This window comes from Spinacia oleracea, chromosome 2 (genome assembly GCF_020520425.1).
Source record: "Spinacia oleracea cultivar Varoflay chromosome 2, BTI_SOV_V1, whole genome shotgun sequence".
Classification (NCBI taxonomy): domain Eukaryota; kingdom Viridiplantae; phylum Streptophyta; class Magnoliopsida; order Caryophyllales; family Amaranthaceae; genus Spinacia; species Spinacia oleracea.
In genome coordinates this window covers 72,379,778-72,443,609 of record NC_079488.1, presented here as the reverse complement: position 1 = coordinate 72,443,609, position 63,832 = coordinate 72,379,778, and the positions used below count along the sequence as shown (strand labels likewise).

Below are 63,832 nucleotides of genomic sequence, written 5' to 3'. Positions count from 1 at the left end.
TAGCCAAGTTTTGCCCAGATATAAAAATAAAAAAAAGGCATATGAATCCTCGCATCGAACGAAGTGATAAGCCGTGCAAACCCACGCGGAAGGTGCTACACTTGTTCGAGCACCTGAACGAGGCGTGATGAAAGTACTCCAATGCAAAAAATAATGATATCCCAACACCTGGAGAAATGTTCTAATACAGGTTGTTAGGCCACACAAGCTTACGTCGCACCATAAGTTCAACCATCCCACGGTACAAGTCTAAAAGAGAGAGAGAGTAAGGCATATTGCACTAACACGGGCACGACCAAGAGCACATGTAAAAGAGGCAAAGACTACTTATCGCCCAAATTCAAAATGCAAGCCACACGACTTCTACATTAAGGATTAAAGGTAGCAAAATATTACCTACCACGAAAGGGATAGCTCGCACCTACACGAGCGGAACCCCAAGGCATCTTTCTCGAAAGAATCTACAAAATCGTACGCCAAAAGGAAGCATCCCAACATGCATACTTGGGGGCTCCAAGCTACGAAACAACCATAGCAAAATAAAAAATCTCGAAGCAAATGTTTGAACAATCGAAAGGGTACGATGTTTGAGCCCACTTCATGAATGGGCCTGACCCCTATCAAGCTTTTAAGCAAACTATTCAAAATCAGTCATTGTTCAGAAAAAAAATGATTCAAGCAAACTGATTAATGGACCGCACACGACGGCCATTCTATGAACGCTCGTTCGCACATACATATCATCATTCACGAACGCGTTCAAAAGAAAAAAAATATATACAAAAGCGATCAAAGTCTTACGCCTCAAGGTATGTTCCTCGGGCCATATAGACTCGCCCGACTATCGCAATAACTGTACACCTTAAGAGCAACAGTTCCTTAAAATAACCGCCCCAAAGAGACAAGCACCGTAGTCCACCAATCGGCTACGGCTTCTCAAGAAAATTATCACGTTCTAAAAACAAAGAAAAAAACAAAAGAAAAGAGAATACATAGAACTTCCAAGTGAAATAAACGAATGAACAAGAGGCCAACTGTGTCATCAAAAGACCAGCCCGAACAACACTTTCAACGCCCCACCTGGGCGTGAATTATTTCAACGCCCAGGCCTGGGCGCCAAAAATGTACCCATGCTCAAAAAAGGCCCTAACTTCTAGTGGGCCCTGCCATACTCATTCGACTTGAAAATTGCTGAAAGTCGCACCTCACGACTTTGTTAAGAGTAGCACACCACTACAAAGGTCGCTCGCACATACGAGCATGACCCCAAACATGATTACAAGATGCGAAAAACAACCGACGAGCCCCAGTGCTTGGGGGCTCACGAAAAAAATAGACTCCAACGAGGAGCGCGCGATCAAAATCACATTCCCGGACTGCGCCATGCACCATGTCATGTTTGGATATCTCAAAAAATATATTGTTAAACAAAAATATACACAGTGTGGACCCACTTATAGGACACATCTAAAAATATTACGACCCACCAACAGGTTGTAATCACAAAAGCCCTTCTACATAGACAAAATAAGAAATTCAAAATGGGCTCGCCCACCCTCAGCGGGCGGGGTCTGCGTCTCTAAGCCGCGCAAGTCCTCAGTTTTCGAAAAATAAAGTCTTCAAATTTAAAATAGGCTCGCCATCTTCAGCCGGCGGGGTCTACGGCGCAAACCACGTAGGTCCTTATTTACAAAAAAAAAAAAATAATAATAAAATTTCAAAACAGATTCGTCCACTTCTTTCGGACGGGGCGTCCACCCTCAGCGGACAAGTTCGCCATCTTCAGCCGGCGGGGTCTACGTCACAAACCGCGTAGGTCCTTATTTTCAAAAACATCAAAACAGATTCGTCAACTTCTATCGGACGGGGGGTCCACCCTCAGCGGACAGGCTCGCCCACCTTCAGCGGGCGGGGTCTGCGTCACTAACAGCGCAGGTCCTTAGTCGCTGCAGCGATAACTTTTATCGGTTTTCCCTTTTTCCGAAAATTAAAGGATCGGTTTTCCCTTTTTCCGAAAATTAAAGGATCGGTTTTCCCTTTTTCCGAAAATTAAAGGATCGGTTTTCCCTTTTTCCGGAAATTAAAGGATCGGTTTTCCCTTTTTCCGGAAATTAAAGGATCGGTTTTCCCTTTTTCCAAAAATTAAAGGATCGGTTTTCCCTTTTTCCAAAAATTAAAGGATTGGTTTTCCCTTTTCCAAAAATTAAAGGATTGGTTTTCCCTTTTTCCAAAAATTAAAGGATTGGTTTTCCGTTTTTCCAAAAAAGAACGATGTGCTGGATTTTCCTTCGTTTTACGTCCTATAAAAACAAGGGGGTTTTCTCGTTTAGCTAGCCCTGAAAATGAGAATCTTTAAAAATGTTTTACCTCGTGATTGGGCTTGGCCAGGCCCAATTACACTTTATAGCTTTGATTTCGAAAAACTCTGTAGCTACTCCCAATGACAAAGTGAGGGAGTTTCTACGCATCTTTAGATCCTTCCAATGACAAAGTGAGGAAGTTTCTATACTATCAGTTGACAAATCCCAATGACACGTGAGGGATATGTCGACACTTCAAGTGATGACCCTTAAGTCAAATGTTATCACTCAGGGGCTCGTGAGACCCTCGCAAAACAGGTCACATACACCATGGCTTGTGTGACGCACTCCGTCTAATACTTTGACCATCGTCTTACTCCAAGACTCAGTCAAAGTGGGGGCTAACTGTAGACACCTACTTTTGTCCCCGTTCCCGCAAGGGAAAGGTTCGATGATGAAAGCATAAAAACTCCACTTGACAACGCATCTCCTATAAAACAAACGAATCTCGATTCCCCATTTCATTTCACCCGAAACCTGCTATTTATGGAAACCTGCTAAAAATAGTAACTGCCATAAAAGGTAGCTTCTAAAAGTGGCGAATCATAAAAGATAGAAACCTGTCAGAATTAGGTGTTGCATTCCAACATAAATCCTAAATGAGATAGAAAACTGCGAGAATCCTATTCCTAATAGGATTCGAAAATAAGAGTTACGTATTAATTAAAATCCTAACGAGCCTAGAGTTCGTAACGGGCCCAGACGCATTCCGTCACAAAATTGATACGCGCTAAAAGACTCGAATTAATCTCAAACCCTACGGATTTTAGGAATCCGAATCTGACTAAACAAAACTGCCCATACCCTATTTTCAACGCCTGGCTCTTCGGCGCCCAAGCCTGGGCGCTGAAAATACCTGGGTATGTCTCTTTTCCTAATTCTTTGTGGATTAGAACTGTGCAATTCTATCTTTCCACGAACTCTTCCCTATAAATAGGCCCCTAGTTTCGACGTGAAAAGACACAACAACAACACATAATATATTCTGAGTATTGACTCTAAACCCCTTAGCCTAAGCCTCTCGCTGCGAAACTGTTCACGCGTTCTGTCGCAATCGATCCATAAATCGAACAGAACGTATCCTGTCCCATAATTGAGATTCGTTAAATAAAAAGGAGAAATAGCAAAGTCAAAGTGGTTAGTTTTCTGAGAACCGTGACGCACCTCTCAAGGGTGCGTCATAACGTGTCCCTTTTCGATGATTTAACTGCTTTCCTCGCCCTTTTTATGAACTGTTAAACTAACCTAATATGATTGTTCTATCACGCCTAACAAATATAATATTTTTGGGAAATCGGATTATCATGCTAGGTCCCTTAATGTTATTTAAATCAGATAATCACGATCGAATTAGTATTATATGTTGCATATTGCTAAAATCAACTCAGATTAGTTTAATAGTTAACGCATGTCCCTTCAATTATTTATGCTGAGCTAGTAAGGATATCCTGCCTCTGGAGTTATCGACGAGCGAATTACTCCTCTCGGTAGTTACAGTCCCCCGAACCCTCAATCTCTACCTTGCGGGTGTATATTGAGAGATCCCCACACCAGGGATCACAAGGGAACCTACGGCCGTCGTGGTCAAACATAATTGCACTCCCTTTATGTCACGATAACCGGGTTTTGTCAGTTTTTCTCATTGTTGTTAAAAACTGAATGGCGACTCCTATATTACTAGTCAATTGGGTGTATACTCACAGGAAATCCAATTACACTTGGTTGAATAAAAAGAATCGTCACACCCACGAGGGACAAGGTCACGCATTAGCCTCGCGCTTTTTCGACCCCCTCACAATTACAATATATGTTGTTTTGAGTATGCTGTAATAAATTTTATCATGTAAGGATTAGTAACTTGTGAAAGTAATACCTAATTAGCGATGTAAGACTATTAAGAAATGATTCAGACCATTTTTCTAATTATTTTGAGTTAATTAATATAATTTTTAACGTATAAGGAATATCAAAATGAGTTGTGGCAGTGGTTAAAATATGTGTTTACCAAATGAGAGGTTATAGGTTCAAAACCTATAACTAACATTTTTTCATGATCAAGAAAATTACATGAGATGACATGTCAAAGTTGACGATACGTGAAGCAACATGTGGCGAGATGACATTTCTTGCCTTGGAGTTTTAATAATAGTATAGATTAGAGAAGAAAGTCATTGAAGTATTTTTTTATTTAGTTCATTATGATCAAACTTTAGTTTAATAACTTAGCACCTAGGTGTCCACATAAGATATCGATAATATACTTATAATAATCCTAACACTTATAAAGCTTCATACTTATAATACTATTCACCCAATAGTGTTGTTACATATATGCCCTTGATTTCCTTCTTAATTTTTTTTTGTCCTTATTCTTATCAATAGTCAAAGGTCTGTTTTAACCTTCTTCACTTAATCTGTCACGCTTCATTACCCTCGCCTCTTCCTCTTTCTTCGGTTTCTTCACCCTCGTCTCTCCCTCTTTCTTCGGTTCTCTCCTCTTCTCTTCAATGGCGTTCCTCTTCCTCTATATACTACAAATTACTTTGTTTTTTCGCCCCTTTTCCTCCTCTTCTCGGCGCTACCAAAAAATTACTCTGCTTTTTAGGACATCTCCCATGGTGTTCGTTTTGAAGGGCTCCATTTTCCTCCGATCTGACAACTCTCCATCGTCAGTACGTTTTAGCAATTCTCTCTCTCCTCTTTTTCCAAAGTTTCAATATTTTATGTTTCTATTTGATTAATGCCATTATTTCTAATAATGTAGCATCTGATTCTCTCTCTTCTGGGAGATCTCTTCTTAACCCTAATGTCGTCAACGCGCAGGTACTTTATTCATAGCTTCAATTCTCAGATTTTCTTGTTATTATTATCAGATTAATGGCTGATGTTGCTTCAATCAAATATCTAATTTAAATATTTTTAGGGATGATTAGTAATTCAATTTATTTGCTTTTTTGGAATTTGATTCCCAGAAATCCATCGGACTATTGTGTGTATTAATCTCATTTTAATTTCCCACAGAAAAACTTCGCTACATAAAAAAATGGAAAAAATTAGGTATAAGTCAGTTGAAGGTTCATCTGATATTACTAAAGATGATCGTTGCAACTCTTGCCAGGTTAATAACATTTTTTTTAATTTCATAATTTGATTTTTTTATTTTTATTCTAGGTTTTTTTTATTCCTGTTTCTAATTGGGGATAAACTTTGTATAGTCGACAAATGGGATTGCGGTTCATCGTTAGGTAGATTTGTTTTTCCTGATTATACTTCTCAAGGCTTAGACTTGTTCTACTAGTGAAGATTCGTTGCTTCCTTGTTGTATTACGATATCTTGTATGAGGATTGTAATAATCAAGACTTACTCCATAGCGCGCCCATACCCTACTTGCAGGAATAACTAATACAATGGACCATTCAGAGGAGTTTCTTCCTTGTATATCAAACTGTATGGGAATACCGTAAAATCTTTGTTTTGGCCCCTGTACCTACCAGAAACACTAAGAAATTATTATGAGTCAACTTAAAGGAATTATGCTTTTGATGAGCAAGCTATGGATTTCGTTTCTAGAAATGTAGCCTTGTTCAAGAATACGCACTTTCATGTCAACCACTGTGAATATTGTGAATTTATGATGATATTCATGTCAATGTTTGTAACCAGGTAGCTGCTTTTTCTGGAGATGCTCATAGGTCCCTGGAGATATGACGATGTGCAGCAGTAATATCAGATTACCGTATCAGGAATCAGATCTCTTTAGCTAATGGTTTTTCTGCTGCTACATACTATTCCAAAATTCAAGATTTCTATGCTTAATTTTCTAATTATGAAAGATACAGAGCAGTATTTTGATGTCCTTTATGAATCATATTTTATATCACTTTGTCCAATGTGATCATTAGTGTCCCTATCTTCATTTGCTGAGCAACACCTTGAATCAAATCAAGAAACTCTAATTATGTTTCTTTGCAGATGGGTTTCAGTGTAGTGGACTCATATGAGATTGGGTTCGAATTTAGATCATGGCTATGTGAATCAGAAAACTAAACGTAAAAGTATCTTTCAGGATTTGCCATCATGTGTTGTTAATTAGTGAATTACAACTTGTTTTCACAAGGGACAGAGAGGAGCTTGTTCCTATTCATGATATCTTATTATTATTTTTAGTGAAATTGGATTGTTTAAAACTCAATGCTTTCTTAAATTCATTCTTAACAAGCTTCATTGTTCTCTCAGTCTTAGAATGCTAATGCTTGTATTTGGGTTCTTATGTGCGGAAATGGTACAAGGCTTGTATTTTCCTTGATGGTCATGATAATGATGAATGGAAGCTGAACACATGACTGGAAGTAAAAAGGTCCAACAGAAACTATGTGGAAGTTTAGAGTTTTGATGTTAATATTTTTGCATTATGTTTCTGGTAAGTGTAGTGCTTTTTCTCAGGTTCATGATGTTATGTTTCTCGTCTCTTCATGATAGCAAGAGAAGTGTGCTAAAACATCGTTTTCATTCTTATGATATGAATATTTTTGTTTTGTTCCTTGTCAAAAATTCTATTTTTTCTAAATTTGTTGGAAATGGAAGTTGTATTGTACAAAACTAGAGCATAAGCAAAGTTGCATTATATATATGTTAAACTCTTGGTTCCCTCGTCCCTAATAAAATGTTACTTTTCTTGCCCTGTCCCTAATAAAATGTTTCTTTCTCTTGTCCAGTCCCTAATAAATGTTCCTTTTTCGCAGGCGAGATAGGACCAAGCATTTCTGTCCAAATGGGTTGGATGCAATCATTTTGTGGCAACCTCTGAGTGAAGTGCCTGTAAGTATTGCTTAAACAAGTAGGATCTTGTGGCACTATCATGGGTCGGGTGTTCGGGTCGTTGAAACCTTGTTATACAAGCATACAATAGTTCAAATGCGACAGTTAGTTGTTTTCCTTGTCTTCAGTTCAAAAGCAAAAATAGTTTGCTTTGTAGATTTGGTGTATATGATGTTGATTACATTTTTTGAGCATTGTTGTAATATAGGAATCATGCCAATAAATCAGTAATACCCAGAAAGGGGGTTTTACGTTATTTTTATTTATTTTTGCAATAAATTGTTACCTTTTTTCCTGAAAAAATAAGAAGAATATAAAATGGCTTGTAATATAAAAGATTACGGTTAAGTACGGCAATTGTTCTAATTCCTCCATGATCTGCTTTTAGGAAGGGAATAGAGTGTTGTGATAATACAAAAATTAGAACAAACTTATCTGATGTGATGAACGGATAGATGAACAATTGTTGCGTCATGAACACCCACTGTCCTAAAAGACGTTTCCACGCTACTTTCCGGTGCAGTAGAACAGAATGCGATCGTCCTCCAGGATTAGCGCAACTCCGACCTTATTTTTCCAATCCTTCTTTGTCCCTGGACCTATGGAGAACAATTTAGGATGAATCTATGACAAATAAGAAAATGAGATTGAATATATGGGTTCTATATACCTTACCTCTCTTGCTTGGATTTTTTTCGTTTATACCCTAATCAGATAGGAAAGACAAACTCTTGAACATAATCTAAAGTTTTTTAAAAAAATCAAAGTAGGTGCTTTGACATCTGATTATGCTGACAAATTACAATAGGGATTCCATTTGAAACTCCATCTGAAAATTGATGCATCAGTAGGGGGGTTGGTTTAGTTCTTGAAAAGAGGCAATCTTTTGTGTGTCTATCTTTGTTGAATTGATCGGAGGCTGTATTGTTTAAGCAGTTGGAGATTCAAAAGCACATGTGCACAACAGTAAGGCCAGTAGGCCAATAGAGGAAGATTTCTAGGAGAGGGGGAAGACTGGACGAAAGGCTACTATTGTTCAAGGGTATGTATTGAAGCCAAATTTTGATAATTTCTTTGCTTGAACTACTTTATGGAGCGTTTGTTTCATCTCACGAGGTAGTATATATTGGCCAGATATATTTCTTTTCCTCTGCCTTGGGATATATTCTTGTTAAGTTACTTTATACTCCCTAAAGCTTCAAGTGCTTAATTCTTTGTAAAGAGATGCTTAAGGTTTGTTATTATGTGTTTAAACGTAAGTTAAATATTTCTAGAGTCCCAGACATTAACTAATTACCGATACTTAACCTATATATAAACATATGCAGAGAAATATAAGTCAATCTACACTTTTCCTACTAGGAAACCAGTTTCTTTACTATCTGTTCTTATCTTCCTTATCTTCTCCTCTTGTTTCATTTGAAGCCATACTCATCATTCCCTGGAACTATTCTTAGCATGATATGAGATATCTTTCTTCGTATCAAACAACATGTTACTGACTATGGAGCTTATTGATGGCATGTTTTTGTGGAAATGGAAATCTCCTCGGATTATGGAGCTAAGCATGTTATTGAGACAATTCCTCCTTTTGTTTACATAAGCCTTAGATAGTTCTCCAGCATTGAATTTGAATATGACTTAGTTGACTGATTTTTTTTAACGTTAACATGTTTGTTTAATCTTTAAAGGTTAAGTCATCCACACATAAATCTCGTGTTGTGGTTGACGAGGAAGCGGAGATGATGGCCAAGAATATCACAACTTAATATCTACATCGAGTCATTATGATTTTGTGATACAAAATGTATTATTTTCTTGGTTCTTGTAATTTACTCTATTTCGTTTTGTTATTTGTTAGAACAAACATTGTTAGAACTTATTTAATTTGCTCATAAACGATATTTGTTATCTAAATTAATTACATTAATTTCACTAATTACATTTTTCTATCTTTGGGACCGCATTTTATTTGTAGTATTAATTTTAGGTGTTGTGGCTAAGTTATTTTTTTACAAACGTGGAGGAGTTTGAAATCTCATAAGAGATGTCAATCTTTTCGCTTGTTATTGTTCCTTCGAACCATTCATCGCACCTACATTGCAACATATTTATGATTTTGTATTGTCTATTACATGTAAATCCAATTTTAGCATATCATCTCTAGCATTTATCATGTTTCTTGCATTTACAATAAATCGTAAGTTCCTATATTTTACGTAACATTTTTACAAAATAATTTTGTATATCTTGGGGGATCATGCGCGCTAGCGCACGGTCCAACAACTAGTTGTTAAAAAAATTTATAAAACGTTAGAACATACTTTCGTATATATCAAATCAGATTTTTAAAAATATATGCACGCATTGCTTGCATAGAATACTACGGAGTAGTTGTATAGAACTTAGTTTAATACTACGTAATCGATAACGATTAACTAATAACTACTACATAAAGTTTATTACGTCCTATTGACGAAGCATTTATTAATGAACTATGGAAGTACTACGTAATAGTTAACGAGTATAATTTGTAACGGATTAAAAATTATAACGTTCACATGTGATTTAATATTGTCAGAAACGAAATTATTATCGGAAATAAAAATATTTTCGGAAATGAAAAATATTGTCGGAATCGGAAATATTGTCGGAAATGAAAATATTGTCGGAATCGAAAATATAGTCGGAAACAGAAATATTTTTCGAATCTGAAATATTACCGGAATTGGAAAATGAATCGGAAACACGAATGTCGAACCATAAGCCTTGAGCACGGGCCAAAGGCCGCGTGCATCGCGACCCATGGTCGAGGAAAGCCCACGAGCTGGCCGCAAGGGCAGGCACATGGGGGAGCCACGAGCGTGCACAAGCACGCACGAGAAGCAGCACGCACGCGGAAACACGCATAGAGCGCACATGTGCAGCAATTGTGTTGTGCGCATGCGCAGATTATGCACGCCTCAAGCTTGGGCGCCAAGCTTTCTTGCTACACAAGTAACTTGGGCCGCAAGCTACTCCAACCGACTAGTTGGATTAGGATTAAGGTTTTTGAGTTGTTTCCAACTTCCCTGGTTCTAGATTTAGTTTTAGAATAAATTTTCCTAATCCTAGTTGGATCGAGATTCTAATCCTAATGGGATTCTAAGTTTTCTATTCCTGTGAATATATGCCTTTGGCTATAATGTTTTTATATACATACATGAGTGTAGACACCTAAATCGTGTCTCCCCATTGGAATGATGACGATACCATTATCCTGGCTAGGTGGTTGGAACAACTCCGTGCGGAAGTCCCAATTGCTAAGACATATTCCAAAATCCACGATCCAAAATCCAATTCCCGAGACCGTTCCCCTTACGGAACTCGGTACAAAATTCAATTTTCAAAAATCAATTTCAAAATCCAAGTATAATCTCACCTAATGGACCACTCTATTGGTTTTACAAGGCCTTTTCCAGTCGAAATGACACTAAGCAATCCAAATTCGGGCGCCGACCCACAAAACCGGGCAAGCCGGGCCTCATCCCGTAAAACCGAATTCGAAAAACCAAAACGGCTAGTTTTTAGTCGCAAATTTACTTAACCACCAAGCAAAGCTACGTGCCAAAAAACAGTACAATTCGTACAAAGGGTACGCCCACAACCAGCCAAACGCAAGAACGACATCTTCGTCCTTGCTTGGCGTCTTCTGTGCCACATCAGCGGCGCCAGGCGCCGACGTGGCGCTGGGCGCAGCTGTCACCAGGCGTTTAGCCTCTCATTTTCCTATTTAAACCCCTAATTTCCAGCACTTTAGGGCAGCAATTCACAACCAGAACGTCGTAATTCTGAAATTGCCTCTCAAAATCCAAAATACAAACTCTTCAAAAATCCCATACAAATCTCAAATTTCTAAGCAATTAGGAGCTCCAAGAGGAATTCTAGCCTAAACCTAACCTTATAATTCCGAATCCCAATCCTAATCTACTATGTTTCTATAATTTCTCTTTCAAAATGATTAGTAAAGTTGAAACTTTTACTCTTAAAAGTGTCACTTACAAAAATTACATACTTTTACAAAATCAACACTTTCTATGATACAAATACAAATTTTCAAGATTCAATGATGTTTAAGGTTGTTTGTAATCACCTCCTTGAACTAGAATCATTTCCAAACATGGAGTAATCAAAGGTGAGGTCTTTTTAATGTTTAAAGGTCTAATATTTGAGATTCAAGACTCCGTTTTTCAATATTCAAGTTCAAGTTTCCAAATTTCAAGATTCAATGATGTTTAAGGTTGTTTGTAATCACTTCCTTGAACTAGAATCATTTCAATACATGGAGCATATCAAAGATGATATCTTTTTAACATTAGAAGGTCTAATTTTTGAGATTCAAGACTCCTTATTTCAATATACAAGTTCAATGTTCAAAGATTCAATATTTCAAATTCAATTTCTATGTCCAAAATCTAAGACACTTTGGGTTGAGCAACTTGACCTAAAGTTGAGATTTTTAGACTTGAATCCGTGTCGGACGCACTTATGCTTAGAAGTCGTTTGGTGTTCGAATCTCAAATTCAATAGTACAATTTCAATATCGCATCTTTCAATTATGCACTTCAATATCACAATTTCAATAATGCCTTTCAATTATGCACGTTCTGGTTGTGAATTGCTGCCCTAAAGTGCTGGAAATTAGGGGTTTAAATAGGGAAATGAGAGGCTGATCGCCAGCTGACAGCTGCGCCCAACGCATCAACGGCGCCTGGCACCGCTGACGTGGCACAGAAGACGCCAAGCAAGGACGAAGATGTCGTCCTTGTGTTTGGCTTGTAGTGGGTGTACCCTTGTACGAATTGTACTGTTTTTTGGCACGTAGCTTTGCTTGGTGGTTACGAAAATTTGCGACTAAAAACTAGCCGTTTCGGGTTTTTTTTTAATTCGATTTTACGGGACGAGGCCCGGCTTGCTCGATTTTGTGGGTCGGCGCCCGAATTTGGATTGCTTAGTGTAGTTTCGACTGGAAAAGGCCTTGTAAAACCAATGGAGAGGTACATTGGGTGAGATTGTACTTAGATTTTGAAATTGATTTTTGGAAATTGTATTTTGTACCGAGTTCCGTGATGGGAACGGTCTCGGGGATTGGATTTTGAACCTTGGATTTTGGAATAAGTTTTAGCAATTGGGAATTCCGCACGGAGTTGTTCCAACCACCTAGCAATGATAATGGTATTGTAATCCCCCGTAATTTTATACATTGTTTATATTTTTTACGTATATTTAATATATTTAAGTACAATTTGCGGATTTTAGAAATGAATATGTAATTAAAATATAATTATTTTATCTCATTTTGAATACTTTAATGATTTACGAAATCAAAATGTATTTTCGAATTTTACGTTAAAACGAATTCGAATTACGAAAATCGATTAAATTTAGAAAACGATCCTATTCGATTTTGGATTCGAATCCTAAAACTAAATTCCTAAGTCTAGCCCAATTGAATAAAGCCCAATATTATAAACCCATAACCCCATACTTCTACTCCATGTAAAACACAAAACACAAAACACCAAACCCCTCTATTCCTACTTCACGTAAAAACCAAAAAGGGCAAAACCCATCTCTCTCCTTTCCTGCTTCCTCTTCCTCCCTCTGCCCAGCCGCCGACCACCACGAGCACGCCACCAAGGCCGCCAGACCACCTCGCCGGTAAGCCACTGCTTCATCCCCTTCTCCTTCTTTCTTTCTCTTCCGTTCTCCTTTTTGTGTGACTCTCTTTCTCACTCGTTCTTTGTTGCCCGAGCCAACAGCCACGTCGCTGACCACCAGCTCTCACCACCACCTTGCTCGCGCAGCCCCCGCGTCGCCACCCAGCCTGCGCCGCCGCTGCCTTGTCCCTGCTCGCCGGTAGTTCTCTTTCCTCCTCCCTTTCTCTTTTCTCTTTTATTCTTTTGTTGTGGTTGTGTATTCAACTGATGGTGGATGACCACCACTCGTTCGCGCAGCCACCGCAAGTAGCACCACCGTGTGCCGCCGTCTCTCAGCCCTGCCGCAAGCCACCTCTGTCCGCCAGCCAACTCTCTCTCCTCCTTCTTGAATTGGTTACTTTCTTAAACCCTAAGTAACTAATTATTTTAAATTAAAGTTTGTTAATTTAGATTATGTTCTTAAATTAAATTTATAATTTTTATGGTAAATATGATTTTCAGATTTGATGTTGAGATTAAAAACGAATTAATTTTCAGTTTTGATTAATTAAAATTAAGATTAGGGCTTAATCATAATTTATTAACTTGAATTATGTTTTCTTGAATTAAAGTTATGGGTTTTGTGATTTAAATTATAAATTTGAGATTATATGGATTTTATAATAAAGTTATTAATTTTCAGATTATCTAATTACATTGAAATATTGATTTTTGATTATTTAAAGTATGAAATTCAAGGTTTTTATGATTATTAATCATGATGGGTTGAGTATGGATCATTGAATTGGTTGTGTTGAGATACTAGGAACGTAGATTGACCATGGTGAAGCTTTTAAATGAAATTATATTGCTGAAAATTTAAAGTACGATGTTTGCAAAAGTTTTCAACGAATTTCAATCACTAATTCAATAATCATGATTCTAGGAAATCAAATGTTTAAGTTTTGATATTGGGGAAAGTTCTAAATATCTTTAGGATGCATTTAGAATGCTTTCTTATGGTTGTCAATGATTAGGAATTTATTGGGATTATTTGTTGGTTGTTTTAGGCGGAGAATTCTCTTTAGGCGACTTTTGAAAGTGTTAAAGTGGCCTATCAGTTTGTTTACACAAGGTACGTACATACCTGTGTGCTTGGAATGTGTGCTAATTGTTGAAACCATGTTGAATCTTGTTGTTGAACTTGGTTATGTTGATATTATGGACGAACTGGGTTATATTGAATGTGCATGTTTAATACTGTTGGACAAACTTATTGAACTTATTTTGCACTATGAGAACTGTAACATGTTAGTATGGATGATTGATACAAACATGTTGGTTGGGAACACTAGATTATTCTATATGATTGGTTTGGATCGATTGGTTGTTGTTCCCTTTCTATCTTTTCACTACTTTATGAGGGCGGAGGACCTTGTTTAGTAAGTTGAAACTTTATGCCCATATACAGGGTTGCTCATGGTTAAAGGAAAGGTTGGATAAATTGGAATGAGTCTTGATTGATGCTTTTATGATCACTTACTTAATTCCAAGATAAAAACAGTTGTGAACAAATGTGAATTGTATGTCTTATGTAATGGTTGAGTCATAACGGAATCTCAATTTGTAAATCATGTAAAGTGAAACCGAATAGCAATAGCTTTAGACTGTGCACGTCTGAAGTGACGGACAAACAGGAGTTGGGGTTCATGGTGGTAGCCCATGGCCTTTTCTGGGACCGGATTGATCACCGTGTTCTATTTTTATTCAAACGTTCCTCGATATCGCAGGTCACTGAGGTTACGGAGTCGCGCCCGTACCTCGTCTTCCTTAGTGAAGACTTCTGGATGGTCAACTCGGTCCATTGTCTATTTCAACTAAAATAATATTATGGTTATTAAGCCTAGCTTAGTCTAGTCAAGTATAATCGTCAAATTATTATGTTTTGTCTGTCCTTACTTATATTTATTAGTATCATGTTAGGGTTGTTGGTTTGATAGTATCATGCTAGGATTGTTGTTGTTTTAGTATGTAGTACTCAGCTTTGCTGATTACGTGCTTTGTTTGTGTGTGTTGATCATGGCTATGCCTTATTGATCCTGTAATGACCCATCTTTGGTGAGCAGTCTCTAAGGATCAATAAGCGTTGCCCATCTACAGGTTTGAAGATGATGCATCATTGGGATCGGGATTAGAGAGCTTGTAGTTCTATTCGTTTAATTAAGTAATTTAATTTGTTAACTTGGATTTGAAATTTGTCGTACTATTCGTATTTCCTTAATTCAGTTAATTGGTTTGGACCTAATATGTAATAGATTATTTATGAACCTAAAAGTTAGTTTTATGTTTTCCGCTGCAAAATTCTGAATAAGCCGTAACGTTTTCACACGGGCGATAATACTTTGATAATTCCCTACAGTTATATTTAAAAAGGGGTTATTTTAGAAAATGGGAATTGTTGGGGTGTTACAGGTATCGTCATCATCCCAATGGGGAGACACGATTTAGGTGTCTACAGAAGCCTCCACTTTGACTGAGCGTCCGGTTAGGAAAGCGCAAGTCAAAGTTTTCGACTCGGGACAGAGAACGGCCAAGATGTTCTGCAATCAAGACCATTCTTTGAACGCCGGTACCTGCACAAGACAGGCGTTAGAAAAAAAAGGATAGAGTCTACCTCCGTGCGGCTGCGACGACTCTGCTTTGTACTTGTACTGCTCTTCCGCCTCTGGTTTAGGACGGAGCTTGACATCGAAAATTTTGAATCTTGAATATTTGAATCTTGAATTTTGAATTTTGATTACCCGGAGTTGATCCGCTGGGGATGTGCTTCACTGGGGAGAAGAGATTTTTATTGGCTCTTAAGATTTTGAAATTTCGGCTGACTTTCCTGGAGCTTGGGTCCGTTTGGAGTCGAACGCATGAGTTCTTGTATTTTTCGGACTTTGCATTCTTGAAATATTTATCTGTTGGTGTTTGGAGACACAGGTATATACCCGTAATTTCGGAAGGTAGCATGTTTTGATGTTTGATGTCTGGTGCTGATAACCGTAGCAGCAAAGGACGTGCAATCAGCACGGAGGACCGTGCGGAGAAGATTCCGCATGCAGCAGCGCGGCGCCCGGCGCAAGGCTCGGCGTTCGGCGCAGGGGCTGGGCTATAAATGCCCCCCTTGCCGTGCCATTTGAAGAGAACCCACATTAATTTTTTTTCTTGCTTTTCTCTCTCAAAGGTCGACTACTCTCCCCTTGATCTTGTTGTTCTTGCCTTGTCCATGTAAGTATTTCGTGTTTTATCTATGAAAATGTGAAATTTGGGTGTACACTTATTGCGCACAAGTCCTATGCAAAAGAAAATGTTCCTATTCAATCTGCCATCACTAGTTTTCTACACCACAGTACTATAAATATATCCAAAAAGAAACGTGAAAGATATGGTTTGCCTTTCTTGCCTTTTCTAGTACTTCGTTACGAATCTTCGCAAAAGGAGTAATAAAAAAGCTACCAACTTGTAAAAAAATCTAGCACCAACAACAATCTCAAAAAAACAGCATCATAAAAACATTAATTCCTCATTTTCTCTCTCTTCCCTTGCGTAATTACCCGCTATTTCAAGGAACTTCGCGCAGCTTCTCCTGTTCTTTACTCTTCAAGTTCGTTATACAGTGGTAAACTGATTATCGCCGACGAACTTCATCGTTTATCAATCGAATTCCGACCAAATTCTTCCTTTCTGGTTGATAATCTCATCCAATCTTCAATAATTTTGATGTGTTCAAGGTATTGAACTTCAAATTCATCTGAAATGCTGTTGTTCCTTTCTCTTTTTTTTTATTTTGAGCTTGATTTAGAATTACGGTGATATTTGATTTCTCTTGTATTTGTTATCGGCGAAAAGAAAATTTAATTTTGAAATTAGAGCTTAAGTGATGTTTATTGTGGAGATTTTGGAGCATTCTCCTTTTCTGGTTGAATCATCTCTTTCAATCTTCTACAATTTTGATGTTTTAAAGGTATTCAACTTCAAATTCATCTGAACAGCTGTTGTTCCTTTTTTATTATTTTATGTTTGATTTGGAATTCCGGTGTTATTTGATTTCTCCTGTATTTGTTGTCGGCGAAAAGAAAATTAAATTTTGAAATTAGAGCTTAAGCGATCTTTATTGTGGAACATTTGGAGCACAATAATCTCAAATGTGAGAGTGAGAAGTTGAAATGATTGTGATGTGAAATTTGTTTGATCTTGCAGATTTATAATTGATGCGCATGTGTTGATTTCGGTGTTGGAATGAATTTTCCGACTTATAAGCGAATGAATTCGAGAGATTATTCAGAAACGATGAACGAAGAAGATAATTTAGGTATATTCCACCTTTGTAAGCTCAAAAATATTACTTACTGAGGTTCGTATAACATGCAGTATTATTCAAGGGTAGTAGAGTGGAGTGAAGCACAAGTTTAAGGATTTATTGTTTTTTTCTAGAATTCATCATTATCATCATTATCGTTACCCTGGTGTCTTCAAAGAGGCTCCTGCAACAAGCAGGGTAGGGGGATTGGACGTATACAAACCTTACCTCTGGAATTGCGGAGAGGTTGTTTCCAATTAAACCATAAAGCGAAAGAGGTTTAGAGAGCCATTTGATTTAGTCCATTATGTTTTCTTGAATGAATTCGGAAAATTCATAACAAATGTAAATTGGAGATGCATATCTTGGCTTCTCTCGGGTTTTAGTTTTTGGTTTGATCTTTAGTGCACTTAACTACGGAGTATATACTTTGTTCCGTTTGCATTTGGCAATCACATAATCAGAAGTAACATAGTAATGACTAATGTGTGACTTAATTTGAATAAAGCATGATGTTGTTAGCTGCCTTTTTTAGGTTTCTCGCAGAATGATACTTGGCAAGATAGTGGGAATCCATCGTGGAAGCGATCGCTGCCTCATGTACTTGTGGCAACAATGACTTCATTCTTGTTTGGCTATCATATTGGGTTTGTTCGAGATCCTTGAATATTTTCCCCCCTACATGTTAGTATGTTACATTAATGAAAGTTAGAACTTGTGATATCCCTTGATGTTTTGTTTTGTGACAGAGTTGTTAATGAACCACTTGAGAGCATCTCTCTGGATCTTGGTTTCAGAGGAAGCACATTGGCAGAAGGTAAAACATGTAAATAGGAAGTCATGGATTATTTTCAGGTCTCTAGTTTCTATTATTTGACTCTATTTGCAATAAATGAAGGTCTCGTGGTGAGTATATGCCTTGGCGGTGCCTTTGTCGGATGTGTTTTTAGTGGTTCAATTGCTGATGGTTTTGGACGTCGTAGAGCTTTTCAGCTATCTGCTCTTCCCATGGTAGTAGGTGCATCTATGAGGTAAGTTTTTCTCTCCTTGGCTTACTCACCATCTTAATTGTTGTAAGGAGTCACAGACTTTTTTTAACACTATTCAAAATTTGGTAACCTCGGTATTTTTACCTCCTTATTAAAATTGATGTCTATTGTAACTTCTCTTGAGACTTCCTTGACATTTTTATGACAAACTTACAGCTTGTTTTGCACAGAGCAATAACTTAAAGCAAATGGCAGTTAGCTTGTTTGTAATGTTATATGGAATGTCCATTGTGAATGACCATGTTGATTCATCTTGAATAGCTTGTATTTATTTCCATTCATTTTCATTAGAATGAATAGTCATGTCTCCACGCAATAGTAAGTGGAAATAAACACAAAAAGAAAATCCATTGATTACTAGTGGTGAGATGCATTACTCAAATGTTGTATGTAAAACTATTTACTGTTTCCAGGCCTTGTATGAAACGAGCTGTTTCTTGATAGCCACTGCCTGGTAATTTGGCTGTCAGATTTTTTAAAAACTAGACAACTAGTTAGACCATGTTGAGCTGACCGTCCATTTTCTTTCAGTGCAATGTCGACAACATTGCAGGGTATGCTATTGGGAAGGCTGTTAGTTGGTTCTGGAATGGGCGTGGGATCCTCAGTTGCTGCTCTCTATGTAGCAGAGGTATGAGTTCTGAGCTGTATAGGTCAGCGTATATATTGTGGTCACATGGTTGTCTTTCCCTTACTAATAGAAATAATTTCTCTTTGGCATGGATAAAAATAGATTTCTCCAGCTTTTGTAAGAGGTACCTATGGAAGCTTCATTCAGATTGCTACATGTCTTGGACTTATGGCAGCTCTAGTTGTTGGAATTCCTTCAAAAGATATTATGGGATGGTAAGAAGATTCATTACACATGCCAACTCCCCATATAGGAATTTCCTTGACAGCATTTCAAATCTTCCAATGCTTAATTGGTCAGACTTTACTGCATCTCTTACCTTTAACATTCAGGTGGCGTTTATGTTTTTGGCTCTCCACCATTCCAGCTGCTACACTTGGTCTTGGCATGATATTCTGTGCCGAGAGTCCAATTTGGCTTTACAAGGTTTGCTCCTATTCATCTACACATGTTTGTCTTTGAGTGCCTCTTTGAACTCTGTTATGAGCAAGACTTGAATCTTGTAAGTTGTAAGTTATGAATCATGTGGACATATTTCTTTTGTGCTCTGCCAATTTGTCTTTCCAATTGCGCCCATCATTATGCTGCTTCAAGAGTATTATGTCGCCTTATATGTCCAATAATCTACTGTCTTCGCCTGCTTGATTTCTTTTAGTTGTATCTTTTCTTCATTTGCTTTCTTATTCCAAGTGAAGGAGTGTGCTATTAAGTAACTGTCATAGGCGTTCTTGTAATCCCTCGGCTTCTTGTGTCCAGTGTTCTTTGGAATGGGTAACATAATGCAATTTACTAATGTAGTAGTATTTAGTAATATTAAACTAGTTAGTACTTAGTAGACGTACCATGCACCTGGGGGAAGGGCCCTAAATAATACTATGCCTGTCCAATTATTCGGAGGGTCTTCTTAGCTCAATGATGCTAATCAGAACATAATGGGCATTCTAAAATAATGTCACATTTGTAATGTTCATGTGATTTATATTTGACGATTACTATGAAATAAATCCTTTTCTATATCCTTTTGTTTTCTTTTCCTTTCTTCTTTTTTCATTTTTTCATAGATATTTTACACGACATGAGTTCCCGTTTTCAACTTATCACCTGGTCTATATTATTAATCTTATTACGGTTAGAGCAGCCACTTGCCATGAATTAGAGATATCAGTCTCCTGTTGATACATGTTTGATTATCCTCGTGCTTCTGCTCTGAGAATCAGACAGACTTGTTGTTGCTTGCTTTTTCATTAAAAACCTTTTGTGGTTAAAACTTAAATGCTTACATCTTTTCCATCACGTGATTTAGCAAGGAAGAACTTCAGAGGCGGAGGCTGAATTTGATAAACTTTTAGGAGGGTCACATGTCCATTCTGCGATGATGGAGTTGGAAAAATCTGATAGAGGAGAAACTGAGGGAGTGAAGCTATTGGAATTGCTCTCTGGTCGACATTCAAGAGGTAGGTCCAGTACCACTGTGGTGAAGATGTGCTTTGCCGCTTTCAGTGGTTTGTTTACGAAATTTATTATCTGCCAAAGATGCTTGTATTCACTTATTCCTTTTGCAGTTGTTTTTATTGGATCAACCCTGTATGCTTTGCAGCAGCTATCTGGTATAAACGCTGTTTTTTATTTCTCATCGACTGTGTTTAAAACTGTTGGTATACCATCGAACGTTACAAACGTGTTCATAGGAATCTCCAATTTAGCAGGTACTATTAATTGTTGGTTAGTTTTCGTGTATACTTTGGATTATTTTTATTGCTCTCACTGATAAATGTCATCAGGCTCTTTTATTGCAATGGCACTAATGGACAAGGTGGGGAGAAAACTGCTGCTGCTTTGGAGTTTCTTGGGCATGGTAATTTCTACTGAACATTTCATTTGTCATTGTCCTTCAACCCTCCCTCTGGCCTCCCCCTTTTCCTCAATAGCACCGTCTTTAAGTCCTATGTCTCCAACAAAGCCTGATGCCTGCGAGTTTTTTTGCCTTGTTTACTTCAAGTACAGGCTGTATCTATGGGTCTGCAAGTCGCTGGGGCAAGTTCTTATATGCCAAAGGCGGTAGCATTCTACTTATCCGTGGGTGGCGTGCTTTTGTGAGTATTTTTCAATTTTAGCTCTGCCTTTCCATGCTATGGCATTCTCAGAATTGAACATCGAAATTACGCATTGGCTTTTGTCCTTGCTTTTTAACAACTATTCATGTTACTTTAGCTACCCTATCATAAAGGCACAACCTCCTTTGTAAAGGAAAGATACCACTCCAAACTAGTTGAAGTTGGGGTTTTTGTTTTGGTAAAAGTTTGCACCTTGCTGAATGGTGTTACACCTGGTGACATGTTTTACGGAAAACCATTGTAGCCAGAAATGTTATCTATCAGTCTAATGATTATTAGTGTTATTTATTCATGTTAATGTTCTGCCTTATTTACATGCTGCTAATCTTTTAAAATGAAAATTTCTTTGAATGGTTGTGTAAGTATGACACAGACTGACACAGACTAGGATAGAGTTGTCAAGTGGTTGGCATGACTTTACATGGTAAATAAACTGCAGAGTGAAGCTATTGGTGGAATATGATAGTCATCCTTTTTGTTGTTTAATCATTAGTTATCTGCACTAGTAAAAAGCTTCCCTTGGAGAAAAAAAGTGATGATGTACGACATATTTTGATGATAAAACTGTATAGAGCCCCCCTTGGCATGCTTCCCAAAACACTCCTGTTTTTCCAAGTTCAAAACTGGCATGTGAAAGTGTGGTTTATAAAATGCAACCCTTTTGTGATTTATATTCTATTACCTTCAATGGTACTTCTGCTCTTCCGTAAGAGATTTGATGTAAGAATATTATTGTTATTTGTGTGCTTTCGTGTTCAGCTCTGTAAATTATATCTTTCCGTTTTTCATTTACCTGTTTTATTGGTCAATGTGGGAGGAAATTATCGTTATACAGAAAAGAAATCCAATTTGTCTTTTATCTGTTTCATGCTATGAAAGATCAGTAATATGTACCAAATTATCGCCACCCTTTGCTTTATACCAGCGAGGACTGTGGGTTAGACACAAATCATGTAGAGGGTGTAAATAATCACTTTTTAATGGTCACTGTCTTTGACGGTTTGACCCATAAGAAATTGATAAACGATAGCATGCTTACATGTCTGACTTTGCTAACAATATGCAGATATGTTCTAACATTTGCTGTTGGTGCTGGTCCTGTACCGGGCCTGCTCCTCCCTGAAATATTTCCAAGCCGGATCAGAGCAAAAGCAATAGCCTTTTGTATGTCAGTCCATTGGGTAGGATTCTGAAAACTCCTTGTTTCTTTTGTAATAATGTATTGTATCTATGTTCATTTGTTCTTTTGGCTGTGGGATGTGATGGACTAAATCAAAATGGCTCTTAATACCTCTTCGCTTCCTTTCCATGAAGTAGAAGATGGTCGTCCCGTTGTTGTCCCGTTATCGCTTTTGGGTCAATTGGAAACAACCTCTCTGCGATTGCAGGGGTAAGGTTGCGTACGTCCGACCCCCCCCCTTACCCCGCTTCTTGCGGGAGCCTCTTTGAGGCAATGGGGTAATGATAATGATAATGGTGAATGATCTGTGTTTATAGTCTTATATATAATGCCTCCATAATATTACATTTGCTGCTCCATGGTAACAGTATTACTAAAACATATTTTGGTAGCTATGGTGGTGAACTAGGCATGCCAATTCTACCTTGACTCTCTCCTTCATTTATTGGGGTCAATAAGTATCTTATCCTGATCTTTGTCATTTTGGTTATCTTGGGAAACTCATCGCAGTGAAGTTATTTGGTAACATGATTTTAGATTTCTGTTCATATAATAGAGATCATTTGTGCTGTAAAAGGCTCTCAATAACAATTGGTATTCCTTCATCGGTCAGAGATAACTCTTTGGGTTACCTTCAGATAATACGAAGGCTGAAGAAAATGCATCAATTTATTTTCTCAAATCTCAAGAGTCAAGAATAAACAAGATTGGAAATGTTGGGCATCATATTGAACAGATTGGCTACTTGTGCCTTTTATTTATCATGAAAGAGGAGATAATCATTTGCATGGGACTAACGGCCCGTTTGGTAACCGGTAATAAATGGTGGGAATAGGAATAAATCTAAGTGTTATTTGACAAGAAAATTACATCACATTGTCGCATGGTGTTTTTCTTCATAAATTTGCATTCCAAATTTCCAACCCAATACCACTCCGAAAATGGTAATGGATGGTAATGAAAATTTATAAAGAAAACATAGATAAGTTTGAATCACCTAGCATTACCATGGGAATGAATATTGATTTTCCTTACAAATTTACGTACAAATTCATTCCCATTGACACCATTATTACCGGCTACCAAATGGGCGTAAAGATCAACTAAAATTAGAACCCCTTACCCCTCCCAGGAAAAGGGCTTTTCTAGTTGCATTGGTTTATTGTTAATGTTGTTGACAAGATCTGTGGTCTGTGGGTTGGGTGCCAGTTTAGTGGAGTTGGTACAAATGTACAAGTTTTGTGGCAAATGATAGAGCTGAAAACAATTAACAGTGATTACTTCTCTGCCGTTCCTGCAGGTCTTTAACTTCTTGGTGGGCTTGTTGTTTTTGCGTCTACTTGAAAAAGTTGGACCACAGCTCCTCTATACTGTTTTCAGCACTGTCTGCCTGGTAGCTGTTGCCTTTGTTAAGAAGAATGTGATAGAGACAAAAGGAAGATCACTGCAAGAAATTGAGATTGCTCTCCTTCCTGATGAATAGAGGTAGCTTTCCGCCTCCCATCAATTTTTAGGGATTGAGAACCTATTATCATGATTTGGGTAATTTGTTTTAGTAATTACACGGGTCCTTTTCAGGTGTTTCCTATGCAGTAACAAACAGTTGTAGAATATCTACCCTTTGACATACTGAAGATTAAGATTAAACGTCTAATGTAAGAAGAACAAGAGACTTTATTGACGAGGATGATATGACGACTAATAGAGCGAGACTACTATTTGAAGAGCCTATCGCTGTAACCAATTTGTTCCTTAGAAACTTAAGCTTAGCAGCAGAAACCAGTATTACACGTATGAGGAACTTGTATATGTTATGAGCCTATGAGTTATGAATGTACAAAACTAGTGCTTTGTATTTACGTATATAAGCTAATACAACATGTTTGCATTGCAATATGTTGTGTTGATAATGTGAGCTTTTGGTGGACGAAGAAAGACGGGTGGTTATCAGTTCCCTTGAAAATGGAATGTGAAACTTGTAAGCAGATGTTCTGAGCTGTTTGTTCTACAGTGGAAAGAGATGTTGATACATGATTCAAATAGCTGCTGACTTGTTAATCAATTCGTTTGTAAATGTGTTGTCAAAGTCATAGTTATGTTTTCTGTGGTATACTTGTATTAAGGTTTGTCACAATGTAGGCGCACACCTTGTTTATCTGTGGTCTATAGCGGGAACAGATATTGAGATATTCATGATGAATCACGATAAACTTGGTTATCTTATCTTATACAAGTCGATAAATGCACTTAGAAAGCGATGGCTTCGCTTATTTTGTTGTCATTAGCAGTATCTTAAAAATAATAATACACAGGAAATAAAAAATACAAGGAATGAAGGAGTACAATCACGAAAACTGGCCAGTGTCTGTCATCTCGGAAAATTACATACTCTATAATTATGGCTGGCCTAATACCAGTATGGCGTCCAAGAATATTATGTAGGTTGCCAATGATGAATTAAAAATTGATGAACATGTATCTGGATACATGGCCCTGAAATCTGCTACTCTTCTTAGTCGAAGCGAACTGAGAAACCAGTGTTGGTTTTGGTCACATTTACACCACCAAACTCATCAATATCTGAGTCTGAACCTGTTTCTCTGTAGTCATGCCAATTACCAGGGGAATCCTCATCAGGAGCACATCTAGTCAATGGAACTCTAAGCTCAGAAATTGGAACTGGCAGAGGATCCTCTGATAGGTACTTGTCGTTTAAAAGCTCCATTGCAGTAGCTCTACTTGCAGGATCAAAGCATAGGAGCTTCTTAACTATAAGGATTTCATCGGCTGACCGATTTGGCAAGCATGCTTCTAACCCAAGGGGTTTTCCTATTTTACAGAATGAAATCATTTTATAATCAGGGAGGTCTGAACAACCAGGAAAGGTCTCCTCCGTTAAGTTGCCCAAAACGTTGAAAATTCTAGAGAGTTGATCTATATCTGATGTTCCAGGAAAGAGGGGCTCTAAACTGAAAAGCTCAGCAAAAATGCAACCTAATGACCAAAGGTCTATCTCCACTCCATAGTCTATGGAACCATAGAGCAACTCAGGAGCTCTAAACCACCGAGTCCCAACACATGAAGTGAGAGGACCGTAATTTTCCTCACCTGCATCGGGTTCATATGTATGTGAACCTTTGAGTAGATCATCTTCTACTTCACTCGCGGTGCAAGTAGCAAGACAGGAATTATCTCCATCAGGAGTGTTTGAATCCCTATCTGTCTCATCTGTAGCAGCAGCTTTAGCCTTCAGCATAACTAAATTTCTGAAAAAGTCTTCTTTGCTTAGATTACCTTGCTCTTGATTTATACAAGCCTGCTCCCTTGAGTCATTAATGATGACTTCAGGTTGTTGGAGTGTAGATGGATGACCTTGAGCTGTTGCATCTCGCTCATCGTGTTGCGATTGCAAGTCTTCTGCAGATGCAACAAAGCCTGGCTCTAGGAGAATCCTTGCCTGAAAACAACAGTTGGGAACAGGAATGATCGGCAGGTTTCATGTTACAATCCAAGACTACATGTAAATAAAGTTAGCAGCTTTTTTAGATTTGTGAATTTAATTGGAGTGAGGAAAAGAGCATGTAATATTACCACAATTATTGGAATTTTTGCAACACATAAAATCCATCATACACTCGTACAGTAATCAGAAAACTAAGTGGTCGTCTAGTTTATACTTCGTATAAAATTACACAGGAAGTACAACTCCTCAGGGGTGTTTGGTTGACAATAAGTCAATGACTCGTCAAGTGAAGTGCTAATTCTCACAAAATGGGCGAGGTTGGTTAAACAGCCCCCTCAAGGTAACTAGAACTTCCCACAAAACTTCCTATTGTCAACCAAACAGTTATCTTCACTTTGAAAATTGCAAATCCTTGACAAGAGTAATATTCCATACTCCTAAAGCCGTAAAGACCCTGCTTTTTATTATCCACAAACCAAAGTACCAAACTGATACATTCAACATCAATGCCCGAAAAAGATGTTCAAGAGTCAAGACAACATCTTAACAACCAAGTGACATCTAATGTGCAATCATGAAGCCCAAATCAAGAAAAAATAAGGAAACATACAAAGAACAATCTTGGGAACTCTCCAAATATCCAAGCCTGTAAGAACCAAACTGAAAGCTCCACGTATACAAATTCACCCAAGTTACCACTCATCTACATACCCATCTGATAACAATGATCAGAACTTCTAATCCCCCTAAAACTTCATAATAAAACACTCCGTTGTAGCCAAGAAGAAGAAATCTCTCTTCTAGTAATAATTTAATTTTAGTCAAAATCAGCCAACTTCAATCTCAAATCTCTCACCTCATCAAACCAAAACTAGCCATGTACCACTAAAACTCAAATTAAAAGGCCTTGTATCAAGAAAGAACGAACCAAAAAAACCCTCCACGCCACGGCAAGTGGTCAAAATCAGAAACGCTCCAGAACGGACCAAAAGCAAACTCAAGTATAACTCTTTTATAGAAAAAACATCCAAGCATTACTACACTAGGCTACGAACATCCAAATAAAGAGCTCATAATTTGTATGATCACTCATCCACAAGCATTAAAGCACTATATAAGTGTAGTCTTTGATCACCCAATTGTACTCTTTGATTCATTCTCATTCTCCTGATTAACCTCTGCATACAATCTGTAATGTTGGATTCACGTAGTCCGCTTAGTTTTCTTTCCTATTACTCAAAACACAAATCAAATCTAGAAATACCCATAAAATGCAATATAAACAGCATTCTTCAATTAATTTCCAACAAATAAGAAATGCTCACCATGAAACTCATTCTACATTTTCAAATAATAAGCAAAATAAACACCAGAAGAACAAAAAAATTCACAAAATAGCAACAATCACCTCACCTGACCAAAATCAGCCAATTTCAAGACCCCATTTTCAGAAATCAACAAATTAGACGGCTTAAGATCACGATGAACAATAGAATTTCGATGACACGCATCAACCCCATGTAAAATCTGGACCATCCATCGCTTAATTTCCCCAGACGAAATCCCAGCCGTCCATTTCTTCTTGCCCTCTTGAATTAAAGAAGCTAAATCAGTCTTCAAATACTCTAATACAAGCACAGCATCTTCATCCTCCCTCCAGAAATACTCGTGCAAAACGACAACGTTTGGGCAGTTTTGGAGGGTTTGTAGGGCCTCGATTTCACGGAATGAGCTCTGATAATCATGGATCTCTTTTAAGGCAACAGGACAGCCGTCTGATCGGCGGAGTGCACGGTAAACGTCGGAGTATGCGCCGGAGCCGATTACTTCTTTGATTTCGTACTTTGCGGTGATTTCTCTTCTTCCGTAGATACTCCAGCTTTTTGATGATGTGGGTGATTCCATTTTTATTTATTTTTTATTTTGAGGGGTTTTGGATGGATGGGAGGTATGAGGAATAACAATGGAGGTGTTTGTTTTCAAGAGGGAGAGAGGGGGAGGTGATTGGATTTAGGCAGAGTAGTTTTTTCCTGAAAAAAATTTATTACAAATTCTTACAGAGTAAATAGGTCTGGAGGTCCCTTAACTTTGCCAAAAGGAGCAGTTAAGTCCCTCAAGTTTCAAAGGAGCATTTAGGTCCCTCAAAATGGATGGAATAAGCTATTTTTATTAACACCGTTACATTTTCCGTTAAGTTCAATTAAATAATAATAAAACTGATTTTAAATAAAGGGAAATCAATTTACATGTGTATAAATGATTTAAAATAGCTTCTTTTGATTTTGACTTAGCTTTTTCAAGTTCCTTAGCCTTTTCATTTGCTTTTTCACCATACACATTTCATCAAAACTGATTACAAATAGTTCTTACACTTAACTTATTAAACACAAAATCACAACATATATTAATAAAGGATAATCTAGTTACATGACAATGGTCCTTCTCCACTGTACACGGCTAGTAAATACCCGTTGCCAACCCAATCCTCAAAAGGGTAATACACTTGAACCATAACATAAGACCAACCGAGTAACGGATACCATTTATGCACAATTTGATCCGACTCACGTTTGTTCGGCCCGGGATACAGGCATTCTGGGATACAGACCAACTGCCTCGCGTACCTTCTGTTCACATGCCATCCATTCGTTTCATGTACTGCTTGAAGCCTTGGTTTGATGGCCATGATCTAGAACTCTCGAGGTGAGGCCCCACGAGGTGGATCCCTTCCAACACGCCTTTGTCGAACCCAAGCTTCACTTCATCGAAAAATGATTTCCTCACCATTCGATGATCTGCTTTTCAGGATTCTCCAACATTCACAACCCCTTTGAGAATGACTCAACAAGGGGTCATGGAAGCATGACATTGGAAGGCTACTTAGACAGAGAAACTACGGTTGTGTTTTTTTTATGACTAATTTTTATTTTCTGATATGGGGGGTGATATTTGTATACGAAATCTTCTATGGTTAAGAAGATATTCATTGTGTTGTGATGAATTGAAAGGAAAAAAAACTGGGTTGTTGAGTAGAAGAAGAAATATATATGGAGTATTGAATACAAACCAAGATATAAGAGATGAATATTGTTGTAATGCTTTAAGCCAACCCCCTTGTGTTTATATAGTCAAGGAAGACCAATGGAAGATAAGCTGTTTCTCACATCTCAATGCTTCTCATTAAATACTTAGGAGTAGTTAGTAGACCAAGGAAGACCAAATTAAATATAGTCTTGTTGTAATGCTTTAAGCCAACCCCCTTGTGTTTATATAGTCAAGGAAGACCAATGGAAGATAAGCTGTTTCTCACATCTCAATGCTCCTCATTAAATACTTAGGAGTAGTTAGTAGACCAAGGAAGACCAAATTAAATATAGTGCGTCTGAAATGCAACTTGTATCTAATACAAATGTTTAAATTTCCAGAACAGTGGATACATACTCCGTATATGTGCCTAGTTTGAACACATACTCCGTATTAAGGTTCATTACCTTACTCGGACGAAGCTCTTTTACGTCCTCTTATCTAACGAGTATGACCATTAATTGAATTTCGTTAAATAATACTCTGATGAGCGAGCTTAGCTTTGAGACGAGATAGAACACAAAATGAGGCTCATTAAACAAATCAGTTACAAGCTCGTTTATGATCTGAACACAAACATGCTCGTTCATGTTACAAGCTCGTGAACAAGCTCGTTTATGTTCATTTATTTAATTAATTAGACGGGCTTGAACACACATCGAAACTTGATAAATAAATTAGATTCAGGAGCATGAAATATTGGACATATCGGTAAGTGCAACGTCTAATTGTAAATTGTAACAAAATTCATAATTCACGTTCTACAAAATTTTTAAGTGTTTTATTTGCCATGGAATGTTAAATACTCTGTTTTTTGAGAGCCTCAACGGCTATATTTTTGTAAAAAGCTAACTGAAATGAATTTCCCTTTATTTAATTATTGGTAAATGGTAAATGTAACTGTTTTTTTGTCGTTTAGTGCCTTTTATTTAGTTTCCTTTTAATTTAAATGCATTTTAACGGACGTTAGTGACGGAAAACAAAAAGCAGCGGATTCCATCCAAACGCAGGGACCTAAATGCTCCTTTTGAAACTTGAGGGACCTAACTGCTCCTTTTGGCAAAGTTTAGGGACCTGCAGATCTATTTACTCAATTCTTACACGGAGTACTTGCTCCGGTTTCTACCCGTTGTGACAGTTTTCACTTCCATTTTTACCAAATACGTAGTACGGAGTATATATTTTGATTACGGAGTATATATATACTCCGTATTTTGAATATGGAGTAATAGATAAATAAAATTATTACTCCCTCCGTCTCGGATTATTCGAAACGGTTTGACTTTTTGCACTATTCACATAATTTACTTTGACCATTTCAAGTATATGAAAACAATTGTTAGTATATAATATATTGTTGGTTACATCTTAATATATATTTTAAAAATATTAATATTTTATAAGTTTTTATAATATGTAGTTAAAGATATTGGTGGTCAAAGTTGTGCATTGGCAAGCGTGTCCAGTAAAAACGTTGCGAGTATTCCGGGACGGAGGGAGTAAATTGAAATTGAGAAAAAAATACATCGTGACACTAAATCTAATGAGATGGTAAAAGATTAGTATAAAGATCCGTTCCATTGGACTTATTTGGTCTGAAAAAAAATTATTTATCTGAAAAATAAAATTATTTGTGTGTAAAAATGTCTAAAAAAAAACTTATTTTTTCAGAAATTGTATTACCTGAACTTAACTGAACTTATTTTGTTTGAAACAAATTAAAGTCGAACAAAACAGAGTCTAAATTGTGTAAAAATCAAAATGTCGCCACTATTAGAGAACATATGAGGTTGTTAAATTTCGCTGATACCTAGCTATTTGTACTGAACTTAACTTTTCTTTGTTGAACTTATGGTTTGTTTGGTTAACAGGAGAATTTAATTTTTATAAAAAGTTGTAATTCAAGGGAAATGAAGTCCCGTGTTAAATTCCTTGGAATTTCCTAAAGTTGTTTGATAGACAACATGAGAATTAGAAATTTCCATGAATTTTGACTGACCAAAAGGGGCCAGTTTGTTTGACATTCTAATGCATGAGAAATTTCATTTCCTATGAAGTAAAGAGAAATTAAAGATGTTGTTTGGGTGACATGAGCATAGCCGCATATGAAGTAAAATTTCCTAAGAAGTTCCACTTCCTCCAAAATAGGGGAAGTTACTTACCTAGTCCCCTCAGGTAAGTAGAACTTCCCATAGGAATTTTAATATACAAACATTTAGGAAAAACCGTCTAACGGTTAGACCACTTTGTTGTCACCTAATGAAACTGATTAGTTAAGCACTGAACCAATTAGTAAAACAATGAAATTGATTAGTTAAGCAATGAGATCAATTAGTTGAGATTTTATTACTTTTAGTTAATAATAAGTTTGTTAAAAAACAATAACTATTCGACTCATAAATATAACTATTTGTATTTATACCTTAACTATTTTGTTATTCTATTAGTTATGATTTTATTACTTTTAGTTATGTTTTACACTACACTAGAGGAAAAATCGTCATGTGCTTCCCTTCAAGTGCGGCTCATTTAGTAAATTGGCAGCACTTGAGAGCATGAAAAATAAAAGAAAAAATACATTTTCACAAGTGCGGGCTATTTTAAAAAATTGGCAGCACTTAAACTCAAATGCGGGCTTTAAACTCATGTGCGGGCTCATTTTACAAAAGCCGCACATAAAATTTCTAAAGTATTACAAAAAAAATAAAAAATAATTTAATTCTAAAATCAGAGAAGCATTCGTTTTCTCTCTCCCCGATTCTTCTCCCTCTTCCTCTTCACTTCATTTTCTCTCTCCTCTGTCGTCGTCGTCGCTTCTTCACCGCTGGAGATCGATCTCCCCTACCTCCGTTGATCTCTACCCTCTTCCAGATCAGACTAATTCAGGTTTATTCATCTATTTTTTTTCTGGTTATTTTTGGCGATTTTCCTCTTCAATCCTCCGCCCTAATCAATTCCTTTACTCCAATTTCATGGACATTGGAGGACCTCTCATTTTTCGTTAATTTATTAATTTTTATGCAAATATTTTGTAGGTAGTTTGGATCACTGGAGCCAGCCGCGGAATCGGTATGCGATCAATTTTTGTGTTTTGATTGAATTTATTGCTTCTATTGTTAATTATTAGCTGCTGTGAACTTCAGATAGTAATTTTTTTGATATTGTTGTAAAGCTTGTTGAATTGGTGCGTATGTAGTAAAAAAATATGATGTTTAAACGCTGTGATGTGGAAATTGTTTGTTGATATCCATATTCTGTTGTTTGGATTACTGGAGCCAGCCGCGGAATCTGTATGCAATCAAATTTGTGTGTTTTAATTGAATTTATTGTCAATTATTAGCTGCTATGAACTTCGGAGTAGTAAATTATTTGATATTGTGGTAGAGCTTGTTGAATTGATGTGCAAAAAAGATGATGTTTAAACGCTGTAATGTTGAAATTGTTTGGTAATTCATATTCTGTTGGTTTCGTCACTATAGTTCAATTGATTGATCACAAACTCTTAAGTGAGTCCGTCTCATTGTAACTTAATTCCACCAATGCCGTTTAGCGGTTTAGGAACAATCTGTGATCAATTTTCCTAGTAAATTTTCGGTTAAGTGTCAGTATGTGTTTCAATAGTTAGCTTATTGCGAGACCATCTCACCATTAGTTGTTATTGGATTGATTTTTCATTGTTATATTTGGAAGTTTTCTGGTGAGGGAGAACGACAACATCTGGTTTGGGAACTGAAACACATAAGTGTCAGTATGTGTTTCAATAGTTAGCCTCATGCTCTACCTAATGCTGACCATAAGATGTACCTTATCTGTAAACTGCAGTCTTAGGTTAGTTTTTTTAAAACTGATATTTACCTCATCCTTCAACTTTCTTCATATTGTTTATGATTGTATTACTTTCTTTCTCAATGCGTCTTGCTAATGTATCCTTCTGGTTCATTCAGGCTGAGATCACTTGGGCTTTCACTGTATTGGGATACTTGGGGAAGCTTATAATGGGAATTTTAGGGAGGAAACGGCCTCCATGTTTACTGGTTCAGTAATAGAATTGAAGACGTGCAATGCTGCTTTGCTTGAAGGCACTGGAAAATCCTGGGAAGAGGTAGGGTCACAACTATTTACTTTGTTTCTCGATTTTTTGTAATTATCTTTTCAAAATGGATAAATCAGATGATAAGAGTGCTTTTAGCAACCAGAACAGAGGTACATTAGGTGTCTCGGCTGGTCTGCTGTCACATCAATGATTAAGACCCAAGTAGTTTTTGAAGTTTAACTGACTTGATTTGTAGTTGTACATGTTACGTGTTAGTACTCTTTTTTAAAGTTGGATTTCAAGAATAATAAAAACTTTTTAACAATAAGTAGATTTGTGTTAAACAATAAATAGATTTGCAATTGCATACTAGAATTTAGGAAGTGAAGATCATCGTCTTACAATTCAGTAGCAGCATAACACCTTCATCAAAGCTAATTGCCGAACTTCATTCTTAAGAACAAAGAAAACATAGAGTTTTACAGAGGAAGTAATTATTGTATTATTGCTAAAAAAAGTGTTCATTTTTATTGTAATGAACGAGAATACAATATGAGGATGTAAAACTATATACTAAGTTCACAAATATTACAAGAATCATTAGCTGTATGAAAAAGAAGTTGGAAGCTTCTTACATCAGGAAATTCTGGAACTAAGTTTTACTGTTTGTTGATGTTATTGCTGAGCTGTAGTAAGCACTGCCACAGTGCCACATAGGCACGTAGGTTAACTGCATGATCGTCGTCCTGGTCAATTTCTTGTTGATGCATGCTGATGATCATCAGTTGGATCATTTTCATTTTGCCAGCATGTTTATCAACACTGGATTATGAAAAGGTTTCTTCAAGAAGTCCTGCTTTTGTACTGGATGGTGTTTTTTTTAACTTATTATTTTTTGTTTGCCAAGGATGGTTTTGCTGATGGATAAAATATCAAGTAGAGCAAGATTGCTTAGTTTTTTAGTTCATTTGTTAACTCCTTTTCAGGGGATTTCGTGCCTCACATTCCTGGCTAACTGAAGTGTAAAAGATGATGGAAGAGGATTGGCCATTATTTGAGTGTATAAGATGGACAGGAAAATAAGTTTGTCCCATGTTTGTTTGTTTGAACCTTAACTGTTTAAAAGAAATTACGAGTTTAATGGGGAAGGATTCTATATGACCTGGTGGAATATGCTGATCCTGTGCTACTGATATATTTGTCTGCAATTGCATACCTTATGATCCGTAAAAACAGGTAGAATACCCAGCTCCTGGCAATAACAAGGCATGAAGATCAACAAATTCCTGGAGAAGACATAGTTAACATGCAACTGCCTCAAAGAAGGACAAATGCAGACGATATTGAGTAATTGGTGAGAGTCTAAATTTAAGATTAAAATGGAACAATATTCATGAACTTTTCTGAAATGTTTCAAGTCAGTAACCCCCTTTCTTATTAGTCTCTTTGAAATGTTTCAAGTCAATAACACCCTTTCTTTTTGTGTAGATAAGATGTATATTATTACAAGGTTCATTATTTCATTATATTATAATGTTTCGAGAGAAATAAGCCATTTTTATTATTATAAGGTTCATTATTTCATTGTTGTGAGCAAATTATGTCTTATTTCATTGTACCATATAATAATTATAATATAACTAACATATTTTTTTTCTCGATGATCGATCTTCTTTAGGTATTCAACAATCCGAGGGAGAAGCCTTTTACCACTGAGTAGATAAATGAAGTTCGAGAAAAGTTGGCAAAGTTCATTACCATTTATTGTCTTTGATATTTTCTTGTAGTGAATCTTAGATTATGGATGCTAGTTTTTCATAGGATTGTCATGTAATCAATTTTTATATTATAATTGGATATTTTTTTTATGTGATGTATGGAGGTTAACTAGTGGGCGTGGTCTAATTGTATAATATATGTAGCAGGGATATCAGTTATATAACAAATTTCTAGATCAATTGCGGCTCATTTTTATATCAAGTGCGGCTCTTTTTTATGCTTGTGCTGCCCATTTTTATGTCAAGTGCGGGCTAATTTCCAAAATTGGCAGCACAAAATTTGTCAAGTGCGGGTTCATATTCAAAATTGGCAGCACAAACTTTGTCAAGTGCGGGCTCATATTGCAAAATTGGCAGCACCAAATTTGTCAAGTGCGGGCTCATTTTGAAAATTGGCAGCACTTGAAGTATCAAGTGCTGCCAATATTTTGGCAGCACTTGAGAAACATCAAGTGCGGGCAAGCCATGTGCTGCACATGTAAAAGCCCGCACTTAACCCCTTAAAATGAGCCCGCACTTGAGCTTTTTTCTTCTAGTGCTAGTTTAGTTAGTGCCGAAAAAATGGTCTAACCGTTAGACGGTCTTACACAAAAGCTTTTGATTTTAATATCCTATGGTCAACTAAAAAAGAATATCAATTCCTAGGAAGTTAATACATGGGAATTACTAATACAAGGGAAATATAACTTTCCAAGTGCAACCAAACATCATTTGTAGGAATTCTAACTTCACACAAATTCCTACTTCCCCTGTTTTTACTTTTTTATGTCAACCAAACAACTACCCAATCTATAAAATCCCATGAATTTTCACTTCCCCATTTGTAGATGTCAAGCAAACAACCCCGTAACATTGTTTTTCTTGTGAACGTACTTTACTTACTTTTTGCTGAACTTTTTATTTTAGTAGGTGGTAAAAAAAAAAATCAGTGTTTTTTCAGATGATAAAAGTAAACATAAGCTCTTATATTATACTCCCTCCGTATTTTAAAAATAGATACACTTTGACCGGCATGCTGTTTTAGGAGAGTGAGTTCAATTTATTAAAATAAGATGAAAGTTGGGTAGTGGGTGAATTATTTATTATAATAAAAAGATGATGTGAGTAAGTGTGAGGATCACAAAAAAAGAGAGAAATATTAATATAATGGAAAGTGGAGACCAAAACATGTCAAAAAAGGAAAGTGTATCTCTTTTTGAATACGGTCGTTTAAGGAAAGTGTGTCTTTTTTAAAATACGGAGGGAATACTCAATTTGTTCCACGATGTGTTCTACTTCAGGTTTTTGATACACAGTTGAAAACTAATCTTTTGAATTCTTTCGAATATAAAAGAAAAAATATATTCATGTAACTTGTTTGATTCGTCTTAGTAAGTGCTTTAAGAATATTAAATTTATTTTTAATATTGTGTAATTGAAGATAAATATGATATAAACTGTGCATTGAAAAACATGGAAAAAAATTGGAACATCATTGTGGAACAGATGGAGTATTGGATTTTACTTTTTTGACAAACCAAATTTTGTTTATATGAAGTATTTCATTTCAATGTACGAGATGACTTACTTTTTTGTTTAAATAATTGTTAATCATGAGCGAAAAATATCATATCTCCTCTTTCTCTACCCAATTTTTCACTCGTCTTTTTTCATTTTTCCCATTAGCACAAAATTTCTCACCCCTCTACTATCCATGAGGAAAAGAAAAACTCCTCACCCTCTTTCTCCCTCCTACTTCTTTCTCTAACAACAACAACAACAATAATAAACGATAAACGTCGCAAGTTGCGACAACATTTAGTTGTCACAATCTTACGTGTCGCAGTTTAATTGGTACATATAGGCGCCACGTACGCTATGTGTTGTCAGAATATTTTTACTATCAATTCAATATTTTTACTAGGAAAATATGTAAATAAGGTAGTCGATATAAAGAAGGAAACAAATTAGAATATTAAGATTTTCCTACATTTTTTGAAACATGTATAATAGATTATATAAGTTAAATATTTTAGTTTCCAATTAAATCATGACACATAAGCATGCCATGTCATCATTGTGACACGGCTTAAAGGTCGCATGTTGCGACCTTTATCATTTTCACAATAATAATATTAAACAGAAATAAAAATGATTATTTTTTTGGTTTTCTACATCTTATCATTTAGATTGAATCATGAACTAAAAAATAGTCTTACATATAGTAATCATGTTGATTTTGGAAACTGACAACAAAAAACTAGAAACTACTTTTTGTGGCTTTCATATTTTGGTATTTAGTTTTGTAAAAAACAGCAAACTGGAAACAAATACGATACAGAGTGGCCCATGCATAATTAAGTTTTTGGTAATCATAGTTGTAGATAAGAAAATTAGAGACAGAAATAAAATTACTTTTTTGTATTAAAGTATATCAAAATGGATGTCCATCAATAGATCTCGAAATTTAATGACCGATGATAAAAAAAATTTATTTTTTTTATGAGTAAGACATATAAAAAAATAACCTTTGAAAAATAATACAAGATGCTCATTTCAGGCCATGTGGTACACCGAGATTGGCTGAAACTTTCGCACCCAAAATCGAAAATACAAACTTTTGTATGAAGTGGTCTTACACAAAATACCACCTTGGTGTCATATAAGTTAAGCACTAGAACCAATTATTAAGCACTGAAACTAATTAGTTAAACAATGAAAACGGTCTTTTCGGTAAGACGGTCTTACATAAAAGTTGTTGAATCAAAAAGATCTTGGTGCCATAAGTATTTTATTTTTCCCCATCCCATGAGCAAATCTCCTCACCATTAACAACCCTTTTTTCATTTTTCCCACTACTTTTTCCTTGAAAATTATTAGGTGCATCCAGGTATATTATGCTTCCAAGAGTGTTTTTAGATCCACTGATAATAAGTCTCACATTTTCTCCTCACGTGTAAGGTGAAAAATGTGAGATCGTACAAGGTGTACCAGGATACACCTTATATGTACTTTTTCCTCATGAGCAAAATTTTTACCACCATTAATGGTGCTTTTAGAAAGAGCCGCAAGGGCAATCTTGAAAAAAATTGAAATTTGTTCACAAGTCTTGAGTACATTATACCTTGTTATATCACACTTGTAATCCTCATTCCTCACTGCTAGTAGTAAATGTCACATAATGCAGGTAAGAAGTATTAGCATATGAAATACTCCGTATGCATATTATTATTATCAGTCAGCAGACAACCATATATGGGCATTGAATGCTCAATCAGATGGGCTGCAATATCTATGGCTTTGCCTTGATGTATTTTCATATTGAAATAATATGCTCAAGTTTGGTAAGACCACATTGTCCCCATTAAATTAAGGCATAAGGTACATACCTAACTATGTAGTAAATCTTTAACAATGGTCAAAACTCACAAGTCATACAGAATTAAGGTTTAGTTTAAAGCCTTAAAGAGTTAAAGGCACACATTTACATGAGATATCTTAAAACTAAGTGCAACGATAAGTGTGTAGCTAGAAATAGGTTCATCCGAGTGTATAATTGTCACGTTGGCCCCACCAATACAATCCCGGCTCTCGGAGAGGCCCATCTAGAGATGTGTTTCCAAACACGTATCCGAGGACTAGGCGGTAATTTCATCATTATTTTGAAAACTTTTGAGTACCATATTTGAACATATTTTGGTCTAATATGTTTTTGTCAAAACATATATGAGATTTGAATATAGTTCCTCGAAAAAGAGATGTTACACATTGACATAAATAAAGAGGTTGGTGTAGCGGCTAACGGTGATGTATGGCAAAACGCATAACATCCACTAAATGACAAAATAAGGAAGGGTGGTAGGAGGAAAAGACAAAAAAGATAAAAGTACCATTTCGTTAAAAAAATATACAATTTCGTCAAAAAAGAGTAATGTCATTAAATAAAAATACCATACCATTCCTTTGAAAAAAATACCATTGTTCCATTATTTGTCGTGTACCTTTTTGTCATTTTAAGGTGTTATGCATTTGCTAACACATCACGGTTAGCCGTAAAGACTTCCTCGCCCTCCCAATGCTTTGAAAAAGAGATGTTACACATTGACATGAATAAAAGAGACATTGGAGCATCATTGAAGGATGCTTGTTTTTGTTTCATGAGATCCTCCCCTTGACTAGAGCTGTCAAAAACTGACCCGACCTGAAAACCCGACCTGAACCGACCGAACCCGTAACCGACCATGACCCGAAATAACGGTAAAATAGGTAACCCGAAACCCGACCTGTACCCGACCCGAAAAAACCGATAACCGATTTTAACCCGATTTTGTAACACCCGAACCCGAACCCGACACCCGACCCGAAAATGACCGATAACCGAACTGACCCGACCGAAAATGACCCGAACCCGATTCGATACCCGACCCGATGTCAACCCAAAACCGATTGTAACTCGATGAAACCTGCTATTGACCCGACTTGTGACAACCCGCTACCCGATTTACCCGAGTTATCAATGACATGACCAAATATTAACTACATTGATAAATCTATTTTAATTATTTATTGTTAGATATTGAAAAATTTAACTCTAAAATAAGTTAAACAAAATTTTTTAGAATATAAAATAATTAAAATGTATAGGTTAATTATCACACCCGAGTTTGACCCGTCCTTGAGAGTGACCCGATCTGAATTCTATTTGATCTGATTATTATCCGATCCAAACTAAGACACGAACCCGAAAATAACTGTGTTGCAAACCGACTTAAACCCGACTCGATAAGACCCGAACCCGAAATTATCTGCTATAAACCGACTTAAACCCGACCCGATAAGACCTGAACCCGAAATCAAACCTGACCGAAATGTAACCCGACCCGAACCCGACCTGAACCCGGGATAGGAAAAAACCAGATATGACCCGACCTGAAATCGACCCGACCGAACCCGAACTCAACCCGAATGAAATATTGACCCGACACGACCCGACCTGATCATGACCCGAGACCCGAGATGACCCGACCCAAACCCGACCCGATGACCTGTTTTGACAGCTCTACCCTTGACTTGTAACAATAATGAGCCTGCCAAATTTGATACTTCAAGAGTTCAAGTCACTGTCAGCAACACTTTCTGCTTTTGTGATTTTCCAGGCTTTTTGTAAATTATGAACAATAAAAGCGATGCACAATTTAGAATTTTTCATTAGAAAAATGATGACAATTCAGAGGAAAGATCTCCAAAAATAGACCAAAGAGAGGAATAAGCTTATGAAGTCAGAAATAATACATTATAAATCCCCTGAAACTTGCAAAGTTGCTCTAACATAATAACTGAGAAGCTAAATATGAGCTAAATAGGGCCGAGAAGCTAAGAGAGAATGAACAATTCCCTCAAAATACTTTGCAGTTAGCTTCTAATTCCGAAAAATATAACACATACATACAACAGATCGCGCAAACTCAATCCACAAACTCACATAGTAGATTGCATACACTAGCTGCTGCCTAAGTTTGGGAAATTCAGCAACAATGGCATTGCTTGTCCACATAAAGTAAGTGGTGAGTCTCCTTCTCATCCTAGTCCAAACACGCCAACTAGGCAACGCAGCACCCTCCACACATGATGCTCCTGCATTTTGAGAAATACAACATAAATAAATATCAATTGCAATTTATGGCACTTTTGACTTGCAGATGATTGATAGTAATGTTCTTTCACAATACTTGATTGCTACCTTCAACTCATTCTAGCTAAGTAGCTAACTTCTTTAAAGGTAAATTTCCATCTCAACCTAATTTCTACATCTTAACTTCATTAAAGATGCTACTAGTATTTTGCATCTGTCCATCAAGCATTTGGGTAGTTCTATATTTCCTCCATAGGGCAATGGTTCTCCCAAATTTGTTATATGCCCTGCTCTTCTAAGCTTTGGTTAAACTGAATTGAATGGAGCTAAAATAAAGTCCAAAAGAACAGCGCCTTAGGCTGCGTTCTATTCACCTGATTTCCACTTATTTTTCCTGAACTTATTGGAACTTATCAAAACTTATTTTAGTTATAAATTGTATTTGGCCAACCCTTGTTTTTCCTGAACTTATCTTATCTGAACTTAGCTGAACTTAACTGAACTTATCTGAACTTATTTTTCCTGAAATAAGTGAAAATAAGGTGAACAGAACAGGGCCTAAGTACTTTACACCTAAAACCCATCAATTGATTTATTAGATCTTACCAAAACTTATTGTTCTCAAAATTTATTTTCTTAAGGTAAAAAGAACAAAGCTGAATGGGTTAGCAATATGTAACCAGTTTCTATCTCTCTCAACATTCCAAGTAAGACAGATTGAGCAAGAAACTCCCAATCCAGAATCAATCTCACAAATCAGCACTTAATTTTCCTTAAATGAGCTGAATACTTACACAAATGAACAACCAGACTTTCTGCATTTCTTCTTCCTAGGAGCTTCTTTTCTCCTTGGAGGCTGAAGAACGACTTTGATTGCAGTATCAAAAACAGCTTTGACATTCTAAACAAGAAAACATAAATTTAATATAATCACAATACTTTTGAAAATTTTCGTTAGCTCACAAGTATAGGTAGATTAGTACCTGCTGAGTTTTAGAACTGCACTCTATATAAGCTGCAGCACCAATTTGCTTCCGCAATTCTTCTCCCTGGATTGGTACGATCATATAAATGTCTATATTTCTCGTGCAGTATAGATTATAAAAGGAGGTTGTATCATGTATGTAGTGTAAAGGAACATAACATACTTGAGCAGGAGTTATGTTATTTGAACCAGTAGGATCAGCATACCCTCTTTCGTCCCTAAGATCTGAAAGATAATACAAGACAAACTACAATTTCAATATTCCAACAAATAAACAAAATCAGACCATTACATTTCTTGCAAATTCATTGTCTCAATAAGTGAATAAGGCTACATTTTTACCTAGCTTAGTTCCAACAAGAACAATTGGAACATTGGGTGCAAACCGACGAAGTTCAGGCATCCACTGAAAGATTTCAAAAAAATGCACATAAGATTTCAAATTTTATGCTAAAATTTATTAACAAGGACAACAATCATGATTCCTAAATTTCAATTATTCCTACAATCATGATTCTAAGGTCCATAAACATTAAGGTTATGATTAGTACCAGACAGGAAAGTGGGTTTGTAGGCTCAGCTTTAAGTCAGAAAGATTAGATCCCAACTTTTTGCTAAACATGATGTTAATTAGTGATGTTAATCATGCACTAAATATTGCCAAATGACAAAATTTGCCAACAATATTACATAAGAAAATCAATCAGTACCTTCTTAAGGACATTCTCATAACTTGCCCTGCTGATCAAAGAAAAAGCCAACACAAATATGTCTGCACCCCTATAACTCAACGGCCTTAACCTGCTATAATCTTCCTGACCTGAAAATTTTCAACCAAATAACAGCATTTTTTTTAACACAGTAACAGTAAATCATTAATAATTTCGTAATGGTGTTGATGAATAAAAACAAGACGTGTCCGTGAAAAGTCAAATGGAGCAAACGAATTGGGACCAAAGGGAGTATCTTTATAATTTACCAGCAGTATCCCAGAGTCCCAAGTTGACAATGCTTCCATCAACAGACACATTAGCACTAAAATTATCAAACACAGTTGGAATGTAATCCTGCCAGAAAAGGTATAATATCAGTAAATATTATAAAGAGTGACTTTTAAGCTAACATATCAAATGATTTCATATTCTACCTCAAAATCTCAAACAATAATAATCATTTTACAATCAAAATGCAATAAAGTAATCAATTTTTTTTTTGGTTTTTTGAGAAATTGAAACATTGATTAAACTTATTACAACACAAAATGTAAAGAACAACCTTCAAATTCAAACATCCATTTACGTAAATGACAAGAACACAGCTCAAATTCAACCAGAACACCAAAAAAGAATCAGGAATAAGAATTTTTTTATTTATAAAATGTGTGTATGAGATATTGAAAACTTAAAACATACATTGAACTTATTACAACACAAAGTGTCAAGACTCAAGAATAACATTCAAATACATATACCCATTTGCATAAATGACAAGAAAATAACTCAAAGTCAACCAAAAACACCAAAAAATTCAAGAAAGTAAGAATCTTTAGGTACAAAAATGAGAAAAACTTACAGTAGGAAACTTGTTACTAGTGTAACAAATGAGCATACATGTTTTTCCAACAGCCCCATCTCCAACAGTAACACATTTAATGAACTTTGAAGCACTCATTTTCGTTTTTGTTTTTATTTTTTTGTCTAATGTTACAACAGTAGTTCGATATATATGAGAAATGGCAAGAAGTTTGAGTACTAAAGAAGCATCAAATATGCATTTTATAAATAAACCAAAACAAAAAAAAAAGGTTTGATTTTTATACAACTTTTCTTGTTTAAAAAGAGTGAAAGGAAAGAAAAGAACTGTTTTTGGGTAAGGTAGAGGGTGAGGAGATGAGCCACAAGAACACCCTTTTCACCTTTTGGTTATTTATTACTTATAATTAATTAATTTTTCAAAATGAAATGTAATTTTAGAGAGAGAAAGAGAAGTGTGCAATGTAAGCAGTCAAAGGAGGGTGTTCAATGCTTGGGTTGGATCACTGCAAAAAAGAACACTTTTTTTCATCCCTCTCAATAAATTTCAAAATCCAACAGAAATATTTTTTTAATTTTTTGAAATTAAATGAAATTAAGAAAAAAGAGTGGGTGTGGTTATTTGTAATAAAAGGACCCACTTTGTTCAACGGCACATTGTCTCTCTCGTCTTGGCTCGCTCACTCACGGTTGGGGGGGTTGGGATCCAACTGTTTTTTCACTTTCCATTTTTTTATTTTCCTTTGCTTTTGGAGAATCGAGAATGTCATAATCTTCTAGTGCAAGCATGACCTTCTTCAACTAAAATATTTCTCTCCTTATCTACCTGTCTATTACGTAGTACTGTAGTAGCAACAGTGGCGGAGGCAGGAATTTTTTTTTTGGGTGTCGGCAGTGACGTTCCCAGGATTTTTAGAGTATTGTGTCGGGTGATCCTCCACAACACACAATATATTATTAAAAAAAATGTATCGTCCTTAAATTAATCAATATTCATATTACAATCGTACAAAATTATTACAATTATTCTCTACGGTTTTCATGTGTGCGGTGAAAACTGAAAAGAAAAACTTAATTAAAGAGAGGGTATTTAAATTCAAAAATATAAGAGACCAGTTGTTTCTAAAGACTGCTCTCTTAAGATAATACCCCTGTAGTTATTCAAAATTCTAAGAGAACGGTTTTTTCTAAAGACTGTTCCCTTAGGATTATCTCTATAGTATACTGTTCCCTTACGGGTGTTTTTAAACCTAAGCGATCGGTTCTCAAAAATACCAGGTCTCTTAGCTCTCAGCTGTAAGTTTTTTTTCCCAGTTTTTTTTGGGGGGTCCACCTATCTAGCTCCGCCACTGAGTAGCAAACGTTATAAAATATTTTATTATGAAAATATATATTCCTAATTTCCTACAAATCAAACAACATAAAATATGGCAACATAATTTTTTTAATACTTACTACCTCCGTTTCATAAAGAAGTTTACAGTTACTATTTACACAAAGATTAAGATAAAATTAGAAAAGTTTGTTGAATATAATAAAATATGAATAAAGTAATATAAATGTGTAAAAATGTGGGTGGGTGTAAGAAAAAAATGAATTAAGTAAAGGAAAGTGAGTGAAAAATATAAATATGGTGGGGTAAGAAGGATAAGGTAGTAAATTTTCACGTTCAAAAATAGAATAAAACAAAGTATAAAGAACTTTATGAAATTGACTAAAATAGAAAGTGTAAATATCATTTTGAAACGGAGGTAGTATATTAGTAAAAAAAAAAAAAAAGTTAGCACATAAATAGAAAAAAGTCAATGTGATACATTTAATCAGAAATGAGAGTAGTACGGTGTAGAAAAGATTATTAAGTTTGTTGATCATTATCGGCTCATATTTGTTTCCAGAACTGTATAATCGTGAGTAACACTTCAATTAGGAGTATGGATGTAAATTGCAGGTATTACTAAGGCCCAGTTTAGTTCATCTTATTTCTCTTGATCAGAACTGATCTGGTCTGGTCTGGTCTGTTATGATCTGAACTTATTTTTTCTGATATGATCTGATCTGAACTTATTTTTTCTAGTCTGATCTGATCTGATTTTTCAGAATTAAGTTTAAACACAAATCTATATTTATTACTCCCTCCGTATTTATTTAAGAGATACACTTGCCATTTTTAGTAACTTATCAACCCCAACATCTAATTAAATAATCTATCTAATATATCCTATGTCCCACCACCCTATTAAACAAATAATTTCATAACTACACCCCACCTCTCACCCCCTAAAATGACATGGTCCCCACTTATTTTACTTATTAAAATATCTACCCAACCCCACTTGTGTTATTACTTTATTTCATTCAATATTTTTCATAATACCCGTGCCTGGCCAAGTGTATCTCTTAAATAAATACAGAGGGAGTAATATTAAACGACTTATGTGTAAAATAAATGTTACACAAATTTATAATATTGCTATTATTTATTTGACTTTGCTCATGATTCAACTATTCCTTATATTAGATAGATCGGTTATGATCTGGACATATCAATTCTGATCAGAATATGATCTGTACAGATCGATTCTGACTTAAAATTTGGTTCTGAGCTGGATATGATCTGAACAGATCAGTTCTAATATCGACATGATCAGTATAGACATGGACATGATCTATACATATAAGTTTTGATCTGGACATAATCTAGACATGATTTGTACATACAAGTTCTGATATATGATCTGGACATATCAGTTTTGATCGAAATAGATATTCAAATTTGGACATGATCTGGATATATGGGTTTTGATATGGACTTGATCTTGAAAAATCATTACATATTTAGGCATGATCTAGATAGATCGGTCCGAATATATGGGTTCTGATCTACACGTATGGATTTTGATCTGGACAGATCGGTTCTGATCTGGACATGATCTTTGTATATCAATTCTGATCTGGACATGATCTATACAGATCAATTCTGATCCGAACATGATTTGTATAGATCATTTTGATCTGGCCATGATCTGTATAGATCAATTCTGATCTGGTCATGAGCTGGACAGACCAGTTCTGATTTGGACATGATCTGTACAAATCAATTATGATATGGACATGATCTCTGCATACAACATTCTTTTTTATTAAAGCAATAATAGTAATAATAACAATGATATATTTTTTTTTGCTAAGCAAGAGAGAAATAATATTAATGATTGAACTATTACAACTTAGGAAATTTCCTAAGTAACCCATCTAATCCAGACATTATCTTGCTTAGTGACTAAAGCCCACACATATTTTTCCATAAAAGCAGTATTCCACATAAGCATATCTCTAAAGCCCAAACCTCCAGTCTGTTTGTCACTACAGATCTTCTCCCAAGCAATATTGCTTGGATTATGACTGAAAGCTTGCCTACTCCATAGGAAACCTCTGCATATCTTCACAATATCCTGCAGAACACTCCTTGGTAAAACATAAATCTGAGCCTAGTACATGTGCAAACTAAGCAAGACAGAATTGATTAGTTGCATTCTAGCTGTGTATGATAAGTTTCTAGAGCTCCAAACCTTAATCTTGGTTATCATTTTATTCACCAAGTGACCACATTGAGCCACATAAATCTTCTTAGAGTAGATAAGAACACCCAAGTAAAAGGGAAGAAGACTTCTAGAGAAACCAGAAACATCCACTAATCTTTGGATATCACCTTCCTGCATACCATGACAGTAGACAGAGAAATTCTGCTGATTTTCCTTTAAACCGGCTGAATTAGAAAAAAAGCTTGAAAGCTTGTAGAAGCAGATAGATAGATTGGTAATCTCCCTTACTGCATAGAATCAGATCATCTGCAAAGCATAGGTGAGTAAGCCTAATCCCTTTACACCTTGGATGAAACTTAAATTGAGGCATATAACTCATTATATTTAGGATCCTAGACAAAATATTCCATACAAATGACAAACAAGAGAGGAGAGATAGGATCTCCTTGCCTCAAACCTCTCTGAGATTTAAAGAAGCCATGCATAGACCCATTCAGCATCAAAGAAAACATAGGAGTAGTAACACATTGCATGACTATATCCACAAAGTGTTTGGGAAAATCCAGATATTCTAACATTTCTTGAAGAAAATGCCAGTCAACAGTATCATAAGATTTTTGAAGGTCAATCTTCATAAGGCAGCTAGGCTTAATTCCCTTCCTCCCATGATGTTTGACCAAGTCCTGGACCACCATATATAATATTATGCACTATGTACCTTCCATGAACAGAACCTCCTTGATTCTCCAGGATAAGTGACAGGCTTAAGTCGTATCAGCTAATCAAAGATAAACCTAAAATCACTAGCTAAATAGCAAGGGAAGTCAGGATCGAATCCACAGGGAAACAACGTTCTTTCTATTACTAAGAATAAAGCCTAGACTATTGCGAACAAGAGTTTGGTTGATTTGGATATTAAAACTACGACAATAATTAAACAAGAGAATTCAGATATTAAAAAGTCTAGGGCATAGGTTCACCAATGAACAACAATCCAGGATGATAAACAATCGAGAATAATCATTAAAGCCTAGACTATTGCGCATATATCAATAAGACCAGGCAGAACTTGACTTAGCCTCCCAAACAGAACTTTTGTTATGCATTTATAGATTGTGTTACAACAGGAGATTGGTCTGAATTCACTCACATCTTTTGTACACTTAGTCATAGGATGAGAGTAATCACTATATGATTCACTTCTTTCAAGAGCTTACCATACTGTAACATATCAAGGATGGCTGCAATTACTTCATCCCTAACAATATGCCATGCATCTTTATAAAAATAGGAGCCAAAACCATCTGGACCAGGAGCTTTAACACCTGGAATAGAAAAAAGAGCACTCTTCACTTCTTCTGCTGTATAAGGAGCATTTAAAATGGTTTTGTGATGATCCTAACAAACTGGGCCTTGCTGAACTACCTGCTTAAGAACAGGAGTTCTATGATCATGAGTACTTCCTAAGAGAAATTTGTAATAAGCTAAAAAAGCTTATGAAACCCCATCAGCTATATCTTTCCATTCCCCTTTCGTATCATAGATATTGTAGAGTTGATTCTGCACCTTTCTGCTCCTAATACTCTGATGAAAAAGAGCAGTATTCTCATCCCCATCTTTAAGCCATGCCACTTTGGCTTTCTGACATAGAAAAGCCAGATAAGCCTTATGCTTCTCTTTATATTCTTGAATAGCCTTCAACTCTGCATCTGCAACACCTTGATCAGTAGGATTACTATGCATTGCACTCTAAGCAGCAACCATAACCTGGTATGCTCTTAAATCAGTAGCTTGCACATCAATAAATCCCACCTTATTCAGATCTTTAAGAGCATGCTTTACTCTCTTCAATTTATTAACCAAAGTGAACATTTATTCAAAACTATCTGAGTATTCCAAGCCTTCTGAATAGTGTCTGAAAACAAAGACGAGCTCTTCCACATTGTGAAGTATTTAAAAGGTTTCCTCCTCCATCAACCCTAAGATACACAGTTAGTAACCCAGGAGAGTGATCAAAATGGCCTTCAGGCATGAAACAAACTTTAGCAGCTGAAAAACAACCTTGCCAAGCATGATTGGCCATAATTCTATCTATTTTTGAAAACACTCTTTTACTATCTTGCTGCTTATTATTCCAGGTAAACAGATTACCCACACATTTGATGTCCTCCATGCCACAAGCATGCATACAGTTGCTAACATCTACTATGTCACTATGTCTTACTGGAGATCCAATTCTTTCATCTACAACCATAATACAATTAAGATCCCCACACAAAATCCAGGGATCCTGATTATTAAGCAGCAGCAAATCCCTCCATAATTATGGTCTCATATCAGCATCATTAAATGCATAAATGAAAGTGTAATAAAAACTAAGCCTACCACTTACAAGAGCAACATGGCAATGCACAAATTGACTAGAAGCAGCTACAATATTAACTGTAAAGCATCCAACCTTCCAAGCTACACCAATTCTACCACCAGAATGGTAACTAGAATTTCTTGTAAAACACCAACTTGTAAAAACTTTTTGATAAAGCTTCCCTAGATTAGAGAGCTTCACCTTGTGTTCCGGGAGTCCAACTAAACCCACTGCATACTTCTTAATGAAGTGCTTGACCTCATTCTGTTTCTGGACTGAGTTTAGACCCCTGACATTCCAAGCTAGAACTCTATCCATTAGAGTGGAAGAGTCCCCTCTTCCAGTTAAAACACTCCTTTGTTCATCCCCATGATATTGTCCTCCTACCAAGTCTGCATTTTCATTCATTGGAGCATCCAACATCTGAAAAGCATTAGATATCCTAACTAGAACTTCTGGTGCTACTTTCACCCTGATTGGTCATAGAGATCTCTGGAATCCCTCTTGATCCACAACAGGACTAGTCACCTGCCCAGTGATTGGCTGGACTGGAACTGGAACATATTGTGGAGCTTTGGTGTTCTTTTTGACCCAAATTCTTGAAGGAAATAATGCCCTTGGTCCAAGTATGCATTCTATGTTAAGTCTAATAAATGCGGTTCAGTATTAATTAACAAGTTAATAATTCAGTGAGATCAAGTGAGCTGAATGCCTAGCTAGAGGCCGCTTCAGTTCAAGTGGAATTAATGATATTAATCCACAGCTTACTCTTGACTGAACCCGTAGGGTCACACAAATAGTACGTAAACGGATCAAGTATTTAATGGCATTAAATACTCCATCTATGAATATTCGGAACCGACGGATCTTGGTTTCAGTGGGAGCTAAGATCGTCACAGGCAAGAAATGAATACTCCGGAAACGATGATATTGCCGGAAATGGAAATATGGATCGTATCGGAAATATGAATATTATCCAAGTCGTAGATGTTGCCGGAAACGGAAACATGGTACGTATCGGAAAATATTATTGGAAATGGAAATATTACCAGAATCGGAAATATTACCGGAAACGGAAATATTGTCAGAATCGGAAATATTGCCGGAATCGGAAAATAATTCCGGAAACGGAAATATTAAATATTTGTTCGAAACGGAAATTAATTCCGGAATCGGAAATGTTAAATATTGTTCGTATCGGAAATAGATTCCGGAAATGGAAATTTAATCGGAAGCGTATCGTACGAATTAGCATCGGACGAGGCTTGCCGGACGAAGGCCCAGCACGAAACCGGGGCCATCGCCCAGCAAGCATGCGCGCCACAAGCCCAGCCAAGGCAGCGGCCAGGCCTACCGCAAGGCAGGCCCAGCGCGCGCCAAGGGCCACGGCTGCGTGGGCCGTGCTGCGCGGGCTGCTGCTCGCACGCGCATGGGCAGCCCTTGTGGCTGCCGTGTGTGTGTGAGTTTGTGCTCATGCGTGATTCCTGAATCTACAAGAGTCAGTGTATGATTAAATTTCTATTCCTAATTGGATAAATTAATTAAATAGAATTCATGTAGGATTCTAATTCCAATTAATTCGCATCCTACTAGGATTACGATTCCTTTTCCATAACTCTATAAATAAAGGCCTAGGGGTCATAATTTATACACAAGTTTCAAAGTATTCAAAAGTGAGTTTTTTGAGAGAAAATTAAAACACACATCTTGCTCAAAAGTGCCGAAATTTTCTAGTACCTTAAGGGCGATTCTAGTTGGTCAATCTTAAGGCGGATCCGGACGTGCTGTGGACTATCTACGGAGGGACGACACTTGGAGTCCTAAAAGACTTGTTCTTGTTCGGTTCGGGCGCAGCTAGGGAGGGCACGCAACAAAGAGTATGCATCTAAATTATGCTATATGATTATGTGTAAATAATATGTTGTCCTGGGTTAATGGTTGTTTCCGCATGATCTATGTAGTGTCATATGTATCATAACCTAACAGTGGTATCACGAGCCCCTTATTATTTTCATAATCTAAATTGCATAAACATGGTTAAATATTACAAATTTGCAAGAATTAAAAGGGGTGATTAATTTTCGTAATTGTTAATTAATTGCAAATTGCGTTTATTTAATTATATGTACGCAGTTTTTCGGCAGTTTCTTCATTACTCATCCGAATTGAGTGATTTTTGTGTCAATTCCGCATGTAAAAGGCATTCTAAAATTTTGACAAAAATAATATTTTTCTGCCGAACCCAGAATTCTCAAATTCGAAGCCTAACTATGACTTTTCGAAGGTTTTAGTTTTTCGAATGCAAAATTTCGTAAATTTAAGATGTTAAATTAAATATTTGCGATTCTTGTTGATAAATCTTGAATTTTTGATTGACCTACTGCATATGTTTAACAAGTTTGAATGCCTAGTCTTGTTAATTATGCAATCTAATTTGTAATTATGATTAATTTGTTGAAAATTAGAATAATTTAGAATTAATTTGATTTTCATAATTAATTGTAATTTAATTAGAAACCTATGATTAAAAACCACCATAAAAATTGTAAATTTACGATAAATTTTAAATTTTTACAACCTAGACTTGAATCCATATCAATCGGAAATCAATTGGATAATAAATTTTCGATTTTTCGCCCTAAAATTATGAAATTAATAATATTTATTAATTTGTCATTAATTTTAAATATAAATTTTAAATTTTTATGCGATTCGTTCAAATAACTTGCACGCACGAAGCAATGGACGCTTCGTGTTACCCTTAAGGGGTGTTGTATAATGCGGGCATGCGACGACGAGCAAGGGAGCTCGTCGCCCGTGCGGCACGAATGCAATGAGCAAGGGCGTAGTGCACGAGCACAAGGCAGCAGCCCTGCCTTGTGTCGTGTGCCACGAGCAATGAACGAATGGGCATGGGCGAAGGGCGAGCCAAGGCAGTCGCGTGTGGGCAGCAAGCGAGCTGCGCCACAACGCGCGCTGCCTCGCACAAGTGCGCGCAGCCTCGCGCGCAGCGAGCGCAAGCTCGCGTGCCACGAGCGCTGCGCCCAGCACTGCTCGCGCGCGCAGCGCGCGATGTCGCTCGCCCAGCGAGCGATGTCGCGCCCCAGCGAGCGATGGCTCGCGCGCGCAGCGCGCGATGTCGCTCGCCCAGCGAGCGATGTCGCGCCCCAGCGAGCGATGGCTCGCGCGCGCAGCGCGCGATGTCGCTCGCCCAGCGAGCGATGTCGCGCCCCAGCGAGCGATGGCTCGCGCGCACAGCGAGCGAGCCAGCGCGCACTGCGAGCGATAGCTCGCGTGCGATGGGGCGCTGTGCGGAGGCTTGCGACAGGACAGCAGCAGCTATGCGACGAGCGCATGGGCTGCGCGCACATGGCCAGCAATGGCTGTGTGCGTACGGCCCATGGGCGTGCAACGCGTAGGGTGTTTGCGTTACGATTAGATCGTTTTGAATGTTTAATTTGAAAATTTCAGTTCACGTAATTTTAATTAATTTTAAAATTAATAATTTGAATTAATTTCTTGGATTTTAATTTTGAATATTATAATTATAATAAATGGAATTTATTCTAATTATTTTACTAAAATTAAAATCATGAATTAATTTAAATACGACTGAAATTAAATTAAATTTTTGGATTCAATTATAAATTTATATGAGCTTTAAATTTTAATTAAATTTGTATGTTTCCGGTTAGACTAGAAATACAATTTTATGTTTAAAATTAGTAAAGCATATGAATTTATTGGTTTGAGTGGGAGCGCTTTTTAGTCATAAACTCTTGATTAGGTCTACAAATCCTTAAGGTTAAAACAACTCGATTAGAATTAATAAGGACTGAATAATTGGTAGATTATTGGTGCCCTTGATTAATTGCTGCAAATGTTTACGTGATGCATAATGTGTTTTACTAACCAGCTATGTGGGCCATTCATGATAATGAATGGGTGAATGGTATATATTGTATATGTACTGTTTTGCAGGTTATGAAGTGACTAGTATGGCCCAAATAGGATAGAAAATATGGTCTGCGTACCATTAATTTGAATGTAATTGGTCTAAAGTACCAAAGTTATTTTTCAATTCAAAATGGTCTGCGTACCATCAAATAGTTGTAATTAGTTATAGATTATCCTATTTGAAGAAAATGGTGCCTCCCACGGAGATTTTCAAGACGGACTTTGAAGTCAAAGCTTCAAGATGAAGTCGGGCCATACTAGATCACAAATATCTTATGCATGTTTTAAGTTATTTATTGCTTTAAATATGTCTTAAAATGCATGAGATCAAAAGCTTGATTATGTTGCATGATTAAGGATTTTAGTTCACTTAAAATCTAACCAACATAGTAAGAGCCTTAAGTTCCAAACTTAAAAATTGAGTTAAAAGGTGCCATGCCAAAATATACACTTGCTTGGATATCCTTTACATCAATCTAGTAATAGTTTTCGCTCAGCGAGGTGTTACTTATTGGTCCTAAAGGGGCAAGGTACACAAATAATTGTGAGTACATGTTAGTTTTGGTGAAACTCAACGATATAAGTAAGGAGTCCTTTTATGTCGTGGCAAATTCGATAGGTTTACCTAATAAGTTCTTAGACGTACCTATCAACCAAGAATAGTTTCTAGACTATTAGCAAAAGGCTTTTGCTTACCTAAGATGTTCTAGGATTAAGTCGACAAACTGTGCTTAGTTCTTCAATGATTTTAGGATCTTGGAATCATTTTATTCACACCTGCCGGAACACATAACTTGAATAAAATGCTTAATAAACATTGAATTATGCATGTATGCTAGAATTTAAGTTTATTAAGAGAAACTGTGAATGGTTATTTATTTGTTTATTCTTTTCAATTGTAGTTTTTAATATGGCAAACAACAATTCATTCAACATTCGATCAATTCTCGAAAAGGAGAAGTTGAACGGGAAAAACTTCCTTGACTGGCAAAGGAACTTGCAAATAGTTCTTATGCAGGAAGAAAAGGAGTATGTCCTAGATGAGGCGATGCCCGAAGCTCCTGGCGACGGAGTCACTCAGGCTGCCCTCAATCGTTGGATTGATGCCAACAAGGATGTGAAATGTCTAATGCTCGCCACCATGAGTGCGGATCTGCAGAAAACGTTCATCAACTCAGATGCTTTCACAATCATCAGTGAGTTGAAGAACATGTTCCAAGATCTGGCTCGAGTCGAAAGATTTCGAGACTCATAGGCAAATTCTTGAGACCAAGCTTAAGAAAGGCGAGCCCGTAAGTCCACATGTTCTCAAAATGATTGGACTCATTGAGAATATGAGTCGGCTGGATCAGCAATTTTCTCAGGAAATGGCTATAGACACCATCCTCCATTCTCTTCATAGCGGGTATGATCAGTTCAAACTGAACTACAGTATGAATAGTCTGGACAAAACGCTCACTGAGCTTCACGGTATGCTGAAGACCGCTGAAAAGACGCTCAAAAGTGATAAGCAGGATGTGCTTATGGTGCGTAGGGGCAAGTTCAAGAAATCTGGAAAGAAGAGGAATGCTAAGAAAGGTGGCAACAAGGCCAGCCCAACTAAGCAAACTGGCGCCAAATCTGCAAAGAGGAAGGTCAGTCAACCCACTTCTGAATCCGAATGCTTCTACTGCAAGAAGAAGGGGCATTGGAAGAGAGATTGCTTGAAGCTAAAGGAAGATCAGAAGAACGGAACAGTCGTTCCATCTTCAGGTATTTTCGTTATAGACTGTATACTTGCTAATTCAACTTCTTGGGTATTAGATACAGGTTGTGGCTCACACTTATGTTCCAATCCACAGGGACTAAGAAGAAGTAGAAAGTTAAGCAAGGGTGAAGTCGACCTACGAGTGGGAAATGGAGCACGGATTGCTGCATTAGCTGTAGGAACTTACTATTTGTCGTTGCCCTCCGGGCTAGTTTTGGAACTGGAAGAATGTTTCCATGTTCCAAGTCTTACTAAAAACATCATTTCAGTTTCTTGCTTAGATGCTAAGGGATTTTCCTTTATAATAAAAGACAATAGTTGTTCGTTTTATTTTAAAGAGATGTTTTATGGATCTGCTAGATTAGTCAATGGACTTTATTTATTAGATCACGACAAACAAGTATATAACATAAATACCAAAAAGGCCAAAAAGGATGATTCAGATCTCACCTATCTGTGGCATTGTCGATTAGGCCATATAAACTTGAAACGCTTAGAAAGACTTCAAAGGGAAGGAATTCTAGAACCATTTGACTTAGAGGATTATGGTAAATGCGAATCATGTTTACTTGGCAAAATGACAAATCAACCTTTCTCTAAAGTTGGAGAAAGAGCAAATGAACTATTGGGTTTAATCCATACAGATGTATGTGGACCAATGAGTACAAATGCTAGAGGTGGTTTCAGCTACTTTATCACTTTCACTGATGACTTCAGTAGGTATGGTTATGTCTACCTAATGAAGCATAAGTCTGAATCCTTTGACAAATTCAAGGAATTTCAGAGTGAAGTAGAGAATCAATTAGGCAAGAAGATTAAGGCACTGCGGTCTGATAGAGGCGGTGAATATCTGAGCTATGAATTTGATGACCATCTGAAAGAATGTGGAATTCTATCAGAATTGACTCTTCCTGGAACACCACAATGGAACGGTGTGTCAGAACGGAGGAACAGAACCTTGCTAGACATGGTCAGGTCAATGATGGGTCAGGCCGAACTTCCATTAGAATTTTGGGGACATGCACTAAATACAGCTGCACTCACTATAAATAGAGCTCCGTCTAAAGCTGTCGAAAAGACTCCATACGAATTATGGTTTGGAAAGCCTCCAAATGTGTCTTTTCTTAAGATTTGGGGATGTGAAGTATACGTCAAACGATTAATTTCAGACAAACTTCATCCAAAATCTGACAAATGTATCCTTGTGGGCTATCCAAAGGAAACAAAGGGGTATTACTTCTACAATACATCTGAGAACAAAGTGTTTGTTGCTCGAGATGGTGTCTTTTTGGAGAAGGATCACATTTCCAAAATGACAAGTGGGAGAAAAGTAGACCTCGAAGAAATTCGAGTCGAACAACAAACTCTAGAGAATGCTCAAGATGACATTCAGGATGAAACTCAGAGATCTTTAGAAGAATCTGGTGAGAATCATGGTCAATCTAGAAATGTTACCCCGCGTAGATCGCAAAGATATAGATCTCAACCGGAAAGGTACTTAGGTATTTTGACGAACGAGAGCTATGAAGTTCTATTACTTGAAAGTGATGAACCTGCGACTTACAAGCAAGCTATGACGAGCCCTAGCTCCAAGCAGTGGCAAGAAGCCATGCAATCTGAATTAGACTCCATGTCTGAAAACCAAGTATGGGATTTGGTCGATTTGCCAGATGGCTACCAAGCCATTGGAAGCAAATGGGTTTTCAAACTGAAAAAGGACAAGGATGGGAAACTTGAAGTTTTCAAAGCTAGATTGGTTGCAAAAGGTTACAGGCAAGTCCACGGTGTGGATTACGATGAAACCTTTTCACCAGTTGCAATGCTAAAGTCTATTCGAATAATGTTAGCAATCGCTGCATATTACGATTACGAAATATGGCAGATGGATGTCAAAACTGCTTTCTTAAACGGCGTTTTAACAGAAACTGTGTTTATGACACAGCCTGAAGGTTTTGAGGATCCAAAGAATGCTAAAAAGGTATGCAAGCTAAAGAAGTCAATCTACGGATTGAAGCAGGCATCCAGGAGCTGGAATATACGTTTTGATGAAGCAGTCAGTGACTTTGGTTTCATCAAGAACGCGGACGAATCTTGTGTATACAAGAAGGTCAGTGGGAGCAAAATTGCTTTCCTAGTATTATATGTCGACGACATATTGCTTATCGGAAATGACATTCCTATGTTGAACTCTGTCAAGATTTGGCTTGGGAAATGTTTTTCGATGAAGGATCTAGGAGAAGCACAGTACATATTGGGCATCAAGATTTACAGAGATAGATCTAAAAAGATGATTGGACTTAGTCAAAGCACTTATATCAATAAGGTGCTTGATAGGTTCAAGATGGCGGACTCCAAGCGAGGCTACCTACCCATGTCTCATGGAATGACTCTAAGCAAGACTCAGTGCCCAAAAACACTTGATGAGCGTAGACGAATGAGTGGGATTCCATATGCATCATTGATTGGTTCAATAATGTATGCTATGACATGTACACGCCCGGATGTTGCGTACGCACTCAGTGCTACGAGCAGATACCAGTCAGACCCAGGAGAGGCGCATTGGACTGCTGCCAAGAACATTCTGAAGTACCTGAAAAGGCACAAAGATGACTTCCTGGTCTATGGTGGAGATGATGAATTAATTGTTAAAGGCTATACGGACGCAAGTTTCCAAACCGACAAAGATGATTTCAGATCACAGTCTGGGTTTGTCTTCTGCCTCAACGGAGGAGCAGTAAGCTGGAAAAGTGCTAAGCAAAGCACCATTGCGGATTCTACAACTGAAGCGGAGTACATTGCTGCACATGAAGCAGCAAAGGAAGCTATATGGCTAAGGAAGTTCATAGGAGAACTTGGTGTAGTCCCCTCCATTAAAGGACCAATAGCCCTGTATTGTGATAATAACGGAGCTATTGCACAGGCAAAAGAGCCTAGACACCACCAGAGAGTCAAGCATGTACTTCGTAGATTTCACCTTCTACGAGAGTTCGTTGAAAGAAAAGAAGTCGAGATAAGCAAAATTGGAACTGATGACAACATATCAGATCCATTAACTAAACCTCTGCCGCAAGCGAAGCACAACTCGCACACTGCAGCTATGGGAATCAAGCATATTGGAGAATGGCTTTGATGTCTCTGTTTAATGTTTTAAAGTTTTAGAGTTTAAATCTTTGTAAAACATTATTGGTTAATCATTCACAATAAATGAAAGAAATTCATTTTTCCATTTAATTTGTGGTTTATTAAATGATGAGTCCCTTCAATTTGACGATATATTCAAGATAGACTGTCAGGACCAGTCCTGTGACTAAGAAATGTCTATCAAGTGAACTTGAATGTCAAAGGTTGAAAATGGTCCCTAATCGGAGTTTTCTATAAAATTGGACGCATAGAAAACGTTAGACGATTAGAATGCAAGATGACTAGTAGTTCTGTTTCTTGAACTATGTGGACATGGCAATGTCATAATCATTTGCATAGATACTTACTTTGGGAAGACTAGTATCGGACAAGACCTATGAAACTTTACTGTAAGAGATGAAAGTCTGTCATAAGTAAATTTCATTAAATTATTAGACACTAAATCCTCAATACCTGAGTGATTTGAGATTACTTGTTTGAGAACTGGTTGCTTTGACGTTGACCAACCGTCGCACCGTAAAAGGAGGCTATAAAGGCAACGCTCAGGTAATCACCTATCAAACGAAGTCTAATCTCAAGATCGCAAGATTGGGATTGTCCTCCCATAAATCGGGATGAGATGCTTAAAAGTTGTACAAGGCCACTCGGAGAGCTAGAAACTGTGAAATGCATGGCCGTGCTCGGATGAATCATAGGCTATGATTATCTGTTTATTTGATCAGTTGAACTCTGAAACCGAGGAACACCTCTGGACATAATAAGGATGACAACTCTTACCTTATGTTCAAGAGCAAGCATCGAGCGACAAAGGAATTAGGAAATGCACACTTGTCCCTAAGGACAAGTGGGAGACTGAAGGAAATAATGCCCTTGGTCCAAGTATGCATTCTATGTTAAGTCTAATAAATGCGGTTCAGTATTAATTAACAAGTTAATAATTCAGTGAGATCAAGTGAGCTGAATGCCTAGCTAGAGGCCGCTTCAGTTCAAGTGGAATTAATGATATTAATCCACAGCTTACTCTTGACTGAACCCGTAGGGTCACACAAATAGTACGTAAACGGATCAAGTATTTAATGGCATTAAATACTCCATCTATGAATATTCGGAACCGACGGATCTTGGTTTCAGTGGGAGCTAAGATCGTCACAGGCAAGAAATGAATACTCCGGAAACGATGATATTGCCGGAAATGGAAATATGGATCGTATCGGAAATATGAATATTATCCAAGTCGTAGATGTTGCCGGAAACGGAAACATGGTACGTATCGGAAAATATTATTGGAAATGGAAATATTACCAGAATCGGAAATATTACCGGAAACGGAAATATTGTCAGAATCGGAAATATTGCCGGAATCGGAAAATAATTCCGGAAACGGAAATATTAAATATTTGTTCGAAACGGAAATTAATTCCGGAATCGGAAATGTTAAATATTGTTCGTATCGGAAATAGATTCCGGAAATGGAAATTTAATCGGAAGCGTATCGTACGAATTAGCATCGGACGAGGCTTGCCGGACGAAGGCCCAGCACGAAACCGGGGCCATCGCCCAGCAAGCATGCGCGCCACAAGCCCAGCCAAGGCAGCGGCCAGGCCTACCGCAAGGCAGGCCCAGCGCGCGCCAAGGGCCACGGCTGCGTGGGCCGTGCTGCGCGGGCTGCTGCTCGCACGCGCATGGGCAGCCCTTGTGGCTGCCGTGTGTGTGTGAGTTTGTGCTCATGCGTGATTCCTGAATCTACAAGAGTCAGTGTATGATTAAATTTCTATTCCTAATTGGATAAATTAATTAAATAGAATTCATGTAGGATTCTAATTCCAATTAATTCGCATCCTACTAGGATTACGATTCCTTTTCCATAACTCTATAAATAAAGGCCTAGGGGTCATAATTTATACACAAGTTTCAAAGTATTCAAAAGTGAGTTTTTTGAGAGAAAATTAAAACACACATCTTGCTCAAAAGTGCCGAAATTTTCTAGTACCTTAAGGGCGATTCTAGTTGGTCAATCTTAAGGCGGATCCGGACGTGCTGTGGACTATCTACGGAGGGACGACACTTGGAGTCCTAAAAGACTTGTTCTTGTTCGGTTCGGGCGCAGCTAGGGAGGGCACGCAACAAAGAGTATGCATCTAAATTATGCTATATGATTATGTGTAAATAATATGTTGTCCTGGGTTAATGGTTGTTTCCGCATGATCTATGTAGTGTCATATGTATCATAACCTAACAATTCTCTTCTTACCCTGTCTACAATCAGACTGTAAGTGACCAAACATCTTGCACTATGTGCACTGTAATACCTCGTATTTTTATAATATTTATAAGTATATTTTATTATATTTATAAAGCATTTTACGATTTATTAACATTTAAATAATATTTAAATGTATTTTATTTATTGTATTTTAATTAATTAGAATATTTATTATTTTAATTAATTACGAAACGAATTTAATTCTTGAGTCGGGAAATTAAATGAGTTGCAAATGATTTTTAAAGCTTCGGGTTTTAAATAAAAAGTCCAATTCGTTTTATTAATCGAGCCCAATCCAAAGAGTTTAAATTAAATCCTAAGCTAGCCCAATTCATTTAATCCCTAAGCCCAATTCTAATTTCTTAAGCCTAGCCCATCAAGGGATTAGGGAGCCTATAAATAGGACTCCCCCATCATTAAATGAGCCCCTAAAATTCATAAACCCTATTTTTGCCTTGCTTGCCCAACACTCCTCTCTCCCTCTCTTCTCTCGTCCGCACGCACGCATCCGTGCTCGTGCCCTCGTGCTGCTCGGCCTCACGCCCAGCGCGCTGCCTTGTGCCCTCGTGTGTTGTCGCGCCCCAGCGCCCAGCACTCCCTCACTCCCTCTCTCGCCCTCGCGCACCAGCGCCCACACTCGCTCGCTCGCTCTCTCTCGCGCCAGCGCGCGCTGTCCCTCTCGCCCCTCGCCCGCAGCCGCATCGTGCCCTCGTGCCTGCGTTGCTGTTGTGCCTCGTTGTTGCTCGCATGCTCAGCGCACGCCCTAGCCCTCGCCTCTTCTCTCGCGCGCGCGCCCCAGCGTGCCTTGTGCCCTGTCCCGCGCGCAAGCCCTGCTGCGCCCTTCGCCCCTGCGCGCACACACGCGTGTGTGTGTGTTGTTCGTGCTCGTAATTCGATTTCTTTTTCGCCCAATCACATTAATTCGTGGTTGTTCCGTGCTATAGGCCGGATTGGTATAATTCTCTTCTTCCTTACCTATTCTATTTAAATTCCGTATTTTAAATTATTATATTAATATTGTTTTGAGTAATTAAAATGCTAGGAACCGGTTATGAATACCGTGGTTTGAGGATTTGTGTGTTGTGATTCATTAGGTTGATTTTAATTATTAAAGGAGGAATTTTCAGATTTGTTTATTAAATAAAGCATTGATTTTTATGATAATAAACTAGTTTTATTGGGATTTTCAAGTTAGGGTTTTAACCTAGACCTAATGAGTCAATTGATTAGCATAATTAGGTGATGATTTAATTATGATAATCAATTATATTTTCAGATTTGAATAAAGGTTTAAAGTGTTGATTTTTATTGATTTTTAAGGCGGAAAAAGTATGTTTTTGTACTTGGGATTGATTTTGCAAATTGAGACGATTGCATTATTGAAAAATGATTGAATTCTAAAGTTTAAAGGAGGTTTTAAATTTTATAAAGTTGCTGGAAATTTAATGAACATGGAAATAATTTAAGTTTCATTATTTTGATGATAGGAGGTGATTTCTAGTTGAGTGCTCGTTATTGCAAAATGGCCCCTACGCTTAGGTATTCAAGGTACGTACAAGTCTAGGGCGACCACACCTTTTGTCAATGACATTACATGATTGTTGATGATGTGGATTATATTATGTGGATTCACATATGTTTTGGTGAACGATCATGTGGATTAATATTATTGGGATTATTGAATTGTTGGTTGAACAAGCATGTTGAAATCATTATGAGTATGGATTCCATTGTCAATCATGTTGTTCAATATTTATGCATGTATGGTTTATTTCACATGCAAGGGATGGATTATTTATTTGTATGCTATTGTACGGGATGTCTAGCATACTTTGAGCCAATTATTCGTACTTCGTTGTACTATTTATTTTACCACATGTGAAGGGTTAGCTCACGCAAGCCACCGCACATGTAGGGTTCAGTTGGGAATATTTTGTATGAAATGAATTAGGATTTGTCGTGCAAGGGCACAACCCTCATGTTAATGTGCATGATGTGGAGTCTCACTTTGGTGAGGAGGAACATGGTAGTAATATCACAAGTGTCTTGCTTGATTGATCACAAGTCTTAAAGCATTAAAATAAGATTGTTTTGGTTGTTGTTTATTAATTGCATGAGTGTACATTGTCGAGTCTTGAGTTCGCCTTTATTAAAATATTAATAAACTTAAAGTGCAACCGGAACAAGCTTCAAAACTCTTGGAACGTATATACCTTGAGTATGAACAATGGGGGGAGTCTTGCCGGAAAGCTCGTACTCCTACTAATGATACAAGACGTTGTTTCATTTATATTATGCGCAGGAATTCCGTCGGTATAGCCCGACACTAGGTATGGCCCGATTTTATTATTTATTCTTTGGTGTATGGTTGGCTCCCATCACTTTTCCTTTATGGAACTTTCTTTTGGCCCGTTCGAAGCTTATTCTAATTAAATTGTGAGTCAAGAGTCGAGTCAAGCGTCGAGTCTTGTATTCATGATTGATTGTTAATTATTATATGGCTTTTGCATGTTGATTAGCACTTAGTGAGTGATGCATGTTTTAGTTCCATTCACTCTATGCTTGTAAGTACTCAGCTTTTGCTGACTACATGCTTTGTGTGTTCTGGTCATGGCCGCCTTTGCCTTAATGACCCTATGATGATCCGTCATTTGCACTTGCATTGATGGGGAGTAGAATAAAATAGCAGGTTGGTAGATCGGAAATCATGTGGCTTGGGATGATCGAGAGAGTTGCATATTTTCGTACTTTGAACTATTTAACTTTACTTTAATTATGTTTGAAACTATTTATGTTTTGGGCTTTGGGTCGTTATGGTTCCAAATTGTAGGAGGCCTCAATACTTCATTTATTATGTTTTTAAAAGTTAGTTGACATTTAATTCCGCTGCGTAATTCGGGTAATAGCCTTAACCGTTATCACGGTGGCGGTAATGCTTTAGTAATTCCTTTATTTTAAGTTGGAAAATGGTTTTATAAAAGCAAGGAATTATTAGGGTGTTACAAAGTGGTATTTGCAGAGCTCTAGTTTGAGAGCTGCCTTGCATTAATTAATAGTGCAAAGTGGTAAATCCTTAAACTACGATTGCGGAACTTTAGGATTTTCGAAAATCTATCGATATAATATACTAAAAGAGAGGAAATCAATGTGGTGATGACAAATATCACTCATTGACTGGCCTCTCTTTTAATATAAATAATTATGTTTTAAAAAAAAATTACCAACAAAATAATACAAATTCCACTAATATCACGTCAAATATGTTCCAACTTCCAAAAAATTATCACCATGTATAACGCATAAACTGACCCATATTTTCCATTACTAATTTGAGAAAAAACCATGTTATATTTTTTAGGTAATTTTACCGTCCAATCGTTTGTCGGCTTTTTTAGAAAAACAAGTTTAAAATCTACTCCGCAATATACTAAAAGAGAGGAAATCAATGTGAAGCTGACAAATATCACTCTCTGATTTGTCTTTCTTTAAGTATATTATAGTCCATACTTGCGTATATCAACATTAGTCAACATGGTGATGATATTATATATGACAATTATCCTTCTTATTTTTAAGATATATGTAGATGATATGGTTTATGAATATGTTATACTCTGTATATGACGATTATCTTTCTTATTTTATATATATATATATATATGTATGATATGATTTACAAATATATGTCTTAATAAATAATGGTGCATCACACTGTTTAAATATGTATGTGAAATATACAACATCCATATCACCTACTACGTATAACATCTATACTAATATATTAAAAGGCGTTTTGAATAACGTATACGTGTCACGTAGATCTCTCCTTATTACGCCACGTCACCACTAATTAGCATCATGACATTTTATTACAACCAAAAAACATCTAACAAGGATCGAACACAAGACCTCTTTGTTAAAAGTTACACTTCTTACCATCTTAACCAACTACAACTTGTGTAATATCTTTATATACAAGCAAATATATTATTTTTACAATAAACAATACATTGAATAAAAGTGAATGCAAAAAAGGGAATGATTATTTAATTTATAAATGTACAGTTATTACTTTGAAGAAAAAAATCCGGCTATGTTTAGATTTTTGGTTGTGAGTTTTAGATCTGGGAGGTTGTTGATCGGCCACTAATCTTA

The 63,832-nt window shown here is 36.8% G+C and overlaps 4 protein-coding genes and 2 long non-coding RNA genes across 7 annotated transcripts; 3 read left to right on the top strand and 3 right to left on the bottom strand.

The window, feature by feature from the left end:
- The first annotated feature begins 12,628 nt into the window (after positions 1–12,628).
- On the top strand, positions 12,629–15,083 carry LOC110801285 (uncharacterized). Its single transcript, XR_008927150.1, has 5 exons — positions 12,629–12,879; positions 12,981–13,077; positions 13,176–13,271; positions 13,928–13,992; positions 14,984–15,083. It is a non-coding gene; the product is annotated as an uncharacterized lncRNA (long non-coding RNA).
- Positions 15,084–16,322: 1,239 nt separating this feature from the next.
- On the top strand, positions 16,323–24,238 carry LOC110801288 (probable plastidic glucose transporter 2). The gene is made up of 15 exons (XM_022006635.2): positions 16,323–16,633; positions 17,103–17,214; positions 17,738–17,849; positions 17,952–18,019; positions 18,101–18,233; positions 18,783–18,882; positions 18,985–19,097; positions 19,215–19,308; positions 20,186–20,336; positions 20,445–20,588; positions 20,664–20,737; positions 20,887–20,975; positions 22,063–22,177; positions 23,477–23,661; positions 23,755–24,238. The coding sequence occupies exons 2-14, from the start codon at positions 17,142–17,144 to the stop codon at positions 23,657–23,659; spliced, it is 1,449 nt and encodes a 482-aa protein (XP_021862327.1). The 5' UTR covers positions 16,323–16,633; positions 17,103–17,141; the 3' UTR covers positions 23,660–23,661; positions 23,755–24,238.
- Positions 24,239–24,357: 119 nt separating this feature from the next.
- LOC110801290 (cyclin-dependent kinase F-1) lies at positions 24,358–27,713 on the bottom strand. The gene is made up of 2 exons (XM_022006636.2): positions 27,053–27,713; positions 24,358–25,633 (listed from the first exon to the last, which is right to left on the bottom strand). The coding sequence occupies exons 1-2, from the start codon at positions 27,542–27,544 to the stop codon at positions 24,689–24,691; spliced, it is 1,437 nt and encodes a 478-aa protein (XP_021862328.1). The 5' UTR covers positions 27,545–27,713; the 3' UTR covers positions 24,358–24,688.
- A 3,727-nt stretch (positions 27,714–31,440) lies between these two features.
- LOC110801275 (uncharacterized) lies at positions 31,441–34,724 on the top strand. Of its 2 annotated transcripts, none has more exons than XR_008927149.1 (5): positions 31,441–31,609; positions 31,759–31,792; positions 32,668–32,825; positions 33,743–34,110; positions 34,435–34,724. It is a non-coding gene; the product is annotated as an uncharacterized lncRNA (long non-coding RNA). The 2 variants fall into 2 exon arrangements; XR_002536855.2 differs by having other exon boundaries at positions 31,444–31,609; positions 33,993–34,110.
- Positions 34,725–39,762: 5,038 nt separating this feature from the next.
- Positions 39,763–43,177, bottom strand: LOC110801267 (rac-like GTP-binding protein ARAC7). Its single transcript, XM_022006612.2, has 8 exons — positions 42,703–43,177; positions 42,110–42,197; positions 41,841–41,950; positions 41,473–41,536; positions 41,294–41,355; positions 41,129–41,194; positions 40,940–41,046; positions 39,763–40,147 (listed from the first exon to the last, which is right to left on the bottom strand). Exons 1-8 carry the CDS (start codon positions 42,799–42,801, stop codon positions 40,114–40,116), a joined length of 630 nt encoding a protein of 209 aa, XP_021862304.1. The 5' UTR covers positions 42,802–43,177; the 3' UTR covers positions 39,763–40,113.
- A 2,724-nt stretch (positions 43,178–45,901) lies between these two features.
- LOC130467525 (uncharacterized) lies at positions 45,902–46,899 on the bottom strand. The gene is made up of 3 exons (XM_056836052.1): positions 46,662–46,899; positions 46,232–46,491; positions 45,902–46,150 (listed from the first exon to the last, which is right to left on the bottom strand). The coding sequence occupies exons 1-3, from the start codon at positions 46,897–46,899 to the stop codon at positions 45,902–45,904; spliced, it is 747 nt and encodes a 248-aa protein (XP_056692030.1).
- Positions 46,900–63,832: the final 16,933 nt, after the last annotated feature.

Excerpts from the sequence above, each read along its gene's own strand:
- LOC110801288 (XM_022006635.2), top strand. The coding sequence starts at position 17,142 with ATGAATTTTCCGACTTATAAGCGAATGAATTCGAGAGATTATTCAGAA. Across the intron at positions 17,215-17,737 it reads GAACGAAGAAGATAATTTAG|GTTTCTCGCAGAATGATACT; the intron begins GTATATTCCACC and ends TGCCTTTTTTAG. Across the intron at positions 20,337-20,444 it reads CTCTGGTCGACATTCAAGAG|TTGTTTTTATTGGATCAACC; the intron begins GTAGGTCCAGTA and ends TTCCTTTTGCAG.
- LOC110801290 (XM_022006636.2), bottom strand. The coding sequence starts at position 27,544 with ATGGAATCACCCACATCATCAAAAAGCTGGAGTATCTACGGAAGAAGA. Across the intron at positions 25,634-27,052 it reads AATTGGCTGATTTTGGTCAG|GCAAGGATTCTCCTAGAGCC; the intron begins GTGAGGTGATTG and ends TGTTGTTTTCAG.
- LOC110801267 (XM_022006612.2), bottom strand. The coding sequence starts at position 42,801 with ATGAGTGCTTCAAAGTTCATTAAATGTGTTACTGTTGGAGATGGGGCT. Across the intron at positions 42,198-42,702 it reads CTAGTAACAAGTTTCCTACT|GATTACATTCCAACTGTGTT; the intron begins GTAAGTTTTTCT and ends CTTTTCTGGCAG. Across the intron at positions 41,047-41,128 it reads GCAGTTCTAAAACTCAGCAG|AATGTCAAAGCTGTTTTTGA; the intron begins GTACTAATCTAC and ends TTTCTTGTTTAG.
- LOC130467525 (XM_056836052.1), bottom strand. The coding sequence starts at position 46,899 with ATGGTGGTCCAGGACTTGGTCAAACATCATGGGAGGAAGGGAATTAAG. Across the intron at positions 46,492-46,661 it reads CTTCTTTAAATCTCAGAGAG|TAAGGGAGATTACCAATCTA; the intron begins GTTTGAGGCAAG and ends GATTCTATGCAG. Across the intron at positions 46,151-46,231 it reads AAATGATAACCAAGATTAAG|GCTCAGATTTATGTTTTACC; the intron begins GTTTGGAGCTCT and ends CACATGTACTAG.